The following is a 72,018-nucleotide window of genomic DNA, read 5'->3' as shown; positions in this document are numbered from 1 at the left end:
TTGTTTGTCATGACAGAGCATACACATGGATGCCTTCTGATTTTTCAGGCACATGTTATGTGGCGTTTTTGCTTCCCCCTACATATACTGCTGTTTTCAATTACCATAAGACAAGATATGGTAGAGGTGTCATCGATGCGAAAGATACTGTCGCACAAGATGCTGGAGACTTCTTTAAGGGTTTCCTGCCCTTTGGGGGTCCTATGGCCAATAGTAGGAATGTTCGCCAGCTTACGAGAGTGGTTGAGGCCACTATAAATGAGACTGCAGGTGCCCTTAGCAATATTACAGCTGAGCTCCAAGCGGATCGCCTTATGTGAAGTTACAGAACCGCATTGTTTTAGATATTATACTTGCAGATAGAGGTGGAGTATGTAAATTGATCGGGTCTAGTTGCTGTGTTTTCATACCTGATAATGCCCGGACAGTGTACCAAGCCATCTTGAAGTTGCATAAGTTTGCTGAGTCTATACATGTAGACGAAGGGAACTGGTCGTTGATAGGATGGTTTTGGGAATTGTTGTCCAAATGGGGATGGAAGATTCTGATGTTTCTTGGTATGGCTTTAGCGATCCTTTTCTCGTGTTGCTTATGCATCCAGTGTGGTCCCGCCATTTGTGGCCTTTGTGCTACAATCTGTGTGAGAAGACCCGTCCCGAGAGAAGTGAAGGATAATAAGATGATGTTAGAGCAACACCTTGATGACCTGATGAGAATAGATATAGACCTGGATTCAGATTGACGTGAGTTTAGGTCATTGCCTACGTAATGGCAAAAGGAGGGTCTGAGGTTCCATGGTTTTTGGGACCGGACTCCATTTTGTTTAAGCTGTTCGTGACGCCATTTTGTGTTGCCCTCACGTAGGCCGTGGAGGTAAACGAGGGAACAAAGTTGCATGGGCTTCGTTGTTCATGTACGTATTAACTAGGCCTTTTCGACTTGTGAGTGAACTGCAAGATGCTGACCCCGTCACCTGAAACTGACCCTTTGCGAAGCTAGTTTCTTTAACTGATCGTTGTCTGTAATTTCCAATCAATGTTCAGGATATCGTTAACTTTTAGGTTTCCTTGCACATATCTTATTCTACTCAACATATGAATTGTTTCTTTCTTTACGACTTTTCATTACATGGGTAGTGCTTTCAATTATGGGTGTGTCCGGCTTGTGGTAATCGAATTTGGGACAGTCCTAATAATTAACTTGTGGGTTGGTACAATGTAAAGTGAGCTTTTTGGAATGTAATAACGCGTGTGAAAATGAATATCATTCGTCAGAATTTGTCGCTGTGGGTGTGCATTTGTAATGGAGTAAATTGGGGATAAAAGGTGATGTCTTGCTCTACGAAAATTGAGCAGTCTCCTGAGTTGTACACCGTGTTGTATTGCTTGGTTTACTGTTACTAGCTGCAGCTAATAAATTTGATCTCTGACGCCACCTAGAAGTATTCCGTGTCTCTGTTTGCCAGGACAGGGTAACTCGAAGACTTCGGGCGTGTCCCTGACGCCGCTGGGTTCTGAAAACCCGGTTCTTCAACAGTAGTAGCAGCTTTAGCTCAAGTGGAATGAGGTTGTAACCCACCTTACCCTTCCTTGCCCCGGAGAAACCCACAAAGAGTTGATTGTACTCTTGGAGGTCCATGGTATGATCAATATAAAAAACTGAGGCCTCTCCTGTGAATCAAATGATGCAGGCTCCTCTTTCGAGAGGTGAGGCAGGTCAAAGCACCTCAGAAGGGTGTTACATTGTCTGATGTGAAAGGGTGTTTCCACTTTTGGCATGAATGCTGCTCGTCCCCTAATAACCAGTTTGTCAGGAAAAAATTATGTGCATTTTGAGTTGACTGAGTGCTGAAGCTCGCTCAAATGCCAAGCCGATGTTTTTGCAAATAAAAAGGCTGGGGCAGATTTACAAGAAAGTGATGCATCTGTAGAGATGCACAACTTTCCCTGCGCCATCATGGATGCGCCATATTTACAATACAGTGCACCATGGTGCAAGGATAGACAGATGCATCAGAAATTCTGACGCATCTGTTGGGGCAAAAGTCACGCATTGCTGGAGTTGTGTCGCAAGCACGACGCAACTCCAGCGATGCATTTTGAGGCCTATTCCTACTACACTGCGTCACTCCTTACGCCTGCTTCATGCAGACGTAAGGTTTTGACGCAGTGACGCCCTATAAGTGACGCAGTGAAATCATGTAGATTTCACTGCATCACTATTATGAGGCTTCCTGCGTAGGAATGCCAACCCTGCATACTTTATACCTGACGCAGGTATAATGTGACGCAGGGCTTTACAACGTGACACATCTTCCTAGATGCATCACGGTGTAAATTTGCTGCATTTTGTATGCTGCCGCTGCATCACAAAAGTGACACAACGGTGGCGCAAAAATGTTGCAAGGGGCTTGTAAATCTGCCCTATAGTTTTTAGTGTTAAAAGACGCAGTGGACAACTGTGCGCTGGTTAAAAAGGGGTGCATATGACGAAGTTAAAGACCAGATATAAGTATCCCTGTGGAATCACAAAGGGCTTTTAATGCAAAAAAATGGAGCAAACGTTTGAGTAACTTGGACGCAACAGGCGATTTAAACAAAGAGGGCTGAACTGGCAACTGTAAAAAAAAAAAGCAGAAAGAAAGACCAAATAGTCCTTAACAGTGCCCAACACAAGTCCTTGCTGGGCAGACGCAAAAACCAAACAAAACTACTTCAGACAGTTTAGCTTTTAGCAGGTCAATCTGATGGGTGCTGCACCAAGCCAGAAACTTGTCCAGGCACCCGGTGCACCTTTTTTCATAGATGGGTGCCAGAATAACATCACTGACCTCAGGAGGAAGATCAAAGGAAACAAGGTACTGCTGTTCAGTCTCCACATATGGAGGTGCCAATTTGGGAGGCCAGGGTGCAGGACCCAGCCCTGTTGCTGACACTGTACATTCTCCTGAAGTGGCAGCTTGATCATAGGACAGATGCTCATACTCAGAATTCCTGGGTACCGCACCCTCCTGGTCCAATGTGGCACCACTAGAATGACTTGGGCCTGGTCAGTCTTTTTTTTTAATTTTTATTTTTTTATTGATAAACAAAAATAACAACAACAGAAAACAAGGCAACAGTCACCATAATTACGATCATGTGCTCACACAGAATGTTACTCCAAGCAGATCGATAAGAATCGTACAATTATAATCAGATGCGGAGGGGGGGCAGCGGGGAAACAGTGTGATAAATACAGTTAATTAGTAATACATGGAATGTCGTTCAGGGAGATAAGGAAACATCAGGGATTAAGTCTTGCGGGGGAGTACATATATTCCCACGGTAGGCATTCCTCTGGGACCAGATACTGTTCCATTTTCTAGGTCTACCCCTAGCCAGATACACCGTTTTTTCCCTAAACATGCACCAATCCATGCCTTCCTTCCACACCAATACCGTGGGCGACCTCTGGGAACCCCACAGTTGTGCGATGTCTCTCTTGGTTATCATGTTACCAAGGGTCGCCCACCGGATCTGAGCAACAGTGTAATCATTCGGTTCCCTCACATTCAACAGGCAGCGCCTGGCTTCAGGCAGCAGTGACACCCCGGTAACCCTTTCCATCACCGCATGCACTCGGGCCCAAAACGCAACCACCTCCAAACATTCCCATAGAATGTGGAGGAAGGTACCAGGCATGCCGCAACCACGCTTACACAACCCATCCAGAGAATAACCCATTCGAACCAGACTCGGACCAGTGACATATATACGGTGCAGGATCTTGAGCTGGACAAATCGAAGACGGGCCGGTATGGCAACCTCCTTGGGCGATGACAACGCAGGTTGCCAGTCCTCGTCATCCAGTTCCAACCCATCATCAGTCCATACTGCCCTGAGACGCACAAGTAGATCAGCCCGATTATTAATCAATTTTTTATAAATTAATGAAATCGTGCTGTCAGGTACATGGCCATCCAGTAAACGGTCCTCGAGAGGAGAGGACTCGGGAATATCAGTGCCTGCAGCAAAAACCGAAAGCAAGGCATGGCGCACCTGTACGTATCTGAAAAATTCCCTGTCTCCGAACTCATATTCCGTATTCAACGCCTCAAAGGTTTTAACATTCCCCTTGGACCAGAGGTCACCCACTCTGCTGATGCCAATCATGTCCCATTTCTAAAAACCTTTCGTTCTCCACAAACAACCCAATCTTTCAGATGCATACAATGGAGTTGCACGAGTCAATCTATCACTCCATCCCAAAGCCGCATTCGCATCATGCCAGACTCGCACAGCAATTTTAGTGGGCCCAGCCAGTGTCTTGCAAATCCCTTTGGAATAGAGCACCCTGCTGTAATGCCCACCCAGTAGAAGGTGTTTGTCCATCTCAAAAGCCGGGGTAGGACCGGGTGCATAGGTTGCATGGTTAATCACACTCAATTGAGAGGCCCAATAATAGCGCTTGATATCTGGGAGAGCGATGCCTCCATCGTACCAAGGGAGCGTGAGTTTGGAGAGAGCAATACGCGCACGCCCGTCCCAAAACAAACGTCTCTGCAGGCTCTCCACTTCTCGAAAATAACTTGAAGGAATGGGGTCAAAAGAGTTTTGGAGTGCATACAAAAATCTCGGCAACGACATCATGAAAAGGGCCGCACGCCCGAGCGGCGACAGCGGCAACTGACGCCAGCGCGAAACATCGAGTTTCAGCCGCTGTAGAGGGGGGAAGCAGATTGCGCTCATAGCGAACAGCGGGATCCAGGGAGACGTAGATCCCCAGATACTTAAACCCTGTCTCGGTTACATGAATTGGGAATCTACGAGGCAGTGGAGGAAGACCTCCTGCCAACACGTAGACACAGGATTTCGTCCAGTTGATAATAAGACCCGAGTTCTTCCCAAAGGAGGTTAACACGTCAAAAAGCACGTTCAGGGATTTCTGGGGGGATGTGAGGTACAAAAGGATGTCATCCGCATAGAGCGAAATACGATCCTCGAAATCAGGGGTCCACCGAATGCCCTTTATCGAGGGCTCCCAGCGGAGCCATGCGGCCAACGGCTCCAGTGCGAGGGCAAAAAGCAGAGGAGACAACGGGCAGCCCTGCCGAGTGCCCCGCCCGAGAGTAAAAGTGCCGGAGACCTTTCCATTTACCACCACCTGAGCCAAAGGCCTCTCTTAGAGAAGTTTCACCCAAGCAATGAATACAGGGCCAAATCCAAATTTAGCCAGAGCCGCTCAAAGATACGGCCATTCTATTGTATCAAAGGCCATCGTGGCGTCCAAGGAAGCCAAAATGGCCGGCTCAGAGAGAGTCCCAGCTCTCGCGAGAACTCCATGAAGTCGCCGAAGATTAAGGGCAGTATTGCGATGCGGGATGAAACCGGACTGATCCGGATGGATCAAATCACAGATCACCTTGATCAAACGGTTAGCTAACAATTTGGCTAAAATTTTAGGTTCGGCATTTAAGAGTGAGATGGGTCTATAAGAGGCACAACGGTCACGCGGCTTACCTTCCTTATGAATTACCACAATAGAGGCCAGCCGCTGATCCGCGGGTAGGGAACCAGAGTCCAGTGCCTCAAGGAACATATCCCTAAGATAGGACGCCATTTTGTCGGGTCGTAGTTTGTACAGTTCAATGGGCAAACCATTGGGGCCCATAGCCTTACCAGAACGAAGGGAACGGATGGCAACCGCGACTTCGTCTATCGTGAGTGGTGCGTCCATGAGGTCTCTATCAACATCGGAAAGGCAGGGCAATGCAATGTCCCGTAATAACAACTGAGAATCCTCCTCGTCCCTATCACAGACCGAAGAATACACAGTTCGGAAATGGTCCACAAAACATTCAACAATCCCAGCTGGGTCAGTAACACATACTCCATCCGGCCTCTCAATCACAGGGACAACACGATTCACTCTTTCCTTCTTATCAAGCCATGCAATCAATTTACCAGCCTTATCACCCACATCATACAATCTACCCTGTTGCTCTCTGTTCATTACTTTAGCAGCGTCGGTCACCAGGGCTTTATAATCAGATTGTTTTAAGCTGAGGGAATGGAGTTTAGAACGGGTTACACACCTGCCGCGAGGTCACTCTCAAGCACAGTTATATCAGCCTCAAGACGTACCAGTTCCTCATATTTGGCTTTCTTGGCACCAGCAATTAACGACAAAGAATGTCCCCCTATGACCGTCTTGAAAGCCTCCCACAATGACACAGACGAAGAAACAGACCCCACATTATCAGGGAAGTAATGGTCGATAGACTTTATCAGCTCCGAGCGGGTATTAGGATTCCGGAGATACCAGGGGTTTATGGGAGCTACCCTGCCTTCGCTACACACCCCGGCTTCCACACAGAGCCACAGGGGGGAATGATCCGAGATGCCCCTGGGAAGATGTCGAATTTCTCTGATAGAGGAGGATTGGGCCGCTGGCATTAAGAGATAGTCAAGCCTGGAGAGGCTCCCGTGGGCCCCTGAATGGAAGGTATACTGTAACTGCTCCGGGTGCATCAACCTCCAGCTATCTATCAGCCCAAAGGTTTTCAACAACCCACTCAACCACAACTGAGATCTAGCTAAGTCCCTAGGAGGGTAGCGATCCGAAGTGCCAGAGACAACCGAGTTAAAGTCCCCACCCAGGATCAAAAGACCTTCAGGAAGCCCTAGAACAACCCGTCCAATATCAGCAAAGGTGGAAGTCTGCAGGCCCGGGGGGAGATAGATTGTGAGTATGGAGAGCGTCTTCCCCTCCCATCTACCAGTGAGCGTGGCATAGCGCCCTCTGTCGTCAAGTATTACATCGTCAATTTCAAAGGGGAGAGAAGACCGAACCAGAATACCCACCCCCCTAGAGCCAGAAGTACACCCGGAGTGAGCAACAAGGCGATATCCACGTCTATTCATGGCTTGACATGCGTTACCGATTAAATGCGTTTCTTGCAGAAGAACAAAATCAGGAGAATGATGTCTCAGGAACTGCAGCACAACCCCTCGTTGTATCCTATCCCCCAACCCGTTGACATTCCAAGACAGTAGTCTCAACTCACTACTCCCCATTTCCGGAAAGAATGCAGAGCACACCCCACACAAAACACAATGATCGGAGCAGGAAAAAAAACAATACGATGCCTTGTGAAAAATAACAAACACACAAACACCCCCCACCACCCCCCAACTTAGACCCGTTACAACTTCCCCCACCCTGCACCCCTGCGTACGACTCAAGAGCCACCCCAACTTGCAGTGTGCCTGTCGCCCAGACATTAAACTAATCTACACAAAGAAACCCAGGAGGAGGAAAGAGTCCCATTTCACCCCCGCCACCCTCGGACCAATCTAGAATAGGACATAAGAAGACTGAAATAGTCGGACTCAGCTGAAAAACAATTGAAGTGTTCAGACATCAGGAACCACAGTGTCATTCTTGCTCCGGCAAACCACCCTCAGCACCGCCAGGGTGCTCAGTTCGATCATCCAGTTTAGGCAAAGAGTCAAGCCAGTCACTGACACTTTCTGGACGATCGAAGAAAAATGTCCGATCCTCGTATTCGATCCGAATTCTGGTTGGAAACAGCATGGCGTACTTAAGGCCCACGTCTCGTAGCCTTCGCTTCACTCCCTAAAACCCCATTCTCTGCCTTTGAACCAACTGGGTAAAGTCCGGGTAGAAATTAACGGATGTGTTCTCGAACTTTACTGGGCCGCCCACCCGAGAAGCCTGCAGGATGGCATCTCTGTCCCGAAAGTGAAAGAGTTTGGCAATGATAGGTCTCGGGGGGGCACCCACTTTTGGCTTCCCACCCGGAACTCGATGGGCACGTTCCACAGCAAAGAATTTGCAAAGCCCGGTGGGGGCAAGATGATTCAGGACAAGATCTTCCACCAGGAGGTCGGTCGCAGAGTGTTCGGGGCTCTCAGGGACTCCAATAATGCGTACGTTATTACGCCGGGCCCTGTTTTCGAAATCCTCAAGTCGGTGGGCCATCAGTTCGTTGGAGGAACGCAGGTTGCCAACTTCGGTCTGTATGTCAGAGACGTCGGCAGTCAGGCTGGAGGTCTTTAAATCCAACGACTTGACCTTCTCGTTAGTTTTCGCCAGGTCCGTTCTGATCAAGGTGACTTCAACGGCCACCGTATCGATCTTCGAGGCGAGAGCCTAATATTGTTGCCCCATAGAAGCCTTCATGCTGGCGATGGCGCTCATGACATCCTGTAGGGATAGCTCGAGAGAAGCAGCAGGGTCAGCCTTAGGGTCTTCAGGTGTACGGCTGGTACCGCCGGGGGATCCCTTAGGATGAGTATAGCGATCCATAACGTTGGTTTGAGTCTGTCCCCCTCGGAGAGGCGTCTTAGTCTTGCGCTTCTCGTTGTCGGGTCTGGTGGCCATATTGGAAAAAGTGCCCCGGAGGGGCCCGCGAGACCTGGTGAAAATGGCCGTTTATAGCGAGGCCAAAAGTCAACAAAAGTGGGCCAAAATAACATAAATGCCGAAAGAGCTGGATGCAAGACGCTCACAGATGGTGACACACGGCAGAGGTGCAAAGCCAAGCCGGACCAAGGGTAGATCTGGGCCGTCTTCCAATCAGACGAAGCCCGGAGTAGGAAAGCAAAACTGAAAGTTGAAACGAGGCCGTCAGGCGGAGAACCCCTCTAGCCATTGTTGTTCAACTACTCCACGGCATGCTGGCTAATAGAGCCCCCGGCCACGTCTTGGGGCAGGCCGCAAAAAGTTCAAGTCGATGTAACAGCGGCTCCCGACGTCTGAATTAAATTTTCGAAAGAACATTGAGATCAGCCAAAGTCCGCCTTCAAAAGCCCATCTTCAAAATCAGGATATATATCAGGAAAGTTGCGAAGGGCGGCGAGGGTCCCGGGAGCTCTGTGCTCACGCGACCATCTTGGACACTAGCGAAGCTCCTCCTCCGGGCCTGGTCAGTCTTGATCTTCAGAACTCAAGCGAGGAGAGGTGGAGTCGGGAAAGTATATACTAGTACCAAGTTCCACTGTAGATGGGACACGCTCCTGAGAGAAAGCTGTCTTAAGAACTCTACTGTCCAAAAATGTTGACATTGCTCATTCTTATTAGTGGGGAAAAGATAGAGGAGCCATACCCAACCAGCTTGCTCTGTTATCTCTGCAGAGTTGATATTTGACCAGCTCCTTATACTAAGATCATAATTTTGAAACTGTTGTCTCAAATCCTCAGGTGCACATGAGCTTGAATGGGGCTGAGATCAAGCCTGGCTAGATCTTTACTGGGTATATGGTGCTGGGAGGGCTGAGATAGAGCTATTGCATAAGGTGCCTGAGGCTGATATAGCACTATAAATGTATATGATGCAGTGGGTGCTGTGGTAGTTATTGGCAAGGTTTGTTGTAATCTCCGCTAAATCCTGAATGGAAATAGATAGTTTCCTCTAGTGCAGTGCCCACTGGACCTTCAGAACTCCCTGCAGACCCAGCATGTACCATCTGGCTTGGTTGACTAGCAGGATGCAGGATTCCAATAGTCTCAACACCATCCTCACGGAGATCCAGGACAGAGGCTAAAACATCGGTATCATAGCCCAAATGTCTTTTACTCTCTACCCTAAGGGAAGACATGAAAATGCACCATGCCCAAGAAGATGAGGATAAACAGGACCATCTGCGAAGGAGTGGTGTGGCTTTGGCACATGGATAGTGAACCCCAATGTTAGGAGGTTTGCTGTCATTTGGAGGTAGTCAACAACTGCCTGGGTTGAGCCCAGGTTCAGCAAACAGTCATCAAAGTCGGGGAAGACGGGCACACCCAACTCTGATGTGCATCGAGGACTCCATCAGCTGCTGATGTGCATAGAGGATCCCAGTTGGACATTTGGGATGACCCAAGTGATTGAAGAGATGTCTCACCACCCTTGAAGGAAATATCATATCCTGCCTCTTATAGGGTAAGTGTGTAAAAAAACAGGCCGGAGAGGCAGGAGACTGACTGGCACTTTGTCCATGATTCTCTGAGCGTGATCTCTGTGAGCTGTGGCCACAAAAAGGCTGAGAAGGTTGTTGTGCCGGGGCCAGGGTCTGGAATTGGTGATATTAAAAACCCCTACCGTGTCCCCGAAAGGGGTGGAACTGTTGGTGAAAACTGTAGGTAGTGGCATACAAACCAAGGAATTTTCTGTGCTGTAACGTTTCATCTTTTAAATGATTCCAGAGGAGTGATCTTACTCACTGAAGAAGCAAGATCCATCAAATAGCATGTCCATGGAGGGTGCCTGGATATCCCCAGAGAAATCTGTATACCTCATTCAGGTCTGATGCCAGAGCAACACACTTGTTCCAATTGCATGACCCAAGCAATCAGTCATGTCCAGGCCAAACTGATCAACAACTTTTGCTACATCCCAGTCATCTTAGGTGGTTTGGCTAAAGACCCCCGTAGGTTGTCTTGTACTGCTCGTAGGATTTGGCCTACTATGTCCCATAATGCATAGGTGTAGCAACCCCAGAGGCATTTGGCATTGACAGAACAAGGCTGATAGAAGTGAACATGCACTTGTCAAAACACTTAGGGGCATAATGTGATGCGTTGTATTCACAAGAATGCAATGCACCCCTGCGTTTCCCCTAGTGCTGCCGCTAAATCTAGCTGCCTAGCTCCAACGCAGGCACCAATGCAGTGAATGATTGTTCGTGAGTAGGAAGGTGTCTCTTTCTGCTCATAAACAATTCATAATGGCGATTTGTAACTTCTACTGTGCTGCTTTGTGCAGCACACATAGAAGTTGCAACTCGTCATTATTTAATGATGGTTGATGTGAAGAAAGGGAAATCTTCCTGCACATGAACACCTTCCTGCACATGAACAATCACTGGTGGCGATTTGCTTTTTCTATGTGTGCTACAAAATGCAGCACACAAGGAAACAGCAAAAACAAAGAGAAATTAATAATTTCTCATCTCGTCAGATTTTAAGACCAGGTTTTCCCTGGTCTTAGACCAGGTTTTCCCTGGTCTTATTTTTGGCACTGCCCCAAGGAATGACTTTATTCTCCAAGAGCTATTATTGACTGGAGTAGCTTGCTCCTGCATGCAGCTTACGTGGATCTGACCTGGTTTCCATAGTGCTCTTATTCATTTTTGTTTGTTAGCAACATTATATACAAAGTGTTGTTCTGTCACCCAAATATTAGCTCCATCACAGGTTTAATCTATTACATTCATTTGCTTTTAAAAATCAGTTTGGTACTGACACATAAGAACACATAAAACAGACTACTTTGGGGAGATCCAATAGGTGTTAACAAAATACTTTATTTATAGACAGAATAAGCAGTTACAATATTCCCCGACAATCAACGATGCAAACTAATCCGAGGATTCGTAGAACACACACTACTTTGTGGAGATTCAATGGGCGTTAACAAAATATATATTAATTTATTTACAGACAGAATAACCAGTTAAAAAACAATATTCCACAAAAAAACAATCATAAAAGTAAACTAAGCCTGCAGGGAAAAAGTGCAGGCAACATACAAATAAAAGCAATTTAGTGCAAATTCTTAGTGCATTTGGTGTTTCCTTAACAAAGATCCTAATTTCCTGCATAGTGCATTTCATTGTTCCTTGTTGGCTCAGAATGGTCACTGTGTGGTTTTATTTGTTCGCTTTTGGAGAGTTCAGCAGCCTTGATCTCTCATATGGGGTGCAGGGTGTAATGACAGGCTAATGAGAGGCTAGTTGCAAGCTTATCTGAGATGTGCTTACTTTTCTTATTGAAGCAATCCTATTTTTTAGATTCTCTCCTTTAAAACAGAATTACACACGGATTCGTACATTTTCAAATTTCTAGTTATGGGCCCACCACTGTCAATTATATCACAATAGCCGACACGATGAATAATGTAGATATAACATGAAGCATGTTCAACTACAAGCAACTTGAGATGATTGATAAGTAAATCCTGTAATGAATTTTAACATTCCTGGATAGATGACCTACATTAGCCTTATGCATGTGGAGGACTACAGATGAAATGATACACATGAGCAACCTTGAAATTCTTTGATAGATATGTCCTTCCTCGATTTCTAGCTGGGCACCTGATACTCGAGGGAACAAATCAACTTGGAATTTCAAGGTTGAAACTTCTACACTTCCAACTATGCATGTGAACCAAAACTCCCCTATTTACATCTGAAAGTTTTTTAAAACCCTTCTGCGCGAGTCAGATTATTTTTAATCGTGCAAGAGCAAGTAAGTGAACACTCTCTCAAGACTGGCTCTCACGAACACAGACATGGCTGTCTGGCAGAAAAATGCACACAGGAAGCTTGGCTTGTCAGTGCCAGAGCTCTCCCCTTTCAGTTTGAAGTGCTCCCACTCAAATACGGCAGTAGGGTGCAACTGAGAAGTGGACACGCATCATTCCACGAGATGTTCCAAGATGACATAAATGTATTAATGCAACCCCCTTGGCTGTGGCATGAACGAAAACGGCTAAACTCACACTCAAAATATATAAATATTTTCTGATTTTAAAAAAAACAACAACTCGTAATTGTACTTAAATATGCACTGTTAGCAACAAAAACAAAAGGTACAAAAACACTCAACCAATGTGAAACAATGCATCTTTGTTAGAGGGAATCCATCTGACCTTCACTGCACTGCAGCAGAAATCATTATGTGAAAAAATAAAGAGACATATTTTTTTAATGTGCTTACTTGGGACCTCATATTGACTTATGGAAAATCAAGGGTTATTTTGGCCTCCACAAAACCCCTCGATGGAAGGATTACCTAGTGACTACCAGGAACGCAGGGTAGGTGAATACACGTTCACGTCAGATTTCTGTCCTGCACCTTAGCAGTGACAAATGATCCCATTCAATATGGAATCTCAGCAGATTCATGTCTGAAGTGATGAAAGCTTAGTAATAACATCTGTGAGAGTGAGATCACGATGGAGTGATATGTGATGCCAAACTCTGACTACCCTCATTTGAAGTTGGTAAGCAGAGTTCAATGATGTGTGAGAACGTTGAAGGTGATAGAGCAGCGGAGTAGAGTTCAATGTCACAAAACTTCAGCAATATCACTAACTATGAAATCACAAAATCAATTATATATAATGGTTCTCCCTCAATAAAGGGGCCACCAAATATGAGATAATACCATTGTGGTATCGCTCCTTTAGCAAGGATGTCACTGAGTAGTTCACAGGAGAACAACACGTTGTCATACTATCAAAAAGACATCTCTGTATGTATCTATGGTTAGATTGTAGTTGTGTATGATATTACTCTATTAGTTATGACTTTAATGAAGATAGGACCATAGCGGAATGGCGCGATGGCACACTGTCAATAAAGACATACCCATAACTGTCATCATACTGTTATGACACATTGCATTTCATCAATAATTAGTTTTACAAATATAGAGTACCCGTTTTTTCTATAAGGAATTCTAAATAGAATATTATGAAAAATCTGAACACATAAGGTTAAACATTTCAAAGGTGTATAAAGTAGGGCTGCTGTGTGCAATTCATCCAAGTGCCAATAACATGGTACCATAAAATTGGAGGGAAAAAATGGTTATACCAATCTAGGAACACCCCTACTTGACTCACAGACTAATGTATTACCTTTGTGTTTTAGTATGTTGCATGTGAAATTGTGCTGATGTAGGTTTCTAAATTGTTTTTAAATTCTTTGAGAAGTAATAAACAAAATATACCATGTCAGTAATGACACCAGTCAATATAGTTGTGGTGGAATGAAGTATGAGGTCCTATCCTTAATATGCAGATCAGTCACTGGGGGATAGAAGTGGAATGCTTTTTGTTATACCATACCCACAGTGGTAGCGTTATGTAATGAGGCAGGTTAGCTAGCCATCTAAATGTAAAGCATATGTACATTTTCCAAACTAATTTTTAGTGGCCCTTAAGTAGGGTTTGTCTGCAGCTCCTTTATTGTCTAGACCAAACGTCCAATATTTGTATGAATTTATTTTGAAGACCAAAAAGCATTTGCTTACTGTTTTGCAAACCTGTTCTTTGTGTCAAAAGTGGCTCCATCACAATGTGCAAGTTGCATGGGAAGCCTAGAGGCTCAGACTACAAATTGTGCTTGCTCTTGTCTTTCATTCTGGTGATGGCGGAGTGGTGTTAGTGTGAATTGGCGAATAAGTCACACAATAAATGAATACCAGCAGCACAACAGCCACAATACGACAGGAAAGGCTATTAGCTAATCTGCCGGTGTTTCACAATGGGATCACACACATGCTTAACCATCGCAGCTAACCTTCCATCCATTCATGCTTAACCCTTCAGCCAACCTTCCCATCCATTATCTTGTTTTCCACATCCCATGCCAGTTGCTTCAGGTGTAGTTAGCGTTCTAGCTTGGGTTATATAGACATTATGATCCTTCCATGTTGTCTGTATATGCAATAGTGCTGTGAACAGTCCTACTATGCATTTGCGGGTACATATTTTACAACCCAACTGTTGTGTGTGACCCTCTCTCCTTGCAAAGCTTGATTTTTAGCAAACCACTGTGCTACACTGAACACATCTCCAGAAAAGAATAGCCGATTCACCTATGAGTACTGGATCAGAACTCGGTTTCATTTTCTTCCACAAGAGCAGGAGAAGCCAGATCTTTCTCAAAAGACAAGCAACTTCCAGTGAAATGGCCCTCATTCTTTTAGTAGACTGCAGCTGGGTACAATGCGTAACCTTTCACAAAGGTCACTCCTCTCCTCACCTAATTTAGGAGTACAGCCATTTCCAGAGTGCCTCTTCCCCCAATATGCAGATTTCCTCTTCATCCGCCGCTTTAAGATCAATCCTGCTTACTTTAATTTCTTCCTTCGGAGTTGCATTAGCTAAAGTGCATTGCCTTTTGCAGCTCCTTTCACCTCCACCTCATCAGTACTATCTCTGAAGAGTCCTGATTAGAGCTTCCTACTGGATGAAATAACCCAGTGGTTCATAGCACTAAAGAGTTGGATGATGTTTTTCCTTCATTCCGTAAATTGATGTTCCCGCCACTGTAGTGCACAGAGAAAGGTTCTATTATAATAGGCCCGTCCTCTGGTAGTTCAGCAGTAAACGTACCACAATTTGTCACCAATGTCATTCATCTGACAAGAGAGTAAACAGACTGTCAGGAGAATATGGATTCAGATGTGGTCTGCAATTTTTGCTTCTTTTTCAACTTAGGAAACACTTTCTTTCCTAATACATGTAAACGCTGGCACAGCATTATTTACCTCAACAGGTCCCTTTCGAGTCAAGATCTAGGCGGTTTACACTCTGGGTGGGACCACACTTTTTCCTACTCCCATATCCTTTTACATTCTATACAGAGGATTTTGACCAGGTAAAGTCTGCCTCTTGAGCATGCCATGCGCTGTCATTCTCTTACTTCTCCCACCGCAGAAAGATCAGTATGTCAGATCTATGTCCATTAAGGAGTAAGAATCAAGCAGATCGAAAAGGCTGCTGGAGCTGCCATTGGAAATTTGCAGGCTGATGGTTTCACTATTCAAGGAGGAGGCTCCTTCTCCCTGGATGAATTCATGAAAAAAACTGCAAAACCTGGGCACGATCTGGAAAAAAAAGAAAAATGTTATAATATATCGATCACTAACAGAATCTTCTTACAGACTAGACTCTCTCAGACTCGGATGAACAGCATACTCATTGCTTAACAGGACTGATAAGCAGTGCTTAATTTGTGCAAGTGGTTATAGGTACTGGGCACCCGCACTCATTTTGTGGGACTGGATCTTAATTTAATCATCAGCCTTTGACCCACATCATGAGACAGAAAGGCAGAAAGTGAGTGTGTTAAGGTTTAATGAATGAAATATTTGCTGAAAGGGAAGATTTATGGAACATCTTCTAGAAAGAAGAAGCAAACCTTAGAGTTGAAAGAGAAAGCAAGAGAAAGCAATAGAATCAAAGAGACAGTCAGAGGTGGATAAGGGTTGCAGTACAAAGTATAAGAGAATCCTTGACTGTAAGGTAACCAACAACTTTGAGCAACTGTGCAACACCGAAAAGATGGATGTTGCTGAGAGCTTAGCAGAGTAGTGTGAGAAAATACCTCTTTCTGTGTGCTCACCCCTATTTTATGCTGATATTGCTGTTTTTATAACTGTGAACACTGTGGCACTGCTGTCCAGGTCCCAGTGTATGTGAAATGTCACTTGTGGATTGCAGCACATGTTGTGCTATCCATTAGACTGTCAAAGGAAGCGGTCTTGAGGCCTTAGTGTGTATCCTGGCCCCTGCAGACACACCTGTCACAATAACCAGTTTTGAATAGAAAAAGCACTACGTTTAAATATATAAGAAGTCACTACTACACTACTAAATTGGACTTGTAGCAGAACAGGTTGGGTGGGTGATATTTAAAAGTGGTACATGCAAGTATTGAATGCTTACATGTACCTACACTGACTAGACCTCCCAAAACAATTTTCACAGTAAAGGGCTCTAGCTATCCTATGAGGAATAACTAAAGTGCAGAATACAATCATAAACCTGCCGTCTCCGGTTTGGGACAATGTACTGGAATAACTCAAAACTATTTTTAATGTTTAATTAATGTTTATACAAAATCTAATTCAGGGGTGAAATCGGTCTTTTAGTAAATATTTAGAAGAAGGGCCTTTTAGAAAGTTACTTTACATGCCTGGGCCTCCAGTGGGCTAATTAGCATTGGTTTGCTAGCACATGGTCCTGCCAGTACTTCCCCATAAATAGGTAGGTGTGACAACTACTCCTAGAGCAGGGAGAATGGCTTAGACCTGGGTGTAAGGTATGTGAAGGATATCATCTCATGAAGGACAGCTGGACGGGGTCCAGTAATTTCATTAACTTGAACAGGACCAGGGTGAGGCCTTGCCATTTATACTGGAGTATAGAGGGAGACCTGGGGAAGAGAAGCATTTTGTTCCATAGGCTTTCTGTAGTCAGTTTGGAGGGGGAGTTGGTCTCAGACCCAGTTTGATGTAGGTTGGGACTGCTAATTTCCTTAAGCATACCCATGGGTGGCATGCAGGCTCTCTTCGAGCGCAGAAATATTCTGCCATGTTGGATTTGCCTCGGAATAGTGCGCCGTGGAATAGTTTGCCGTAAGGACAACAGGATGTGCTGCAGAAGGGGGGCAAGGGTTGCCCCAGGGAATATTTTTCTAATTTTCTCCCATCAGCTTGCATATCCTCTGCTTGTAGTCCACACTGCAGGATACCCTAACTAACAGGCTTACCATTGCTCCGGACCAATCCCCCAAGCCTAAACCTTCTGATCTGATGTCATCTACAGGGGATAAGACGTCCTCCTGTACATCACACACTAGTAAAAACTAGTGGTTGCAGGAAAGTGTCAACTGAGCACAAGCATGCACAACTTAAGCCTCGTATTGAAAAAATATCCTCTTGTATATCTTTCTGAAGGCCTCATGTGTCATTCTGGTAATTGCGTTGCCCACCCCACAAAGCCCTACGTTCCCAAGAGTTTTGGAAGGGAGATGTGTAGTGATGAAGAGGATCTGACTTGCTCATCCCTGGCGAAAAGTGAGGAGGCAGCGATTAACATTGATCTAAACCCAGACTGCCAGTACACTAATGTTTTACAGCTACTGCCCACAACGTTGGACATCACCTCCCCATCTGAGCACCCTCTATCAGAAGGCTCTTGCATCCTAGATCTAAATGGTGAAGCAATTCTCGATTCCCTGGAATTGTGTCACCTGAAGTCTCAATTGCGTTTTGCCTAGTAGACAAATCAGTTAGATTTACATTCAAAGCTGCGTGTCATAAACCAGGGGTTTCCCACATTTTCAGTAATACGAGTCCCTTATATTTATTGCAATTGATCCAGAGCTACTAATATTAGTGTTGTACACATGAGACAAGATTACATTAGTGGCCACCTATGCAAGATTACCACCTGTGATCACCTCAGTGAAAGATTGCCAGCAGTAATGTATAAAAGGCTTACTAAATTTTAAATCTGCAAGGGTAATACAAAACAGAAACAGATGCAATTCCCACTAGAGCCAAAGCAGTAATACCAAGGTAATAATATTTTTTGTAATAAGTCTATTGGTGTTGCATGATCTATCATTCACATTTCAGCTTTAAATTTATTTTGGAAATTATGGGTTCTGAAAATACACACTTATCTATTTTGGTATACATATAGTAATTCAACCAAGCAAAAGTTTGTAATTTAGTACAATTGGGTGAACACACAAGAGCTACTCAAATGTAGCAGGAGAGCACTAGGAGGTCCCAAGCTACTCTTTGGGAAAGCCTGCTATAGACCCATCTTGGGGACAAACTCTATTCCACTCAAGAGGTAGAACCATCCTCATCTTCTTTATCTTTCATTCATTCATTCATTCAGGTCATGGACATAGGACGAGCAACAGTAATGTTATTAAGTGTTGCCATGATCATGTCCTCAACATAAAAGGCCCTTTGTGATGCTGTTGGACCTAGTGGACAGTAGTGTCTTGACCTAGGGCTCAATCAACCTCACTTTGATAAGACACTGAACCCAAAGAGTACTTTTTCTTCTGCAAGATGCCAACACCACCCACTCCGCTGAATGCAGAAGTCCATTCTTATGCACACGAAACCCAAGATTACCAACATTGGTGTCAACAAATACTATAACTCAATCAGCAGTTTCCTCTTCGGTGAGCCCTTATTGAAAGACATTTCAAAGTCTGATAATGTCTTGCCTTTTCTGGCCTGCATCCAATCTAAAATTAAAAGTTTTCTTCATAAGATGGGTTTTTGAATTTGCCTGTGTTGGGATGGAGTTCTCCACCAGTCCCTGAGACCAGCCCTTTCACTGCTTCTTCCCTCACAGCCATGTTGGTCTAAACTCCCATATCTGTGAAGGAAGATTCTTGGGAATAAGAAGAGGAGAAGTCCATGGAGACAAACACAGCAGAGGCAACCTATAGCCCCCTGAAATCCCTTTTAGTTTTAATTCAAGTAAACGTTCTTTATCTAGGTGTCCTCCTCCATTTTTGCCAGTTGGGATTGGCATTGCTTCCCCTTTGTACTTCACTAATCTTCAAACCATAGTGTCTTTCTTCATAATCATGATGGCTCAATTTCGTAACACCCTTCATTTTTACCTGTTCCTCACTATCAATCTCCTCCATTCACCAGGCTTCATAATGAACTCCAAGAGCCAAACTATTAAAGTTACGGTGAGGGTAATGCCCTTGTGCGCACAGTGAGGTATTACTGTAAGACTCTGAAACTACCTATTTAATTATTTGGCGCTCAACTCCCCGCGGCTCACCGTACAAGCCACTCCTCATACAACTACAACTACAGATAGAAGGAGCGTCAGAAAGTGTCATTAAATTATCGCACACATATTAGTGCTATCATAAGAAATCATAACAAATTATTACAATTCAGTTTCTATAGACAATGACAATATGTTCCCAATCAGTTTCTCTATACACAAAACATTGGGAATTTTATTATACTGGACTCACTTAAAATTGAGTCCAGTATAATAAAATACGGAGTGCTGATACCCAAGATATTCGAGTGGTGAACTTTCGTAGAAGATCAGAAACTTTGCCCTCAATATGATCATGCTTAATGAGTTTGATTTCTCATTTAATGTAACTTTCGATAAATCGTGGGGTGCATTAGGATCACAGCATGCATAGATTTCTCATTTTTTACGTTTTTAGATTAAATGAAACAACCTCATCGAGACGTGCTCACCTTTTATAAGCATTATAGATTGTGATATAGGCAGGGTTCAGTTTTTTTCATCATACGCGTTGAATGATATGTCAATTGGCCTACATAGACAATGTACAATGGGATGGTTTGGCTGCTTAGAATGGCATATAGGCAGGGATTTAATGTTTGGAACCAAGACGGATGTTATCTTATTCTTGTATAAATTTGGAGTATGTCTGATTTTATATTTCTTTTCCCATTACAGCCATGATGATGTCCCGGATGAGACGAAACGTGTAGGCTGTGGATTATGAAAAGGAGATCATGAATTGCATCATGTTGTGATTTTGCAAAACTATATTCATTTATCAAATAATCATTGTTCTCAAATGTGAAAATGTTGTGTATAGAGAAACTGATTGGGACATATTGCCATTGTCTATAGAAACTGAAATGAACTCCAAGAGGTCTGTCTGCTTCTCTTCCAAAAAGAAGGATTTTGTGGGGTTCTTTGTAGGTCCACGCTTCTGTGTTTCCCGAGACTCCTCAGGGACAAACTCTGCTGAATTCAGAGGGAGCTCTGTCTAGTCCTCCCTCATTGTCCCTGTCCTTGTGAAATCGAGTTAGCCTCATAGACTCATTTCCTCCATACAGGCTCTATTTAAGGGCCCACTAAAATAGAGAGCCTTTTAAAAATGGAAAGTTCTCTGTTGCCAGGGTCTTTCCTATTGCACTCAGATTACTCTGGGAGGGACTGCGGGGGGACATTTAAGCTGGCGGTTAATGAACATGGAATCTTGAAATGGCAAGACCATTTTTATCTCCTTTCTGTATCTAGTTATAGAATCAGATGTGAGAAACCTCAGCAAGGGTGCCAACCTCTAGGGCCTCTCTACAGGGGCTCTGGTTCCAAGAGTAATCTTCTGTCCATACCAACTCTTAGTAACATCTTGCAGGAACCTTCATTAACAAAAGCTTGCTCTAACACAAGTCTAACTACTGTAGCCTCCTCTGGATGAACAGCATATCAGCTGTCCGATACATGAATAGACTGGGAAGGCTTGATTTAGGGAAGCTAGCTGCTTTCTACCTGAACCTGTACATTTTTACCTAAAAAGGAACTTTACAATCAATGTGGAATATCTTATGGCAATTCCAATATTACAATCTGCTGAAGAATTAGATTGAAAGATTTGGGCTAAATAGCCAATGTACTGGGTATTGAATCACAGTGCTATTGTTAAAAAGCAAGCATAGAGCAAATACTTTACAAAATTCCCAAAAGCCTTTAAAACGAAGATTAAATTAAACAATCTGAAGTAGAACATTCAAAATGGCAGCACAACAAAAGGCCCTTCATAGTAGCAACGATTCTGACATTGTAAGGATGGTAGTAAGCACAAACGCACAGGAGATAATTGCACTACCAAGGTGACTACACCAACAAGCCGTGTAGTGATGCCAAAGAAGTAAAAGTGTACAGAGGTGGGGGGAGGCGAGGGTGCATGGAAGGTAGGACCTCTATTTTGGCCCATCATTTAGAAGAGAAGTAACTTTTGGTGAGGGATGTAAGGTTGGTGGGAAAAGGGTCTTTCCCCGTAAAACATTTTTTTTTTGCCTTGGAGGGTATTCATCTGGTTGAATTAACCAACATGAGCAATGTAATCCTAACACAAATTTCATCATCCAGATTTTGGCAATCTAAGGTTTAAAATTATCTAGCCCACCCCCAATTCCTCATGACCCTGTCTAATACATTATGCCACTCGCCATAGTTTGGCCGTCCCATCCATAATATCCTGCCCATCTCTGTCAAGCATTAGTATTGTGTCAGACTTCACCACCCCAACTTTCAGCCATCAGACCTCCCCCACCTGGTCACTGATTTGGCCCCCAGTGTAAATGGTAAGAGGAATCTGAAAGTTGACACAGCAAAGAAGTGCCATTTGTTTGCCTTAGCTATAAGTGACAAACTACAGTACAAACAAATATGTACTAACAAAATATTGACAGGAAGCTGAAAAAGCATGGAAAATAAATAGGTTTAAAAAAAGCAGTCTTTCCTCACCTTCACTAGAATCAGCTTCTTCTCCTTGGGTTTCTCCGTCAGCCATTGCCCAAAGCAGAGGTAGAGGCTGTAGTCCGGTGATGCACGACGTGTCTGTTGTCGGTATTCTTTCAACTCTGTAACATATTAATCGGGCACATTTAGCAACAGAGTGAAAACCATTAAAACAAATGGAATGCATTTATATAACAGCTATGAATTTCTTTCCTATATTGATGTCCTTTGAGGTTGTGACACCAACTAAGTGGATCACGCCACATGAGATAATACAGTATTTTCAAAATAACTCATAATTGGGGTATAGGGCAGTGAGAGGCAAGCAGGAAAATGAGGACACACATTTAAAAGCACACATGAAAGAAAATCTGCTCTCCTGCAATGGTCAAAACACCAGCAGACAAAGCCAGAGTAAGAAATGTTGTGGCTGCATTTCAAGCTGTTTTGGGAAGGGATCGCAATGAGAGGCTAAGAATTGCAGCCCACCCTCCCCAAAATGTTACTCTCGGAAGAAAGGACAGAGATTGACACATTACATGGAGATGATAGTAGTGGGTGGAGTCAGTGTGGGGTGCAAATGGGCTGATAATTGGGGCGGTAGAGGATTCCTCAATCAAGGCATGTAAAGGGATGCTTGGAGAATGTGACTTGATGATTTCCAAGGGGTGACAGAGGAGGCAAACAGGATGATATGCAAGGTCCAGTGATTTGTGTTTATAGGAGGGTTGTATGGTGGGGTGGTAGCGGTGTAAAGTCCCTAAGGTCTGACGCCATTTTATGTAGACCCTGACTCCTTGTTAGTTAATAGAGGTCGCAATCTTTCCCATTCATACACATGAAATTTGCTATATTCCCTGATCTATGCATAATCATTGTTATGCCTTCCCTTAGACACAGGTACCACTAGCCCTTATCTTTCTTAGAACTGTGAAAGTGTCAAACCACTCGATTAATGACATAGATACAACACGTGATGCAACATTCGTCTGAATTAAATGTCTATTCTATCAAGGTTAAATAAGAACACATGCAGGCATGTAACCAATATATTGTGGCCAGAATTGACATCCTTTTACTTTATATGTTCATAAGGAAACATCTGGGATGCACACCTTGATGCACAAAATCTATGTAAGACATTCCTAAACCTATGTCAGAAATTCCAATTTCTGATATGATTGAGGGGCTTATTTACAAGCACCTTGTGCCACCGATGCACTACTTTTTGTGACACACCAGCGGTGCATTTTACTGCCCCATATTTACAAGGGAAGGAAAAGCCACCCTGCATGACTTTTCCCCTCCTTGTAATTATGGCCTCTTTACACGTAGCACTTTGCGTGAAAGGGCATTCCATGGGTGTTGCTGTGGGTGTTCCCATGCAACACCCATGGAACCAGACACAAGAAATTGTAAACCTTGAAATGCGTCTGAATGCTACGCCCCCCCATGGGAGACGTAGGGAGACGCAACGAGTTGAAATGTATTAATTTCTCCTAGTTTTTTTCCCCTTTCTACATGTGCTGCATTCTGCAGCACACATAGAACGAGGAAATCACCTCTGGTGATTGTTTATGTACAGGAAAGTGTCCCTTCCTGCACATAAACAATCATTAAAAAAGGAAAACGCTACTTACCAGTATGCATCTGTTCTTGGCATGTAGAGCTGCAGAGTTACACACTGTACATAGATCGCCACCTAGTGTTGGGCCCGGAGGTCTGCAGTTGTTTTTGTCCTGAAAAGTCTTTGGAAGTCACAGGATAGCGGACTCCTCCTTTGGACAATAGTGCGCATGGGCATCTGCTCCATCCTTAGATTGTTTTTCGCCAGCAGGGAAATGATGGAGTTTGTGAGAAACAGAAAGGATGCTCATGTAATCTGTATCTAATTAAGATAATACTGGAATAGATAAAGGCAGGTGGGTGTGTGTAACTCTGCAGCTCTACATGCCAAGAACAGATGCATACTGGTAAGTAGCATTTTCCGTTCGAGGCACATGAGCTGCAGATTACACACTGGATTGTATAGCAGTACCCACTGTTAGCGGCGACCACCTGTATCTGTTGCAGTAGTTTGAAACAGTGTTTTGAGTACAGCCTGGCCCACAGTAGCTTGTTGTGTGGTTTGCAGATTTACACAATAATGTTTTGTGAATGTGTGCGGTGTAGACCATGTGGCTGCTTTGCATATGTCATCTAGGGGAATGTTCCCTAAAAATGCCATTGAAGCCCCTATCTTTCTAGTAGAGTGGGCTTCAGGAGGAATAGATAATGTACGTTTAGCTTTGTGGTAGCAAATTTGTATACATTTGACAATTCATCTAGCTATCCCCGATTTTGATATGGGGTTACCTTTGTGTGGTGGCGAGAAAGATCCAAAAATGTGTTTACTTTTACGAAAGGATTGTGTTCTTTCAATGTAGTAAAGCAATGCTCTTTTGACATCTAAAGTATGAAGAGCCCGTTCTGGTAGTGTCTGTGGCTGCGAAAATAATACTGGCAGCTCTACAGATTGATTGAGATGGAAGGGTGAAATGACTTTTGGAAGGAATTTAGGATTGGTACGGAGAACAACCTTATTATGATGCATTTGCAGAAAAGGTTCTTGAACGGTTAATGCTTGGAGCTCACTAACTCTTCTTAGAGAAGTAATAGCTACTAGGAAAGCAACTTTCCAAGTTAAGAATTGCAACTCACATTTATGTAAAGGTTCAAATGGAGGTCCCATTAACCATGTGAGAACAATGTTTAAATTCCACACCGGTGAAGGTGGTGCTCTGGGAGGAATTATTCTTTTGAGGCCCTCCATAAAAGCTTTTATGGCAGGTACTCTAAAGAGTGATAGATGTTGTCTATTTTGTAGGTGTGCTGCAATGGCAGCAATATGCAGTCTAATAGATGTGTACGCTAAGTTACATCTTTGGAGGTGTAATAAGTATCCTATGATGTGTTGAATAGACAAATCTAGAGGATTTATGTCGTTGTTATGGCAGTATATTACAAAACGCTTCCACTTGGCTGGATAACATGCCCTAGTAGAGGGACGTCTAGCTTCTTTAATGATGCTCATACAGTCAGGAGGAAGGTTAAGATAACCGAACTCTAGGACTTCAGGAGCCAGATCGCTAGGTTGAGCTGAGTTGGGTCTGGGTGTCTGATTTCCCCACGGTTCTGGGTTAGGAAGCGTGTAGAGAGGCGTAGCTTTTGGTGCGGTACCACAGATAGTTGCAGCAGTGTGGTGTACCACGGTTGCCTGGCCCAAGTTGGAGCAACTAGAATGAGAGTGACGAAATGTTGCTGAAGTTTGCGCACCACTAGTGGAAGCAGTGGGAGAGGTGGAAAGCGTACACAAATTTGCCGGACCAGTTCATCTATATCGAATTGCCTTTGGACAGCGGGTGTGGATACCTGGCGGCGAAGGATGGGCATTTGGCATTTCTGTGGGTGGCGAAGAGGTTATCTGAGGTTGTCCCCATATCTGAAAGAACGGTTGAAGAACTTGTGGATGAAGTTCCCACTCGTGGATCTGTTGTGTCTATCAGCTTAACAGATCGGCCATGGTGTTTTGTACCCCTGGAACATGTTGGGCTAAAAGGTAGATGTTCCGAGGTATAGCCCATCTCCATATCTGCTGCGCTAACTGAGAGAGTTGCAGAGAGTGTGTCCCTCCTTGTTTGTTTATGTAGTACATGGCTGTCATGTTTTCTGTGCGGACTAAGACAGCTTTGCCCGATATGTGCTAGAAAAATGACTCGTAACTCCAGCTGGTTGTTGTGGAGTAACTTTTGTTGTGGTGTCCACCTTACTTGCATGGTGTGCTGCAGTAGGTGGGCTCCCCAGCCGGAGAGCGATGCGTCCGCTGTCATGACTATCTGAGGAACTGGCTCTAGGAACGGTCGCCCTTTGGAAAGGCTTTTGGTGTTCCACCATTGCAGAGAGCGGTGTGTTCAACCGTCTACCAACACTAAGTCTGTTAATTGACCCTGAGCCTGGTTCCATTGTTGTGCTAGGTACTCTTGAAGAGGACGCATCTGTAGTCTTGCACGATGAATATGCAAGAGGCCATCATTCCTATGAGTTGCATGAACACTTGAGCTGGAAGACAGTGTTGCAGTTCGAATTTGGTTAGAAGAGCTTGCATATTTGTTATCCTGGCAGGAGAGGGATAAGCTAGCGCTGTGGAGGTGTTTACTGTGGCACCTAGATATTGTTGTATGTGGGACGGTTGCAGGTGAGACTTGGTGTGGTTTACTGTGAACCCCAAGTCGTGGAGTAGTTGGATGGTGGTGTGAGTGTGTTGTACACACTGACTGTATGAGCTGACTTTTATGAGCCAGTCGTCGAGATATGGGAAGACGTGAATAGGCTGTCTTCTTAAGTGCGCAGCCACTACTGCAAGGCACTTGGTAAACACTCTTGGTGCTGTTGTGACCCCGAATGGGAGTACTTTGAATTGATAGTGCTGATTGTCTAGTACAAATCTGAGGTGCTTTCTGTGAGCTGTGTGAATGGGAATGTGAAAATATGCATCCTTGAGATATATAGTGGCAAGGAAGTCGTTTTGTAAAAGGAGAGGAAGAACCTGCTGGAGTGTGACCATATGGAAGTGGTATGATTGTATGTACAGGTTCAGTGGTCTGATATCGAGAATGGGCCTTAGAGATCCATCCTTTTTTGGAATTAGAAAGTATAGGGAGTAAACTCCTCTGTTTTGCTGATGCAATGGAACTGGTTCTATTGCGTTTTTTTGTAGGAGGAATGTTACTACTTGCCTGAGTAGTATCAAATGTTCTTGTGACATTGGACGCTGCTTAGGTGGTATGTTTGGGGGGGGGGGGGTAGATGTTAGTCCAAGACAGTAACCTGACTGAATTATTTATTGCACCCACCTGTCTGATGTGATGTTGGTCCAGACTGGCAGGAATTGTTATAGTCTTCTCCCAACTGGAGTGAAATGTGTTGGGGGAAGGGGAGGGAAGTCATTGGGCAGGGGTGGAGGCAGAGCGGTAGTTGTAGGTTTTGCCTCTGCCCTTTATGTTGTTACCTCTGTAACCACCTCTTCAGTAGCCCCTACAGTAGGTGGATTGTGTAGGGGCTTTGTAAGAAGTAGCGGGGCTGTCTGAGGGGTATCCTCTGGTGGTGCCTCTGTAAGATGAGCGGCGAAAGGAGCGTCTGGGAGCTTGCGACGGCAAGGCTCCCATAGATTTAGCTGTGTCTGTATCTTTTTTCAACAGATATGTCCACATTAGGCCCAAATAAGTGTGGCTCATCAAAGGATTGGTTGAGGATGGCACTTTATACTTCAGGTTTGAAACCTGAAATGCGTAACCAAGAATGACTACGCAATAGGACACTGGTATTAATTGCCCTTAAAGCAGTATCTGCTGCATCTAGAGCACAACGAATAGAGGTATTCGTGATGTTTTTACCCTCTTGTATAAGCTCATGTGCCCTGTTTTTGAATTTATCTGGAAGGTGCTGCATTATTGATTCTAATTCATCATAATGTGCTCTGTCGTATCTTGCCAGTAATGCTTGAGTATTGGCAATACACCAAATGTTCGCTGCCTGTGACGCTGTTCTTTTACCTGATGCGTCAAGGAGCTTAGACTCTTTATCTGGTGGGTGAGCCTCGCCTGATGTTTGTGAATTTGCTCTTTTGCATGCAGTAGAGACTACAATGGAGTCTAATGGGGCAGGCCCTTTAATGTAGGCCGGATCTGAAGGGGCAGCCTTATATTTTTTCTCAATTCGGGGGTTGATGATTCGAGCCCTAACTGGATCTTTAAAGACTTCTGGCGCGTGCTTAGTAACATCTTTAAGCATGGGTAAAATTGATGTGGACCTTTGTGCATTGTCAAAGGTATCTAGAAGGAAGTCTTCTTCTACTGGGTCAGTATGTAGGTCAACCCCATGGTATTGGGCAACCCTATGTACTAGTTGATTAAATCCCATAGTGTTCTCTGGTGGAGAAGGCCTGGAGGGATATATGTCGTCTTGTGGGACATTAAGGAAATCTGGGGTGCTATAATCATCCCAAGGGTCAGGTGAGCCAGGAGGTCTAGAAGGATCTGGTGGCTCACTATCTGCACCACCCCCTGTATCATCAGAGGTGTCATTCTTGATATCATCGTCTGCTAACGGAGTAGGAGAAGGTGTAGGGGAGTCATGTGGTAGGGGAGGAGGTGGTGAAGGGATATGAGGTGGAGGAGGAGTAAGAGGAGGAGGAGGAGGAGGAGAAGGTATCCTTAAAGGAGAGGTTGCAATGTCCTTTTTCTTTGGATGAGGAGCAGGTGCAGGCGTGTCCAATGGTCGTTTTTTAGAACTAAGTTAGTCGACCAGTTTTTGGATCTTTAACCAGAGTCTTCTGTATAGGGTCTAGATGGAATAAGTCCTCTGTGAGAGGTAGATCCTTTGGTGCCGAGGGCTTTTTCGGCGCCGAGCTGTGAGGATCTTTTGTCTTTAAAACATGTTCTCTAGCAGTGTCTTTAGCCGTTGTAACATTTGTTATTTTCGGCTCCGATGGTTCTCAGTTCCGATGGTTTTTTCGGCTCCGATGGTTTTGTCGGCTCCAAGGGTTTTTTCGGCTCCGAAGCTTGGGAGTCGGCTGGCAATTTCTTGCTCTACTCAGAGTGTGTTTTTGGTGCCAAGGAGCCGGTGCTAGTCTTCGGCGCCTAGTGCTTAGATGTGGAAGCAGCTGGCGTGGAGGAAGACGACGCTTTCTTTTTCGGTGCCGGTAGGTGTGCACCGGTACTAGGGGTAGGCTGACTCGAGCCCGAGTCGCCTAAAGGCTTATTAGGCTTCTTTGCCAAGCTTGAAGGCGGGGCATGGGAAGCAGTGTCTCGGTGTGCACCCGGGCCCGAGGGCGAGGGTGTGACCGTAGCCTTTTTAGAAGGTGTCGAGGAAGGGTCGGGGTCGACGTTCTTACTTATGACCCTCTGAGCCCGAGTGATGTCCTCAACGTCTGATTCTTCGGCCTCGGAGTTGCTGTTGATGCCATATTCTTGTTGTTACTCTGGGACGTCGACGCCCTCTTCAAAGATGTCGTCTGGAAACGAAGCTGGCGAGCGAATCATTGTTCTTTGAGCTCGGTCCTGAATCGTCTTCTTGGAGCGGAAAGAGGCACAAGCGGAACAGTCTCTGGCCTCGTGCTCCGGTGAGAGGCAAAGGTTGCACACCTCATGCAGATCGGTGTGGGGAAACTTGGACCCACATCGAGGACACTTTTTAAAAGCGTGGAAGGGTATACTCAGATGTGAGTCCCTTGCTCATGGCACCATCAGGATTCAAGCAAGCCGGGCCGACGACGCCTGAAATGGCAGAAACCGGTCCCCGGAATCTTGTTTCCTTCCCAGTACAAGAATTGGCTTGGTAGTTTGGTTTGCCCTGTTCCCATCATGCACTGGGACAGGAACAGACTAATTTGCATATAGCCAAGTTCTGAGCTGGGATGGTGCAGTGAGCTAAAAAACGGTGATGGATCAAGCCCTGATCTTTGGACTGGGTAAGAGTGGTCTGCTTAATTCAGGCACTCTGTTCATCACCACCCCCTTTTCTGAATCATTTTGTCCACCATAAGCGTGGAAGGGTATACTCAGATGTGAGTCCCTTGCTCATTGCACCATCAGGATTCAAGCAAGCCGGGCCGACGACGCCTGAAATGGCAGAAACCGGTCCCCGGAAGCTTGTTTCCTTCCCAGTACAAGAATTGGCTTGGTAGTTTGGTTTGCCCTGTTCCCATCATGCACTGGGACAGGAACAGACTAATTTGCATATAGCCAAGTTCTGAGCTGGGATGGTGCAGTGAGCTAAAAAACGGTGATGGATCAAGCCCTGATCTTTGGACTGGGTAAGAGTGGTCTGCTTAATTCAGGCACTCTGTTCATCACCACCCCCTTTTCTGAATCATTTTGTCCACCATAAGCGTGGAAGGGTATACTCAGATGTGAGTCCCTTGCTCATTGCACCATCAGGATTCAAGCAAGCCGGGCCGACGACGCCTGAAATGGCAGAAACCGGTCCCCGGAAGCTTGTTTCCTTCCCAGTACAAGAATTGGCTTGGTAGTTTGGTTTGCCCTGTTCCCATCATGCACTGGGACAGGAACAGACTAATTTGCATATAGCCAAGTTCTGAGCTGGGATGGTGCAGTGAGCTAAAAAACTGTGATGGATCAAGCCCTGATCTTTGGACTGGGTAAGAGTGGTCTGCTTAATTCAGGCACTCTGTTCATCACCACCCCCTTTTCTGAATCATTTTGTCCACCATAAGCGTGGAAGGGTATACTCAGATGTGAGTCCCTTGCTCATTGCACCATCAGGATTCAAGCAAGCCGGGCCGACGACGCCTGAAATGGCAGAAACCGGTCCCCGGAAGCTTGTTTCCTTCCCAGTACAAGAATTGGCTTGGTAGTTTGGTTTGCCCTGTTCCAATCATGCACTGGGACAGAAACAGACTAATTTGCATATAGCCAAGTTCTGAGCTGGGATGGTGCAGTGAGCTAAAAAACGGTGATGGATCAAGCCCTGATCTTTGGACTGGGTAAGAGTGGTCTGCTTAATTCAGGCACTCTGTTCATCACCACCCCCTTTTCTGAAATACTTTTTAAATGGCGTCCTTTCCATGAGCTGGAAGATGAGGCCTAGGTAGGCCCGAAGACCTTCGGCGACGACCGGAATCGAAGACTTCGGATTTGAAGAGTAGCGTCGATTGGAAACGCGCTCGAAAACAATACCGTCGAAGCTGGTGAGGATTGTGCGCTGAAGGAAAGTCGGTTCCAACAAGGAGCGCAGGAAACACATCTGAACCCGGTGAGGGAAAAAACAATCTAAGGATGGAGTTGATGCCCATGCGCACTTTGTCCAAAGGAGGAGTCACCTATCCTGTGACTTTCAAAGACTTTTCAGGATAAAAACAACTGCAGACATCCGGGCCCAACACTAGGTGGTGATCTATGCACAGTGTATAATCTGCAGCTCATATGACTCGAACATGATGTTTTGCACGTTCTATTCTAACTGCTAATGCAGGAAACCCTTCCTGCACTTAAACAATCATCACAATGACGCAGGCATCCTTTCACCATGGTGCAAGGGTGCCTGCGTCGAAGCATGGCAGCCCATTGTGCGCTAGCACAGGAGAGAGCACAGGAATGCGACCTACTATTTTAAATATGTTGAATCACTGTGCTTTGAAAGTGCTGCAGCATGGCGCAGCCAAAGGGCTTACGGTGCAACGTTGCAGCACTTTCTTGTAAAGGAGGCCCTGAGTATATAAGGACTGCTACTTGACCAATTGTCAGAAGAGGCCGTTTGCCCAGATTATTGCCTGAGATTCTGTGAGAGACAGTCTCATCTACTGCCAGCACACTTCGTAGATGCTACATCTTGCCTGAAGCTGCTAAAGCCGAGAACCGGAGGAAGACCGACTGAATGCTACTACAGGGTATTTGCCCTTCGCGCGGAACACTGTCTTCAATCCTCCACTTATAAAGACATCCTTTGCAGTATGTCTCTTTACCCTAGGAAACTCTACTCTGCAAGTTGCTCTGCCCTCCATAATCTCTTAGTGTCGCACATAGACGTAGGTGTTTGGCTCTAGATAACATTTTAACAATGTTAGATATGTTCATTCTTGTTGTTTTTATAATATTCTTTGTAGTTGTTTTAGATTGTTACTGTAGTAACAAATGCTTGTTCTTAAAAGTGTTCATTCTTCTTAGTGCAGGGAATGTGTATTATTGTGAAGAACAAAATAGGTTTGCTGCTGTAACCACGGTGTCCCTGATCCCTTAATGGGATTTTCATAACTCAAAAGCAATAACTCCATTTCAATCCCACACTGATTAGTGTTTTGAGGGGCTACAATAACCCGCCTTTCACATTCATCGCTGGTGCTTTGAGCTAAGTTCACCTAGTCACCAGTGGGTGGGAAAGCACACCTTGTTGAGTTATGCCAGAGTCATAACTTATGCAGCAGTAGGGGGCTGGCAGGAGAGCCATAGTGTCCTCCTACACAGATGGCTCCACTAATGGTCACTCACCTAGGTCTGCAGTGGCCAAAGCCAAGAGAGTGATAGGAGCTATGCTGCCTACCAGCTACCGGTCACCTGTGCCACCCGCAGGGTGGCTGTGTCTGCTCGCTGCTGTGGGAAAGGGTTCTGTATGCTCCTGGAATTCCCCCACCAGTCACAAGGAGATGTGGGTGGCACTGGACTACGTTAGCCCCCAGACTCTGGTGCCTGCTTTAGTAAAACCTGTCTCAGCTCAGCATCATTATCTCCAAACTGTGCAGCGACCACAAGAAGCACCACTCACCAGAACATTGCAGGTTTGAATTCCTGGAAAGCAAGGCCATCCCATGACCCTCATTAAGTATAAGTGGCAGGCAGCAGTGAAGCAGCACCTCTGGTGCTGGTCTTCTCTACTTCCAAGTAGGGGGGTCCTAAAAAGACATGTGCCCGACAGCAAACTATAGGCGGGACTCAAACAGCATTTTTTTAAAGCCAATGAGGGATGCGTCAAGTGTTAGATTTTATGCTGCCCCAGACAGAGGACCAGCACTCGGGATACTAATGGCAAGACACATTTGCACCACAGAAAGCATGAATCGTCAGCTCCTGTGCTTCTAGAGCAGTAATTTCAGAATAACTGAGGCAGTTTCTGGAGCAGCGGGTCAGACAACATATTAGACTTGGCATAATATGATGTCTTGCTACCCCTATAAATGGATGCCTGAACATTTTCAAACCGTTAGACATCATTTTTCTATATTTTTTACAAAGGATCTTTGCTCCTCCTACAACACACCTTATTAATGTGTGTGTATAAATGCAACTCAGAAACCGTTTACAACATGTAGAGGAATTACTTAATGATCCTTCAGCAAGAAAACGCAGAAGGAACTGTGTCCATCTGGGGAATGTGCTGTGGACTGATCCAAATTGTGAATGACAGCCCAGCCACCCAGTTCTAAAAGATGGCTTACTCAAACTATCTAGTGACTGACGAGGGCGCACCAAAAGCCCCTTTCTCTGTGTCTATGTGCATTTGTCTGTTGGGTGTTGTGTAGCAGTGATAATAGGTTTGGCTTCATGAGTCCTATAAGCAAGGCCACTGAAAAAAATACAAGAGTGTGCACCTGAATTTTTATCGTTGTAAGTATGAATATGTCAATTTGCATCATTATCCACTGGCTGCAGGATAATTTGTATTTCTAGCTCACATGGATTAAATGTTATTAAAAATGCTATACACATGTAGCCCGTATGCTACAGTTTACCAAAGATACTCTGGGCTGCGTAGTTAGCCACACTATGGAATAATTGGCGCAGGCCACCAAGGCAACATCTAAGCAGTCAAACCACACTTGCTTCCTTTTAAAAACTAGGTTAACGAGAGGAGTAAGCAGACGAAAAACTTTGGACTCGTATACAAATTACTGACCCTACGGAGAGTTAAAGAAGCTACTTTGCCTATGTGCAAATAGATAGCATACCATTTCTAACCCTACTTTTCAATGCCATGGGCAACTCTTCTACGAACAGTAGCTACTAAATCTGTAAGATTTGTGTTGAGTGCTGTAGCTTTGTAATGAGACTTAGGGCATATAGATATCTCTAAAAGAGATAAAACTAATTAAACACTGATTTCACCCACCTCTCCAAAATGTGTTAAAATCAAAAATGCTCTCCGGAATTTCCCTTTGCAGCATTTTGGACTCCATTCTCTCTGCCATGCAGAGCTCTTCGGAGAATGCCCAGAACACCTTGCACTTGCCCATTCGTGTAGCGACGAGTTTCTTCTCCTCCAGATTCACCTCGAGAAGCACGCCCCGCTGCACGCTGTCCAGCAGCCTCTGGGTGTACTCCAACTGTTTCTGATCACGGATGCTGTCTGGTCTCGGGAAATGAACAGCTTCCACCTCACCAAGTGAGGAATCTTCAGGGTTGAAAGTAAGGAGGCATCTTTTGGTCACTTGCTGGCGATGAACCTCATTCCCTTTGTAAAAGATGGTCACATCCAAACTGGAAATCGGTGGGGCATTTGAAACTTGAACAACAAAGAACAGTTTTTAGTTGAGAATGGTAAAACTCAAATTAATTTAAGCAATTTTTCATCTTAATTAAGTTGAAGTAAAACAGAAAAGTAATTTTCTACATAGGTATAGGCAACTCAGCACATTAAGGACTAGGAGTATGACTTATGGCCAACGATAATCAAATTGTGTGCTGTCATTCTTCAGGACCTTCTTTGTTTTCAAGGAAAAAAGAAATCCAGGCTCCCTCATTTCAACGAAGGCATCTGCTGGCTATCAGTGTTCTCTAAACAAAAGTCACAATTTAAAAGAGGGTGGGACACGGAGCTGATTTGAAAAAGGTCCTGTACCGACGCTCCAAAAGACAGTATAAATATACAGGGAGGTACTAGTTCCTGGAAAGGATGGAGTGCTGCCAGTTTGGGTTGTACATGAAGGGGTCTCCAGAAGAGAATGAGAGTGTGATTGGGTTGAGTGCTACTTCTGTTTGTTGTGCCCTCACACACCCTTGCGAGTGTACAGCATCATCATTGGGCACTGCTCCTCGTGGGGATGGCGCTGCAGTCCCTCACGGGCCCTCATAGAGGGCTCTTTGATGGAGATTTTTTAGGAGGTGCCGCAGTTGTGCATGTGGGTATGTGGGGCCTAGTGGTGTAAGTGGTGTGGATAAAATAACCAGATGATACCCAAACGTATTTATTGAAGGGTCCAACTGATCAGGCTAAAAATGTATTGACACGGGGATGGAGATGCTAATTCTGCAAGTACAGTGGGGATTAGAACAAATAAATACCCACTACTCTCAATCCGTGTGTGCCAAGTGCTATCGTGTGAATTGGTGGGGGGGTCGACATGTTTTGCGCTATTCTATGGTCCCTAGTGGATCCCAGAGTGCTTCATCAGGACCGTGTGCAAAAAATAAAATAAAAGGGAGAAATAGGGAAGAAGGCACCCTATAATCCTCCCATACATGCAATGAGGAATGGTTGCTTTTTGTTGAACACACAGATTATTCGTGTGTTATTCGTGCAAACCCTTTCCTGAAAGGATAATGCGACGCCGACGGGTAAGGGACTACAGTGGGAGCCAAATATATGCTTGCCACTGGTCGTCTGGGGACCTACCAGCCTGCCCAGTCCGTCGGTCTGTGTTCTCTGCCTGTAGATACAGAGTCACTGGAGTTGGAAGACTTTGTTCAGCGTTCTCAGTTGAAAGCTCAAGAAACAGATTTCCAGGCCACTCATCCCACTGTTCAAAGCCAGCACATAGAGGAGACCATGAGATGATGTTTTCCATCTTTGCACAGTGACATGTCAACGGAGAGTCATGTAGTCTATTTGGATTTTTTCAATTTTGTTTGTTTGAAGAACTCATGCACACAGTGACTAACCACATAGTATGCAAGAAAAAAAATATTCCTCAGTTTGAAACAACCTTAAACGACACAGGCCAACCATGCCAGGTCCACTGAGATCAATGGTTGCTGTTGCTATCGCTCTGACTAAGGGCCAAACCATGTCCTGGCATGGCGGATGTTGTTTGACTTGGTGCAGGTGCAGCAAAAATTAAGTGAGCACCAGATGTTTGTGTAATGCAGAAGTCCAGAAATGGCCTCCATGCGTGCATTTTCACTGCAGTCCATGTCCCTTGCTGACTGAGATTACTGGTGATGATACAGGCGGTAAACAGTTTACGTTTTGGTTGCATTCAATAACAGCTACAATGCATTTCAGTAAATCCAAGCAAAAGTAAACTGAGGCCCACACCGAGGGGGTCTTTATTAAAGAAACATTTAAGCTACTGGCTTAACTTTACAACTCAAAATGTGCACACTCAGCATTGGACTGCAGGGCCAAAATAACATTGTTTCTAGCTATGTCACTATAGTAAGTGGTCACATTTGTGCAAGATTGCAAAGCCTCTCTGCAAAGCCCAATCCCAAGATAAGATTTGCTGAAATATCAGTGTTAAAGTATTGCACCGCCACCAATTTGATGAATAGAAATGTAATGTTTGTACACTCTTAGACAAAGGCCCCTCTTATTGCTCAGTCGATCACAATAGAGCATCAATGGCTGGCCCAAAGCAATTTGCAAATGATGCTACAAGCAGTTTTATTCGTAGCAGACTTGCTCTGCCAGTGCACCCTTCCGACCATTCGATTTTGAGGCCTGCTTCTCCAGGATACATCATGTGGTTGCCTTACGGATCCTCAGACGGTGTGAGAGACTCTCACTCACTTTCACCTACTTCTCCAACCCGAGTGAATGTTTCCTTTGATAGAGTGGAAACCACATTTTTATTTGTAGGAGTGCATCATGCTCACATATAGATCGCACCCCATTTAACCTCTGTTGTATTAATGCACGTGTTAGAATTGTGAAACGTATTAACATGAAAGTGACATGTTTCGGCCATTGAAAAGTACCATGGCAAATCAACGTAGAAAGTGAATGTAACTAGCAGAAACCATTAACATGAAGAACTCGTGTTGTGCAATTGACTACTGCTTATGTATTAAAAGTGTTTATTAATTGTGGCATTTCTGATTTAGGTAAATGCATTAATTGAAGGAGCTTTAATGTTATGCAAATGTATAAAGCTCATATGATACTTTCTTATATTAGCTGAATTTTGTAGGCCTTAAACGCAGTTCCCTGGAAACTCGATCTTTAGAATTAATAGTTGAATTTCATGCATACTGTGGAATCTGTTCTCTCACGTTTTGTGTTGCAGGTGGAAGAAGCGCTCGTTAGATAGAATAATGTCTTTGTTTTACTAGTCAGGCAAGGAGAGAAGAAGTTACAATCGTGTGGCTTGAGTTGATAAAAGGAAGGTCATTGTGCTTCACACAGGAAAAGGCCTGGGAACCAAGGACAAACTGTATTGAGGAAAGAACACCATTGTCCTGTGGAAAATCACCTTCAGGACCATACTCAGCACGGATGGCGTGACTCGCACTCGATGCTGGGAATGCTACCTTTGAATACATTTTTGATGAGAGTAGGGAAAGTACCCACTTCTTTCTTGCCTTCAAAGAGAGAGCATCTTAGAACGAGCTCTGTATTGGTATTAGCTTTATGCTACATGACCCATTGATGGTGGAGAAACTTCTTAGGAAGACTCCACATTCTGACACCTTTTATCCTTCCTCCTGAAAATGCTTAAGTAGGGATGTCATCTTAGTACTAGAGTAGGGACAGACTTAATGCTTTTCACTCACCAACCCACGATGCAGGGAAACTTAGACTCATACTTCCAGATCTTTTGCATTTTACTCCTTGAACTAATTGTATTGCTTATCCTACATCATCTTAATTAGATGCGCAGATTCGGCTTCATGCTAATTCTGATGTATGTCTACATTCTCGTATTGGGGTGTCTTTATGTTCAGTTATTTTTGGCTTTGTAATAAATCAACCTAACCTTAAGTAGTTGTCCGTGGTTACTATGTGCCCAAGAGAATTAAAAGTTTAATGATTGGCCTCCTGACCACTTTTCTCCCCTTTATGCTTTCATGCTGCGAAAAAGAACCATCAAATTGTGTCTGTCCAGAACTTACAGGCCCAGCCTTTTCATCTTCTAGAGGTAACATAACGTACAGCTTCCTCCAGCTCACTAAGATGCAACACTCACAGTGCATGTCCCATCGTCCCTTTCTTAAATTGGATTTAAGTGCAGCACCGCCAACTAAAGTTTTCTGTTACATTATTCAATGGTGCCCCCCTCCTACTGTGTTTTTTATAACTCTGTATACAATTCTCTGTGAGTCTGACATTCACTAGGGCTCCTGAGGTCCCATTGGACAGTTTTGTGGAATACAACTCTAGACTGACTTTATCACCATATAGTCTGCCTATTATATCACTGGCTTGCCTAAATGTTTTTTTTTACAGAATTCTTCACTGTTTTCTTTACCAGCCACTTTACCCTCTTTTGAGAAAAAGTACATGCCAAGACCAGTTTTTTCTTGATTCCACATAGTAACTCAGCCTACACCCCTGTCTTGACACTTAAACCATGTGTTTAATATGCCACGTAGGTGGCGTCTCGAGCTGCAAAGAAGATGGCTTTACTTACTTAAATGTTGCTTCTGGGCTGGCACAGCAAGAGGTGGGTGCTGTTCCTGCTTGGCATTTCCTGACTGAAAGCCGTACCCGTTCTCAGTGGGCTGGTGCTCTGCTACGGCTGGGTTACCCCACTGCGACCCCATTGAGTGGTAGCTGTTCTCTACAGGGCTGCAGTTCCTGCTATAGTTGCCACAGTTTCCGGAAGGCACTTCTTGAAGGTACCCATTTTGGGCACCGAGGTGACCGTTGTAAGTAGCGCCAGTTGCTAGGGAAACAAAAGATGTTGTAGGCATAATTAAGATGGGTGACAGAGGACAGATTTCAAGCCGCGCGTTTAGCATCACAATTCGAAGCATTTGCGATGCATTCTGCCATTGGAATATATCATCATTTAAATAAAATATAGTCACTATTGAACTTACATTAGCCAATTTTCTTGATTTTTTAAAGAATCAAATTTCAAGCCATCAGCTAGCTTTCGCAAATTCATCAGTGTAAGTAAACCGCCAGTTATGGCGAGCGTAAAGGCAAGTGTTACATGCCGATTTTAGTAGTACTTACAATCACCTTTACCAACTTACAGTGACTTTATTGAACTTATTCGAGGTTAAGAATGCAAAAGAGTCAGATGAAAGATCTTGTACTATTTAGGTGACTTGGATAGATGCTGTAATAAACATATTTTGCCCCTATTTGAATGAGCCAAAGAAAGAATTCAATGTTCGATTTTATCCTTGGTAAATAAAGAAAAATAAAGGCCGCTGTAACCATCGACGGACGGTGCTACTGGGCAACCATATCTGACACCACCATCTCTCCTTGTGACATTTATTATAAGGTTCTATTTCTGTGAGTCCTCCTGTCTGCCAAAGAGATACAGAACTACTCTCTATTGCCTGGTCAGACCAGGCAATAGGAGTAACTCAGTCTTCAAGAGGAATGTGGATGGCATGGGCAAGCATTACGAGGAGTGACCATGGGCTGAACATCCAACTATACTTCTAGTTGAGGGAGAATGACATATCTTGATAAGTGTGGTGGCGATTTTTAGACCCATGCATTACTTTGTAAGGTGAACACTCTTTAGGCGTGGGAGCAAAACGAAGGCATTTGCTGCTGAGCATAAGTCAGGTGGTTATTTTAGTCAAACGCTTGCACAGTTTGGAAAATACTACCCTTTTGCGGTAGTCCTCCAAATGCTTGGTTGTACTTGTTAAGGGTGGTATGTGTGGAACGTAGCACTGTTTTGAACACATAAGGGCTCTCATCAGCACATCTGATGAGGACTGCATTTGCCAATATTGTGGATACTCTTTACAATCCCTCACACACATTCGGAACTGGCAATCCAAGCCCGACACTATATCTCATCCACTTACCCATACTGACACATTTGCCGGTTGTCTCGCACAAAGCAAGTGTCCTTTAACCACCCCATATCAGCTCTTGGGTTCTTTTGTGTTTGTGGCTCTTCTATCTCAAATGATGTCATCGTTGTTGAAGGGCCTTAAACACTTTCAATGGGAGACGCAGCCATTTTATGATCATGTGTATGGGAAACCAACATGGTGGAATCAGCAAAGGTATCTGGGCAGGGAGCCACTTTTGAGTCTTCAGACGGCTTAACAAAACTGCCTCAATCCCTTCTTAACTACCGCTTGCCTGGGCAGCCTTTGATCCCCGTGTAAGCTACACCCCAACTTCTCCATCAATGGTACAGTGAAAGCATTAAAAATTACATAGCCTATCAGAACAGCGCTCACCTGCGTCTTGGTGCTGGTTTCCGATGGGGAACATTGCAGCCTGGTGCTGTGGAGAACTGTCCTGTTGAAAGGCTGCTGTTGGAGAGGCAAATCCATTCTTGATGGGGCTGTGCGTGGGCAATGCTGGCTTGTTGGTCCACTGTGAACTCCAAGACGGGAAGGTTTTCTCTGATGCACTGTTTCCTGTGGTGTAGTCAACCCCGTTTCCGACTGGTGCGCAAAGTGCATATCCATTCTGGATGATGGTTTGGTTATTGAACATAGCTTTGTTTTCTGGGAAAGATTGGTGGTAGAAATTTAATAGACATTTGTGCAGATGAAAGTAAATTGGCGATTTAATTTAGCATTTCACTTAAATCAGTTCTGCAACAGAATTATTTGGATAGCTTTACTTGGTGCACATGGTGCAGACAAACGTGTAATGCCAAGACAACAGTACAGGTATCTGAATCCTGAGTGCAGCAGGGAATCTTGTTATAGGGGAAGATCAAACTTGTAAATAAATACCTAGCATAAATTATTAGCAACAATAATGCCAGCTACATTTAAGAGAATTAGGATGGTAACCAAAGAAATGGTCAAAAAGATAAAATATGGCATTATAACAGAGGATGCAGAGCAAAGACACTACACAAAAAGAAATATAACTCAACCAGACCCATTGAGGAAGAGGTCACTGCAGGAAGAAGCACAGGCATTTCACAGTTTATTGGTTGTTGCCCAAAAAAGTAAACCGGCAATACACAGAATATTTTGTTCATCTTTTATTAATATTTATAGCATTTTGTTCCTGCAAGAGTTAACTTGTGCTTCTCTACTTTTTTACACCGTTCCATTTTACACAGTACTTTCATTTTGTTTTCCAGTTTTGACTATTTTAGTATCGGGCTGCAACATAATTAGAAAGGCCTTGGGGCCATATTTGCTGGAATTCACCTTTTTACATAGAACCAGGTGCCATATTATCAAGAAAGGGCGATACATTATCGCCACTTTTATCGGCAGGAAACTGCCGCTAAAGCGGCGATAATGGGCTTGATAATTAATATGCCCTTGTGAATTCCCATAGCAGCCCAGGTTAACACCAGAACCTGGGCTGCTATAGGATTCACAAGGACATATTACCAAGCCCATTAATCGACGCTTTTGCTGCAGTTTCCTGCCGATAAAAGCGGCGATAATGTATCGCCCTTTCTTGATAATGTGGCCCCAGGTCTGTTCTCATCAACTTGGACTGCCTTTTGGAAATGGTTAAGTGGTGGCAATAAAAGAAGCAATGGAAAAGCCAATAGGTCTGGTCTCAGTCTACAGTCACAGGCACATCTCACTCCCTTCACTCACACTGCTCCGAATCACACAGGTACAATCCTCACTCTACAATCACACCTTTAACCCTGTAGTCAGTCAGTCAGATGGATTACCCTGCAGTTGCAAAATACGATTTCATGTTCAATCTGCATTCACAAAGTGCAATCCTCACACCCGGCACTGACAAAACGCCATCCCTGCTTTCACAAAGATACACTGCTCATCGTGCCCTCACTCAGGTACTGAGAAGAAGCTTATATGGGACAGTTGAGGGCAAGATGTGTAGGCTGAGGGTGTGGTGCTAGTGTCCACTGTTGTAGACAACCTTCCCAAAGATGGTGCTGTGTGAAACAAAAACCAAAAAAATAATAATAATAATATATATATATATATATATATATATATATATATATATATATATATATATATATATATATATATATATATATATATATAATATAAGGCCCCCCTGCCTTCAAGATATGGCTGAATGTAATGAGTGGAAACAGAACAGCCCAAACAGCATCTTAAAGCAATTGCATACATAAAAACACATAGATAATTTTTTTACAAAAGGATGGGAAATTAAATAAAAACAAACCTGCATATGCTTGCAGTTGCCTATCCTGGAATGGTAAAGTATTACTAAAGTTCAGGAAAAACAATTAAGATTTTGAACATTTAACATTCGAAGATGGCAGTAAGGGCAGCGAGAGGCTCAGCTGCACTGTGTGGGGAGCTGTCTGCCCTGTGCAACAAAAGAAAAACAAGCAGTGGCAAAGCCAATACGTTGCGCCTATGTGAGAGCTTCTGGTTTTGCCAATGTCTTTTAGCCATGTAGTATAGAACCATGGCTGCTGTTCATAAAAGTTAATGACAGACAGTAGAGTAGAGCAGAGTGGCATTGAGGAGAGTGGTGCAGAGGAGAGTGAAGTGGGGTGGCGTGCAGTGGAATGGTAAAGAGCAAAGAGGCATTGTGTGGAAAGCGGTTGCATGGTGTAGAGTGGAGTAGAGTGACATAAAGTGACATAAGGGAGCGTGGCATTGCCTGGGATGGAGCTGAGAAAAGTGGCATAGGATTGAACAGACTGCCATGAAATGGTGTAGAGTGGAGTAGCGTAGAGTGGGATTGAGTGGCATAGAGTCGCAGAGAGTAGAGCTGCACAGAGGAGAATGGCATAGAGTGAAGTGGGATAGAGTGGCGCACAGTGGCATTGTGTAAAGTGGCGTGGAGCGGCATTGAGCAGAGTGACATTGTTATGTTATGTTATGTTATGTTAAAGGAATCTTTTATAGCGCACGGCTACTCCATGGAGTGTCCCGGCGCTTTTCTTGTAAACCTGTAGCAGATAACACAACACGAAAAATAATAGGCCCCAGCAACAGAGAAGAAGAGCGCACTAAAGAGCAAAAAGCCAAGTTTTAAGGCCCTTCCTAAAAGTCAACAGATTAGAAGTGCTACGCAATGCCAAGGGCAGAGTATTCCAGAGCTGTGGCGCCAACAGCCTGAAAGACCGACCTCCAATGCGGGCCCTTTTTACTCGAGGGACCACGGCAAGGAACAACGACTCAGATCTCAGAGATCGGGCAGGATGGTAGAAGGCTAGCCTCCTTTGGAGATATTTTGCTCCAGAAGCGTGGAGAGCCTTGTGGGCCAAGGTCAATGCCTTAAAAGCTATCCGCTTCCGGATAGGCAGCCAGTGAAGCGACTGCAGAAGGCCGGAAGTTCTAGCTCGCCTGTAAAGGACAAAAATGGCCCGTGCGGCCGAGTTCTGGACCACCTGAAGCCGTTGCAGGAGGTACTCCGGCAGGCCGAGATACAGGACATTGGAATAGTCCAGTTTTGAACCAATTAAGGCCTGCACCGTAGTCTTCCTATGATCTTCTGAGAGCAAAGGAAGAAACTTACGGAGCATCCTGAGGAGGCCAAATCATGTTCCCGTTAGAGCCAGGATCTGTGATCTCAACGTCAGGCCATTATCGATCTTAATCTCCAGATTCTTGGCTAGCTGGGAAGAGCCAGCTGGAGGAAACATTAACAGGCCACCATTCCTGCCAGTCTGGGTCAGATCGGCAGCCGAAGAAGAGTACCTCAGATTTATCTGAGTTGCACTTGAGGCTGTTAAGCTGGAACCATTTAAAAACAGCCCCAAGGCACCCGCGGATACTCTCTCCATCAAAATCTGCTCCTTTCCCGCACGTAAAGAGTGCGGGAAATGTGGAATGAGTGGAATGGAATGAAGTAGAGTGGTCTAGAGGGGTGGAGTGGCATAGAGTGGCACAGAGTGATGTGGAGTGGTGTAGAGTAGAATGGCGTACAGTAGACTGGGATTGTGTGGCGTAGGGTACAGTGGAGTGGCACTGAGTGCCGGTACAGTTGTTTATATAAGTAACTAAAGCATCAATAGAGATGGTAGATTGGGTGAAAACAACATAAACAAGAGGCCAATTGTCTGTTAAAAGTAAGAAAGCACAATGCACAGCCAGGAATAATACTGAAACACTTATAAAAAATATATATATACATATAGTGCCTTGTAAAAATACAGCAATTAGTCCTTGCTCTATGGAGGAGTTAACACGAGAAAGGAAGCGAAGTCTACGGGAGTTAAAGAATCGAAAGACTGCAAAAAGAGTAACAAACTAAAACAAATAATGGTATGCTGTGGGCGGGTTGTAAGCCCAATGAATTGTAATCAATACATCTCACAGCACAGCGCATGCCCTGTGAAGGCAAGAGCTAATAAATAACAAACCTTGTCAAAGCCAATAGGTCTCGCCTACAAGATCACTTTTGGCTTTGCCAATGTTTTCAATCATGTTGTAGAGCAGTGTAGCTGCGTTGGCCGTGTTTTAGGGCTTTTTTTTTAATATTGCTGGTGTGGGCAACACAGAGGAAGGGAGGAAAAGGATCTGTGGGAGGTGCAACATGGTCAATTGAAGGGAGGGAAAAAAGCGCTCTGACACAAGCAATAACAAACAACAGCTGAAGGAGTGAGGGAGGGATGTTGGAGGAAACCAATAGTGAAGGAAGGGAAAGGCGGGTAAGTGGGTGGGGGAAAGAAACACAGACAAGAGATGGAGGGACACAGAGGGAGGGGGAGAAGTACATGAATGCCAGGTGAAAAAGACACTCTGGTAGAGTGCTTAAACTCAATGATGTAGCGCCTTAAAAAATGAGCAGTGGAAAGACACGAGTAATGTGTCCATGCTCCAGGGGAGTTACAAACATACAAAGAGGAAATAAGCCTTTGTAGGCGGACCACTAAAAAGAAAGCAAATGTGAGTGACAATGAAGACAACTAATCGTAAGCAATGAGCGGGCTGTAAGCCCACTGGTAGTAAACAAAAGATCTTGGGTGCCGAAATCAGCAACCTCTCTGAGCTCACAGCTCCACATGCACAGAATGTTTAGAAAACTGCCTCAAGGAGGTACACGTGTAAGTTAACACTTTCTTATAGCCAAGCCAAGGATACCCATAATCAAATCAAAATAATGCACGTGTAAACACAAACACACACACCTCTGAATAACCCAAAGCTAAATATTACAAATGTACTTGTGCAAATTAGGTAATACCATTGGACATATTACTTGACGGTCAAACCCACCCCAAACATAAAATAACCAAGCACAAGGTAACACAACTTGACATGTATGTGCAAAGTGCAAGTCCCTATGGGGTGCCTTAGTGCTGTATGATAAATTATCATTGTTAACTATATCAACGATACTCAGGTTATCGACGTCCGAGGATAAAAGGCCTAGCAGCCTGGACCTGCACTGGGTGCATTAATTAGATCACTAAAGTCACAGACATGTCGCTCTATAGAAGGTGCCTTAACCCTTTAAACCAACTGTACCCCAAGACATCTCAAACAACCAATAATTCTAGGAACACATTAAAAGCTGTGTAAGTACACAGTGGTTGTGAAGCTGCAATAAAATAATGAAAGCTAACCTGGATTGGGCGTAGTGAAAGATCACATAGACCTTTGCGTCAGGTATGTTGATACACAGAGTTCATGCAACTACAATAACAAATCCAAACACGGCACCTTCTTTGTATATAGCGCTTTCGCTTATTGTTTGTGCGCTGCAGTAGAAGAATGAAAGCTTCCCGGCATTCTAATCTGCAGCATATTGTTAGCACAGAGACCTCTGCAGCAGGTGCCCTCGATGACTGAGTGACTTAGACAAAGAAGACAAACGTACAACACAGAGGCATGAGCAGAGGACCCAGAGGTGCTTCAGACACCACCCAGACAGAGTCTGAGGACTCTCTAATTCACCAAGGTATATAAACTAACCTTGATCACTCGCTTAAAGCGCTTGGAAACCCTCAGCGTTAACCCTCATGTCCCACTTGATGTTTACTTAAGGGCAATAAAATTTTTCTGCCAGCCTCTCGATGCGCACAATTACATGCCTCGACATTTGATGGCTATGGGAAATGGCATCTAATTAAGGAACATATTTACTGGAGAAGTGGCGGAGAGTGGCGTTAGGCGCCTTGGCTTAACACGACGCTCTACTACTTCTGAAACGTAGGGATGCACCATATTTACAACAATATTTAAACAATCAAACACTGCAAAACTCCTTGCCCTCCCCTTTTACCCTAGTACAGAGTGAAAGGGGGCCTTATTTACAAGGCAGTGTTAACCCACTTTAAGTGGCTTAACGCTGCCTTGTAAATAAGGCGAAGCACATATCGCCACAGGAATGTCCCTAAAAATGACATTCCTGTGGCAATAGGGGCTTTAAATATGCCCCTAAGTGTGCACATGATACGCTGGCAAATAGCGGTCTGTGTTTATTGGCAGGGCTGAAATGTAGCATCACTCACTTTGTACACCAATAATAACAATCATCGTACAGCCGAGACTGAGCAATGCATAGTTGTATTAGGCAGGTAGCTTCAATATGGATCAGCCAAACAGGCAGTCTGATTGAGTGAACAGTTATAAAGTATATGGGAAACAGCAAATGCTTCAATGTTCAGCAGCACAGGGCAGTATGTGTATTCAAATGTTTCTGAAGCAAAACTTTTTTAACAAGGTCACTGTGTCACGTGCTCCATGACGCCGTGAACTGAAGAGGGTGTTAGGTGCAGACTACACTAGAAGCGCTGGGCTCATAATGTGCTGTCAGCCTCAGGTGTATGGCGTATTCTATAAAGACTTCCGATTCATAGGATCTGACGTGCACATTATGGCAAAACAAAAACAAACAAAAAACATCACTCTTTGAGTTAGTTCCGGATCGAACTGTTAGGTGGGACAGTAAAATAATTTGTTTTCTTTTCGAGGAACTACGAGAATCTTAAAAAAAAAAATCCATGACAACAGTGTCCTGAAGCGTACACAGTAGTAGTGCGAATTTACAGCTCTGCTGGTTGATATTCACTAGCTGGGGCACGACTGTGTGTGCAGCCTGGTGTGTGCACACGTGTATCTGGATGAGAGAGTGAGTGCGGCAACGTTGACACTGAAGACCAGGGGCACGAGAAACAAGAAATAATAAGAACAAGCATTGGCATAGCCAATAGGTCTCGCCTTTGGAACCTTATAAGTATTTAGTTATGCAGTACAATATCCTTGGTGCAACAACATCAACTGTTGCAAGTCTAAACACTTATAAGGTCCCAAATGAGAGACCTATTGGCTATACCAATGCTTGTTTGTTTTGAGAATCTGGTCACCCTATCTTAGAACCAAGCAAGGCCTCTGGTTCGGCTCTTCCCATTAATTTTTTCTGGCCTGCCAGCGCACACCTCTACCCCAAAGCCTCTCACTGAAAGATGTGAACTCTAGCACTGCCATGCTCGCACTGGAAGGGCACAGGTCTCACCACGTATCTCTTTAAAACTCCTTCAGTACACCGGCAGGGGGCAGCAAAGCTCACACATGCAGAGCAGGGATACCTGGTGAAGGATGGACGATTGGCATGCGCTTAGCAAGGGAATGGATGGGATGAAAGAGGAGGGCATGGGCTGCAGGACCGCGCAAGGTAATAGAGGTGAGAGGCAAGCGGGGAGCGTGGAGTAGAGCAGGAACAGGTGTTAGGGAACGCACACACACCACCCTAGCCTTTCACAACCGCACCCACTGCTGACTCTGCAGCAGCAGGAGAATCATTAACAGGCACCAGCCGTGAGCAGCTGGAATGAATGATGCACCACCACTGCTGGATGCTTGACAGGGAGCAGAGGACTGCCTGCTGTCAAGCCATGGCCCTATTGAAAGCAGTGAGCACCAATGAATGCCTTACCATGCATAGCAGAAGTCAAAAGTGCTTCGGCACTGCACACTACCACCACCACGCCACCAGTGCTGGAGGACTGAAAGAGAGCAAGGGGTCCTTATCTCATACCACAGTCAAGCTAAAAGCACCAGTGAATGTCTTACTGTAATCAACAGGAGTGAATGGTGCTTCGGCACTGCAAACCACACACTACCACCACCATGCTACCAGTGCTGGAGGCCTGGCAAGAAGCAAGGGGTCCTTGTATCATAATAAAAGCACCAATGAATAACTTACCATGCGTAGCAGGAATCAATGGTTCTTCGGCACTACACACCAAAGAAAGAGAATGCATGTGTGCCTGTGTGTGTGTGTGAGGGGGAGAGGGAGAGAGAGAGAGAGAGCGTGCATGTGTGCTTGCCTATGTGTGAGAGAGGGCGAGAGAGAGAGAGTGTGCATGTGTGTGTGCATGTGTTTGAGAGAGAGAGAGCTTGTGTGCTTGAAAGAGAGAGAGTTGTAGGGAGAGCAGGTATATCCAATCAATGAGAGGAAAGGTGCCCTGCAGCACCGGTTCTCATGCAATCTTGTCGTGTTTTTAGGTATTTCAAATGCTGTGTTTTTGGATCTCTGTAATGTACACACTATTACTTCAGTCACCTCAATAACATACTTCAGGATCAATAACGCGATTTAATATAGAAAATATTCACCTCTGATGCAAGCGCTTGAGGTAGGGAGTGTGTGCGCGTGGGTGTATTTGTGCGCAAGCACGCGTCCATTCCCTACGCACCACAATGTAAAACTCTAATTAAATGGTTCCATTGCAGAATCTATGCCGTCGATAAACTGCCCTGTATAATTACAACTTTTTTCATCTAGAAAATAATAATACATTAAAAAATACAAGGAGAGAAAAGGAGCCTGTTAGAAATTGGTCGCAAACTGCACGTCGACAAAGATAACAAGCGCCTCGCGCAGCAGCATGGGTAGGGGAGAGAGGAGGGTGCCTGCGCGATTCCCTTGCGGGAGCGAGCAGCAATGCGCCATAATTGATAACATATGGTGCCGCTGCTCGCTCCTGCAAGGGAATCGCCAAACGTGCACGTGTTGCCATTGAAAGCAATGATACGCGTGCACGTTTTTGGGCGAAAAAGGGAACCGACGGCTAAAGGTCTTTTTACTATGTAGCGCATGCGCACTGCGTAGGCGAGACCTAAAAAGCACTATCGGGGGAGCAGCAGACAGGGGAATCCTGAAGGGGGAGAGAAATAGTACCTCAATCACATTGGGAGCAGCGGACGAGCACAGATTAACTTGAATCAATCAGTGCTTTGTCCCTGATCGGAAATGATGTTTCGATTGTACAGCCAATTAAGAAGGCTGTAAAGAACAATGACGTGAAGCCAACAAATGGTTTGCAGTGGGCGGGCTCCAAACCCTTTTTGTATGCAACAGTGTCTCACAAGCAAGACACATGTGCTAGCGCATACTCTTGCAGGCTCGACCCTAAAAATGGACAAAGACAAAAAGATTCCCAAATACAAAAAAATAAAAAAAATTAATTAAATGAAAGGAAAGATTGGGTGACATGCCCTACCACTTATGCATAACATTTTGTTTGCAGATGTGCACAGGACAAATGTTGTTACTGAAATTGATAGGACAATGGCTTAAGTGAGTGGGTGCATTGCCCCAGGTTATCTATGCTGTGGTAGGCGGAAGCAAAATGTGAATCTCAAGTATACGGGCCGGTGGATAACGACTGTTGATTCAAAGCCCCTCTAAATAAGTATATAAATATATGTTTTTATTTATTTATATATTTTAAAAAAACATGAGTCTGAAAATCAGACCTACAAAGGGATGCTCCTAAAAACACTGATATTAATACCAACATATTATAGCGCCAATATCTAACCTTGGGAGCAAGAAGCTGCCAGTGGATTCCATGTCTGCTGCTGCTGGTACACATGAAAATCGGTCATGGGAGGGGCTCCTTCTGCATGACACCACTGGAGTGTACTTTGCTGCAAACAGTGGTAACCATTTTGCTGTGGTAAAGGGACATCGTACATCACTGGTGCAGCCTCTTCCGGATGGTATCCGTTCTCTTCATGGCGTCCATTGGTGATCACCCTTTGTCCTAGGACCACATTCACTGTGTGGAAAAAAATGCAAATATTTTCCAAAAATAAAATTCATTTGGATGGTGAATGGGACTGGAGGACGATGAACCTACTACAACATGTTCTGACTTTATTTACAAGCACACAGAGCCAACACTAGAGTTTCCGCCTTATGAAAGTTACCTGCATTGGAGTTCTCCAGAGACAGGATCCCCAGGATATCTTCTATAGGTGCCTGTTTAAAACATGGAAACAAGAGACAGTCACCAGAGAAACACTATGTAGTGAGAATAGTAAAGAGAGCTTGGGTAACAGGGCTGTTTGAAAAGAGTTTTCGTCAGGGATAAGAGTCTTTGCAACATGGTCGGTTTGACACCAACACTGTCAAATCAATGCATCCATAGTATGCAAGTTGTGGCAAACAGGGGCAAGGCATTCAAAAGATCTAAATCTTAGCTTCATGTAGTTGCAGACCAGACCCTGTCCTGTCACTGATATCACGATAAGTAAGGTTGATCATTGCTGGGATGTTTTACTGTGGGATGCCACATTTATCAGTTTCTGCTTCTGCTTTGGGTGGTGGCTCTGCAGACATTGAGGAGTGGAGGTCAGTTTTAGATGGTTTCACATCACTAGGATCATTTAGGGTCAGAGACAGAAAAGCCTGCTTTTAAAGACAGACTCACATACATCTTTTGCATTCGGCAGTCAATTTTTATATTGTTTCTCAGTTATGCTCTTTGTTTACCAACTGCCCCACCACAGTCACAAAATGTCAAAGGCAAAAGTATCTGTTTGAACTTAGATACAATTTCTGGGATGCATAGACTTGGTGGAAGAATTTGTTCTACAACTGATAAAGCAGATTTCCAGCATCCCAATATTTAATAATCACCCACTTTCCATCCCCCATGGGAACATTTGTATCCATCTGAATGTTACTTGTATTTTGTAAAAAAAAAATCAAATCACAGCTAGTTCCCATTCACCTGCAAGGCACAAGAAACCCAAGTACCCTGCCTTCCCAGTACCTCGTCAGGCTGAGGACGGGCCATTTTGAAATTCGGGATATGCAAAAAGTCTGGGCTGATGCGCATAGTTTCCTCTTCTTCCTCGCTGTCAGGTAGGCCCTCCTGGTCTGTAAAAAATCAAATAAGAAACATAGTTCAAACCGATAGTGTGGTGGAAAAGAAGGGCATCAGATGAGGAGATGGGTCAGTGGTGGGATGTTTGGGAGAGGGAGATGGGGCTTGAGCGAGGAGGGTCATTTGCAGTGTATCAGATCAAAACATACAAAGACAATACAGACAGCTTCAAGGAGGTTATTGCTAGAGGTAAGATTCCATTATAGAGACTGTTCTAGGTTGCATGAAAAGGGTTAATATCCTAAATTAACTTGTACTGTATGTGTGGTAATATTACCAGTTTTTGTCAAACAGTGCACCTGGAACACCAAGTGAATCAGTTCATTCATACTAAAAATATTACAAATTGTTTGAATTGAACTGGTTTTTGCAAAGACCGTGTAGTTTCACGATTTAAACAAGCAGGTGTTACTCCCAACACTATTTGGAGTAACACAGGGATTTTGGGGCTTTGAGAAAACAGAAATATTACTACCTTTTGATACAAGACCCAGCCCAACATCCCTTGGAAGAAATAACTGTGCTTACTTGCAGAAGAAGGAGCCGATACATGGTTGGAACCATCCGGGACTTGGATGAGTCTGTACACCTTATGTGGATTGTGGGGATCGCTAGACCGGTCTTCAACCTCAGAGAACAATTTCTTGTCTTTTATAGCAGCTCCATCCTGGGTCTCACAGGATGTTTTCTTTTCCTTCACGCTGACACTGTTCAAGGCACAGCGGAAGTTGGTTTTCCAGGTGGAACGGTCATCAGGCCGCTCACTGTATTTGCCGCCATGTATTGCCCAAGCCTAGCGTCAAGAAAATACAAATGAATTTGCAAACTTCCAATATACATCTCATAATTAGTTTTATCTTTCAAGCTGAGGCTAACGTGGATCCCATATAATGTAGTGAATGAGTCAACCTTTTAGAAATTATATATAGCATTACTGTATGAGCACCACCAGAAAAGACCCTGCTTTCCATATTAGCCACTGTACTTCAAGCAGAGATACACATGTCCGGTGCCATTCAAGCCTGCCCACCACAGATACAGTCTTAGTCATTCACACTGTTCGCCAATCCATACAATAGTGAAACACTGCAAGTGCTATGGTTGGAAATTAGAGGTAAGCAGAATCTATAATATTGATGTAGGAAGGTCTCTTTCAATAGTCAAAAGTGTAATACCCTGGATGAAATGCATTCAAACCCTTGTACACTTTCATGAAACAGATACAAAAATACCAAAAAAATACAAAAAAAACATTCCTTTCCTAATGTTGAATGGATGAAAGGGAGCATTGATTGGTTGTGGTGTCTTTTTATAAGTTGTGCAATAGGGAAGGAATGTTTTTTTGTATTTTTTGGTATTTTTGTATCTGTTTCATTGATAATTCATTTGTATTTATATGCATGTATTGAAAAATAGGTTAAAGATTTAAATTAAAAAAGTTTTTCTGAAATTGAGCACTCATGGAACCTGTGACAGACTTGCATTGGTACAAGTGATATAGTGATTGGCAAATAGTGTTAAGTACTGGCACTCGTTTTGGTTTGTTCTACATTGACTCAGCCTTAATGAGTAGAGTCAAGGCCCTTGGTTATTCCTTGAACTTAGCATGAATAGTCCCACTCTTGAGACTTTCACCACCTCAGATAAAAATATGGAGGCCGGTGGCTGACTACTCATATGGATTATGCAAAGTGAGTCTCGAGCCTACCACAGTTGCTTCAGAGCCCTTCTGTTCTAGTGATATGTGCATTGCACCATTCACCAAATCTCGATCACCCAATGTAACGTAAGAAAAATAACGTGACGTGTACCGCTATTGAGTGGATTCGAGCAGCAGATCCTCTCCATCTTCACCCCCTTTCATTAAATTCAACCGTTTCCCTGAAAGAGGAGCTGGCAGGAAATATTTGGAAAGAGGAGAAGGGATCACGATATGTTGTCCTTCGGAAAACTATGACGAGTGAAATTGGTGAATGTGAGGTATGAGGCAGATCTCGCCACACTACTCTGGTCTACAAAAACCTTAAAAGCTTTCAAATTGTTTTTTTTTTTAATTTGGATAAATTGGAATGTGTATACTGTACAATTTACAAAAATATTTGATATAACAATTTTTCTTATCTAGCGTAATTCATACTGAACAGTGGGACTCGGCTGTATCCCTTGATTCACGATTTACCCAGGCAGGGCTTCTTGGGCTGAATCTTGCAGTACCTTGAAAAGCTCATAGTCCTGACCCGTAATGTCTTTCCTGGCGAGGTGCTTCCAGGGAATGCAGAAGATGGTCTTCTCTGGGTTCTTCCAGCACAGTCCATAGCGGTTGTTGTTGATCTGCCTAATCAGCCAAGGGCCAAAGAGTTCCTTGTGGTGCGCTCTGTGGAAGAAAAGACACCCCCAAAATGATTCATTCCTCAGACACCTGTCATAATAACAAACCAGTCATCCTCAGAGAGCTTATTGTATGTTAAGAGTGGATGGTCTATTTTACCATGTACCATACTAACACCCCGAGCATAAGAATTCCACCTTTCTAGAGTGAGCTTAAAAATCACACATTCCAGTGTGACGCGCCGATCTACCTGAACGCACCTTTTTTGTCCAAGAACATTGATGATTGTGCTTCTAACGTCAATTCTGAAGCCTCTTTCAACTGGCTGGACAGAGATAACCACACTGCCATCTTGCTAAACTCAGGGGTTAAAACAGAACTGAGCCTTTTCAAGCTAGCCCTCCGAAGTATCTTACTCTGGGCAATAGCTTCCTTAATCTCCACAACGGCCCCCACAACACTGGCATGCCTGGCTTCACTTTGGGGGTGCCCAGGAGGGGCATCTCACAGGGAGAGCCAGGAAGGGTTCCATAGCGTTATACAGCGCCGGGACGCCTCGTTGGGGCAGCTGTGCGCTTTACAAAATACACTACATTTACATCTTCTTGCCGTTGGGCCCTTGTGACGCGACTGTCTGCCTGACCTTAGCCTACCAATATAAGCCTTCGCATGCCCTGAAATTCTAGATTGATATGAAAAGGTCCAGCCTTCTTACCTAATGAACACCGCTTGCTTGTATTAACATACGGTGGCTTACCTTTTAAAATCTTTTTCCTGATGACACCTTAAAAACCCTTAATTTGTGTCAAAACCTCGACAAATTTCTCAGTCTGCAGATCTGATACCACTCAGCAAGAAGATCTAATAGTTTACCCACCTATTCCTCAGAAAACATAACAGCCACTGAAATCCTCTTCCCATGCACTTCTCTCTTTGATTCACTTGTTTGCACATGAATATCACTAATGCACTACACCGTCACTTAATCAAGTTTATAGCACTTTTAATAGTCATGAAATCTATATGATAAAAAGATGAATTTTCGTTCTCCATCAAATCAGAGAGTGGCCTGACAGCAGGACGCCTTTATTGTATGGCATCAATAAATACCCATGGGCAAAGCTAACAGCATTGAAGGAGTTATAGTGTTGCATATAAAACTGGGATTAGGCAGAGAAAGCATAAAGTGAAGGAAATAAGATGAGAATGAGCTTGAAAACGGGCCACAAGTATTGGTAATGTGGTAAACATGGCTGATCTTGGTCTGCTGAGCTTATAAGTGGTATGGTCAATGTCTTGGCGAGCACTCACCTGTCACCCGCAGCCATTGTGTTTGAAGCTGATGGTTACAACTGGAATCGAATGTCAGACTGTGGATGGGATTTATGAAGAGGTTTGCCACTTTCGTTGAGACGGAATCTGCAGAAATCAAGCAGACAATATTAACTCCTGGTGTACAGCTTATTCTTCACACATCTTCATTTTTAGTCAATGAAGCAATAACTGCATTGTCCTCTTTTTAAGCAGGGGGGTCCGTTTTTTTCTGCATGTCTGGAGTTATTTTATTGGATTTATCTTAAATACATACAGAGTGAAAACCCTACCAAAAAAAAACATTGACAAAGCCAATATGTCTGTCTGGCTGTGTTAGTGGAAGTTGTTAGGAATAGTAGGGTGACTGATTATTGCCCCCAGCAGCCATATAATTAATAATCCATAAAGAAGCAACATCCTGGGTGAAAACAAACTGTCTTAACAGAGATGAGCTGTACCCTCAAAGAAGAGTTATGAAAAAGAGTCATATGAAGAACTGTGCATTACATAGGTGAACTTAAATAGCACTATATCTTTATGTCAGGCTAAGGCCTCTAAACAGCACCACCTCCTGAACAAAAAAACCCATAAATATGCATTTAAAAAGGGGCTGTATCAGCCGAGCAAATACACCAAAGAACACTCGAGCTTTAAATGACATACTATATATAGGTTGCATCTGCAGTTTAGTAAACATATTACTTAATACCCCATCACCAAAATCTAGTGGGTACCCTTACGGGACAATGTTACCATCCAAGAGATGCAAAAGCCTTAATGGATAAACAATCTATGCAAGGGCAAACCAAGACAAATATATGCAAGCAAATGGCTTAAGGGAGCAGATGCAAAGCCTATCTTCTCACTCTCTACTTCATGTACATTTTTTTGGAGTAGTGAGGTTATAAGGTCTTCCAGGAATCTAAAACTACAATTAACCAGATCTAAAAAGGATCAGAACACTATAGATCGCATGATTGCTTTTAAAACAAAACGCCATTTGGGAAACCCTCCCCATGTGCGAATGGGTTACCACCAACTTTGAATTAGTGGTAAATTGTTAAATATTTTGCAATCACATTTCGGTCGCAGAACATTCATACATAAAACTGCGATTTGGAAATAGGAAGGGACGCCCTCAACACCCCCCTTCAAAATACTGAATCGCAAAACCCAAATTGCCTGTTCAGGTGGGTCGAAGGAAGCCGTGCTTGGACCCCAGAAAGGGAATAATAATGAAAGCGGTGAATGCTCCCCAGCTGGCCATGAGGTAGTTTAAGACAGCTAGATACATTACACTACTTTACGGACGGTGGAGGAAGTCATGCAACTTACCTAATAAGAGTAAATGTTTCCATTCTACTCTATCTGATGGAGAGCTGTGGAAAGTCTTCTACTCTCCTCTGCCTGAAAGAGTGTAGTGGAAGTCACCCACATCAAACTAACTTCAAACCCTAATGAGACTACGAGCATCTATTCTCTTGTCCCCTTACCCTAAAGGAGGACTGGAATTCATCCTACTCCTTTCTGTCCAGGAGAGTGTCATGGAAACAATGCATCGCCACCCACACTGTAATACAGTGGTAGAAACCAACTTACTGCTGTTAAGAGAGTAGTGGAAGCAATCCTACCATCCAACTCTCCCACTCCTGGAAAGAGCATAAGAGCTATCCTTCGTCTGTCCTACAGAGAGTAGATGAAAGCACCCGACTATCCCCTTCCCTGAAAGAGTAGTGGAAGACATACAACTGGACGAAACCCATATGAGCAATTGAAGCCATACTGCCCGCTACCCCCAAAATCGTACTGGTATCCATTCTTTTTCCACTCTGTCAAGTAGAGCATAGTGGAAGTCAGACAAAACACCCTGAACCTAAAAAAGGATAATGGAAGCCATGCAACATTTCTCTACCCTAAAGGAGAGTAGAGAAGATATCATACACGGCAGGGGCGCAACTAGGTCTTAATTTCGGGGGGGGGCTAACATGGCAAATGAAGGGGCGTGGCTAATGTTAATAAATGGGGCGGGGCTAAAATGGCAGATAATCGGGATCGATAAATGCTCAGGTCAAGCGGAGAAAACGTGATGAATTCTGCATTTGAAACTGGACAATTAGAGCACACATTTTTGTTAATTTGATGCATTTATGTCCTATTGTCTTATGAAAAAGGAACAGAATGTACTGAATTAAAAGGCCAATTTAATATATTTTACTACAAAGCACTTTAGGAACACAATATAACCAATTTTCACAATGCCATTTCAAGGCGACGACCCTTTTTCGCCAGTTCGTCAACAATTGCTTCTATAGGAGGACAATGTGCTCGTGAAATGTTTATCATTGCAAGTCCAAAACCCATACCCACCCTGAACCCTAAAATTACCCCTGGTACCCCAAAACCCATACCCGCCCTGAACCCTAAAATTACCCCAGGTACCCCAAAACCCATACCCACCCTGAACGCTAAAAGTACCCCTGGCACCCCAAAACCCATACTCACGCTAAACCCGCATATTACCCCTTGCCCCCCAAAATCCATTACCACCCGAACCTCCAAATTACACCCCTGGCACCCCAAAACCCATAACCACCGAACCCTAAAACTACCGCCTCGCACCCCAAAACCCATTACCACCCTGAACCCTGAAATCATCCCCCTAGAACCCCAACCCCCATACCCGCGCTGATCCCTAAAATGACACCCTTGCCCCCCAAAACCATACCCACCCTGAACCCTAAAATTACCTCTGGCACCCCAAAACCCATACCCGTACTGATCCCTAAAATTACACCCTTGCCCCCTCAAATCCATTACCACCCTGAACCACAAAATTACCCCCTTGCGCCCCAAAACACACACCCACCCTGAACCCTAAAATCACCCCCCTGGAGCCCCAAAACTCATACCTGCGCTGATCCCTAAAATTACACCCTTGCCCCCCAAAACCCATACCCACCCTGAACCTTAAAATTACCCCTGGCACCCAAAAACACATACCCATACTGAACATTAAATTCCCCCTGGCAACCCAAAACCCTTACCCACCCTGAACCCTAAAATTACCCCTGGCAAACCAAAACACATACCTAAGCTGAACCCTAAAATTACCCCCTTGCACCCAAAACCCATTACCACCCTAAACCCTAAAATTACCCCTGGCACACCAAAACCCATACCCACGCTGAACCCTAAAATTACTCCCTAGCACCCCACAACCCATACCCACCCTGAACCCTAACATTGCCCCCCCCTGACACCCGAAAACCACACCCACCCTAAACCCTCAAATTTCCAGCCCCTCACACCCTAAAACCCATACCCGCCCTGAACCCTAACATTAACCCCATGGCACCCCAAAACCCATTACCACCCTAAACCCTAAAATTACCCCCTGGCACCTCAAATCCCATACCCAGCCTGAACCCTAAAATTACCCCTGGGACCCCAAAACCCATGCCCTCCCTGAACCCTAAAATACACCTGGCATTGTACTCCCTCCCCAGTCCTGACACATCACGTGTTTTTCTGGGGGCCTGAAGTGCTTGGTAAAGTGCGATCAGGGACACCGCCAATGAACGTTTAATTCTCTGAGTGGAGCATCCGAGACCACAAGGACACGAGGGCCTGGTCAGGGCCAGAGTCCCAAAAACCCGAGCCACTGATCAGTTGTGTAGTGAAGGGGACTCTGAATGAGCCATCAGCGCGGCGTTTGGACATCTGATGGGGTTGAAGCATGCTAACCAGCTGCGAGTCCAAGGGCCAGGCTGGGATATTCGAGTACAGCTGAAGGGCTCTATTTAGGGTCCTTTTAGGAACACACACACACGCACGCACGCACACACACACACACACCCAAGCACAGGGCACTTCTGCACTGCACTCACAGACGGGGAAACTCAAGTGCCGATTCAAGATTAACAACTGATAATCAAGTAGTGTAGGCGCAGACCAGCGCAGGGATGTTGCAACCCAGGGCATAGACGCCCGGTTGTCCTGACATAGCACAGGCGCCCTTGTCTCGGCTGTTATTGTGGTGAAAGAAGTTTGTTTATATTTTTGACTCAGTAAATGCCGGCCGTGCGGAGTGCAAAGTCCACAGCTGACGATGTCTGCGGGTGACTGTGTTTCCTCATTCACAGGAGTCTGCCGGTTGCATAATTACAGCTACAAAGGGATGTGCAGTGTCGGGCACAGCCTGGGGATGCAGCAGCAGCCTCTATTACTGTCCTCTGAGGATGCACCGTCGGACAAAAGAGAGTGCGCGATGCACAGCACAAGACGTCAGCAGCGAGCCCCGCACGTGCACATCTGCTCAAGTTGCAGAAGTATGACCTACGACCCCACTCCCCTGAAAAAGGGGTTGAAACAGTGAAGCACTTCCGTCAAATCCCTATAGAAATCCATGAAGCGAGTCACATGCACCAAATGTCCAATGAAATGTGCTGGAGCACAGTGAAGCACATGTATCACTCGTGTGTCAAGGACACTACATGTACAGAGGAGCCTCATGAAGGGATTTTAGAGGGGTATATAAGGGGTCCCTCACAAAAAAACTGACGGGTCAACCTACAATTAAATATATGGACAGATACACACAAAGTAAAAAGTAAAACATTTTAAGCAGTATGTTACAAAAATTACACACGACTCGTTTCTTTCCTCTCCAGCACCCTCTTTTCACTCTCTCCTGCATATACGTCATTGCCTTTCCTTTCCTTTCCTTCACTTCACCATTCACACACACACTGCACCCGCTTACCTATAAGCATGCATTTTTTTTTACATTTCGCCCTGCCAGTATTTCAACAGGTGTGTGCCTTGTTCACACACTCGCACAGTCACAATTGGCACGCACACCTGACCATTTGCTCGGTGTACTCTGCAGAGGGGCAAGGATTGGATGAGCATGTATGCAGAACCCCTTAATCCCCCACTGCTTAGAACTGTAAGAACTTAACCTTGCCTTTAGCCTTAACTCCACAGTTCTCAAGTGTGGCCCTTTATAAAAAAAAAAACACTCATAGTCTGAACTCACACAGATGCAAAGAGGAGATTTTTCACAGTACACCGTACATGAGTAATATGATGCGTGAAAAAATTACAGAAACAACATCCTGGAAAAGTAAATACTCAAAAGGAATGCAAGTGTGAGTAAAATGTGAACTGCAAACAGGAACATCATAGTAGTTTCCCGGCTGAGAGGGCCGGGCCTGATTTTCCAGCTACGGCTGCCCCCTGGTGGTGGGCGACAGAGGAACCACTAGAAAGTACTTAAAAACTTGCAAGGCTCCCAGTGCGTGATGTGGTCATGCCCATAGTGCAGTTGGCACCATTCACTGGTATTGCTATTACATTTTAGTTACGATATAACGTCCGAGATCATTTGCGAGCATTCGTTGCTCGTGTCTTCATTCTCTATGGTTACGTATCAGTAAATCCTACAGAGATATATGAAATAAAGTACCACCTATGGAACATTACTAGGCTATTGCAAGTCACAGAGGAGACCATATGCAGAGTTCCTTTATAAGGCCACGGAACTCCAAATTGACTTGCAATCTCCTCTTAATGTATAGCAGATATATATTGTATATCTGGTTACACTATCACCAGTCTCACAAACCGCTTCAGTCCTTCCTCTTTGGTAGTAATAATAATATTAATAATAATAATAATAATAAGAGACAGTACGGTTGTAGACATAAATAAAAGTGGAATATGCAGTACAAAACCAAACACACCATAATCAGTTAGTAATTTGCTGCAAAAAGTTATTAGTATCAGTCTAAGTCACGTTTTAAAAATGCTATAGGTCAGAATGTGTAGAAACAAGGTGAGAGATTCTTTCCTTCCTGAAATGCAACATGCCCCGAAAATAAACTGGTATAAATATCACATTTCTATTTCTCGCTGTACACGTTAGAAAAATAGTTCAGGAGAAGAAACCCCATTTCTCGATTTCACTGTTTAAGGTGCCCTGTAAATATCTTCTGTGGCATGCCCTTCGCCTTGGCTGCAGCATTATGGCATCACAACTCACCTGTAATAATATAAGTGATCACATACGTCACTTTGTAATTAGAGGAAACTAGAGACAACCCCCAACCCCCACACCATCACCACCACACCATAATACGGAAATTACGGACGAGCATTTATACAGGAATCTCAGGCTCTCCTGTATTATACACTCACACGTGCTATTTCTATATGACGTAATCTATGCCGTTCTATTAAGTATGATATTGCCTAAATGCACTCCAGTTCACAGCACTGTGCTATGTTTAAAGCCTCACTAGCTTACAAACATCACCGATATACGACAAAACATTGTGCAAGAATAATGCATTGTAGGATAAATAAAAAATAAGATGAGCTGGTTACTCACGCCCCAAAGCTGCATCACAGTACACATTAGAATAGCCAGTGCCAGTTCAGAAAAGGGGTGCCCTCTTACCCGCACCTTAAAAAGTCTCTGAGTAGAGCTGCTACAACTGCCACAGCCAACTCATTCAATCATTAATCCATTTACCTTGTGCTTTGCAGATAGACGCTTCTTACTAACGGAGCAGGAACGTGAGAAAAATGTTATCAAAGATCGTGCAGCAGGAGTATTCCTTTTATACTCCCTCCCCCCCACATGTTTCTGTTGTCAATGACTTGGCTTGACCAATCAGAGTCCAACACACTTCAAGGGGGCGTGGTTATTTGTCGTGCCAGTCCAAAACAAGGGACTACGTCAGGCACCTGAGAGGTAGCGCTGCGGAGGGTGCTCCTCAAAGAGTTTATTGAGGGTGGCGGCGAAGGGGAGCGTGCCAAAGGAAAGACCAGAAGCGATGACAGACGGGAACCGAGAGAGGGGGCGGGAGAAACGACAATAGAATAATCTTTCCCAAAATTGTCGCATCTCATACTTGGCCGTCATTTGTGCGGTTTGTTATATTAATAATTAGCAGACCATGCCACTGTTGGCGTCCACGGTGTCTTTTTTTTGCCGTTATATATAGCTCGATCTGAAGGTACAGGAGCGCTTTACCTGAGTACCAGTTATGGACACATAATTTTTGGTAGACACGAGGAGTATAAAGTGATTTGTGCAGAATCACAGGATGTTGTCGAGCCGACGCCGAGACTAGAACGTGGAACAGCACCAAAGTCGGCAGCTCTAGCCATTGCCCCACACCCTCTCTCCTTCAGCCAGCGCATACTAATGAAACGCCAAGAGCAGCTAGCCTTCAAATGTTAATGTCAAATCTTACAAATGCTCACTTTGCATGTATTTAGGCGAAATATCAAAAAACTTTCCACTAAAATCTGTGCATTAGATGCAATTATTAACCGCTCGTGCTACTTTAACAGGAAAGAATGCTCGCGTCGTTCATTAGCTCTGCCCATGTAGGGCATTTCCTTTCCTGGAAATCATGTGACCCTACAGGTTTAACTTTCGATTCAGTTTCAAGCCTACAGTTTATCAAGACTGCTGGAGCTGAGGGGAGGGAGGAATCAAGCGTTCTTTTCCTCCTTGCTTCCTTTTTTCACGTGGATGATTGCTCAGCAGAAACACCAACTCCCAAGCAGTCTGGGATTGGGGGGGACTATTTTGGTTAAGAAACCGGAAGACATATTGAAAACAATTTAAAGTGTTTTGATAATTTAATGACTTCTGCATTTGCCGGCTTCCAGCCGAAAATCCCCTTGTCTCTTTAGAGTTGCCCATTTTCATTGAAGCAAAAACCGGAGAGAAACCTATGTGAGACTGACAAGTCCCTTTGCAAACCTTTTTTTATTTTTTTTATTTTCTGCTTTCATATCATTTTCTTCCACATATACAAATCATGTTACATGTGCATAGAGCTACTCCTCTCACCATTAAGCTGTTTCGAACGGCACCGACGTTTTCTAACTGAAGGGCTTCCGATGACTATATCATACTTGTCAAAATTTTAGAGCAGGCAAGTGGGAAATTTATAAAATAAAAAAAAGTACGGGAGAATGCATTTTCCCCACTGACACATAGAAGCAGTGGTACTCTGCCCGAATCAGGTCTATTGGTATGTATGGTGACCTACAACCAGCATTTCATGTTTACCAGTTTAATAACATCGCACACACAAACAGGGTTTAAACTCTGTTTTTGTTTGCACCATGTAAAACTGCCAACAAATAAAATATTGAAGGCTGTCACATGCTGTAATCTCACCCTGTAGTGTAGTTCCTATTATCCCAATAGGCTCTGCGCATTGGAATAATACCTCCAATAGTATAGACCTAGACCAGACGTTAACTAGGTCTTCTACTGTCGATATTAGACTTAAAGTTTTGGGTTTGCCAGCTAGCTCAGAGTTCACTAGAAACTTTCTCGAATAGGCAAGGAGGAGTTGAACGTCCCTGGATAGAAAAGAAGGGATTTAGTTTCTGACAACCATAGAACATGACAACTTTGCTCTCCCCTAATCAAGAGTGTATCTCTAGAGTCGTGTGAAAACAAAAGACAACTTATTTTACTCAGTCAGTATGTGCATTCTTAGTTTCACCAGATTGTAGAGAAAAGGAAGAGACGGGCGTGTTCAATAAAAGATGTTATTTATTGATCAGTCTCTTTATTATTATTATTATTATTATTATTATTATTAGGGACATTTATAGAGCGCTGCGTTACGCACACCGGCGTGTCCGCGCGCTAAAAACAGTGAGAGAGGCAGCGTGCAAGGAGCACAAAAGACTGGGCAGACAGTTATATGGTATACAGAAAGGTTTTTAATTTCGCTCGGAATCTCGTTTCCTCCGGTTCCAGGCGCAGGTCCGCTGGTAGTTTGTTCCAATTATTTGCCGCTAGGCATCTGAAGGACCTACCTCCCATGCGGGCTCTCTTAACTGTAGGGATCCTCAAAAAACCACCCCCTGCAGATCTGAGTGCACGTGCAGGTTGGTACACTTCAATAAGTTTGTTCAACGGGTCGCGTGCCCTACCATTCAGAATTCGGTGACAAGTACAGAGGGCTTTGTATACCACTCTTCTCCTCACAGGGAGCCAGTGTAACTTCTGGAGGGCCGCCTTCGAAGGCGCCCTTCTGGGCAGCCTAAGAACCAAACGTGCTGCTGCATTCTGCAGCACTTGCAGGCGAGCCATGCTTTTTTCTGGAGCCCCTAGGTACAGCAGGTTTCCATAGTCTGACCTAGCTGTCACCAGAGCGTGAACCAGGGTTTGACGGGCACCCAACGGGAGTAGGTCCAAGACCTTTCTGAGTTTCTTCAGGATCCCGAAACAAACTCCCACCACCCGGTTGATCTGTGGGCCAAACGTAAGGCCCGCGTCAAACCATACCCCCAGATTGCGTGCTTCAAGGCATGGGGTTGGAGTTGGTCCTAGACAGGGTGGCCACCACGCCGACGACCACGCAGACTGGGCTCTCCCCACCACCAGCACCTCTGTCTTGCCGCCATTAAGCTTCAAGCAGTTGATAGCCATCCAATCGGCAAGCTCTTCCATGCACGACCGGAAGCCATCAGCAGCAAGACAGGGCGCGTGCGATAGGGAGATCACCAGCTGCGTATCGTCAGCGTACGAAACCAACTGAAGACCATGGCTCTCCACAATCGAGGCAACAGGCGCGACATACATATTAAAGAGGGTCGGGCTCAGTGACGAGCCCTGAGGCACGCCTTGGCCCAAAGGAACCCCCTTAGAATAGCAGTCTCCTTGCCTTACTCGGAAACTTGTCCCCTTGAGGAAGTCCCGGATCCATCTCAGCGCGGTGCCCGAAATGCCGCCTCTGTTCAGACACTGTAGCAAGATGTTATGTGGTACAGTGTCGAACGCCGCGCTGAGGTCCAGCAGGATCAGGGCCATAGTTTTGCCTGCATCCACACCCTCTCTCAGATGTTCCGTGGCCATAAGGAGGGCGGATTCGGTGGAGTGGCGTGGCCTAAAGCCAAACTGCGTCGCGTGGAGCAAACCCGTCTCTTCCACATGCTTCATGATTTGGGTATTAACCACCTTTTCCGCCACTTTGGACAGAAAAGGCAGGAGGGAGATGGGCCTCAGATTTTCTAATACCTCGAAACCTATGTGTTGTGGTTCTCGTACAAGAGAAATGAATCGATATTATCGCAATACTTATGGTTAAGTAAAGTGCATACAATAAAAGCAGAATTATAAAATAATACTGTAAAAACATTTATATGGTTTCTAAGCCATATGGTGGTTTAAAATGGATAAAATAGATACATATATATAAACATTTGACTAATCGTACTCAACTGGTGCGTCTAACCACGCCTACCCCGATGTACCTGACCTAAGCCTAATACGTGGGCGGGGATAGAAAGTAGTAGTTTAAGTTAAGTTTGTTTTGCCAAGTGACTGACTCAAGAATTCTCTGCAAGGGGTTATTCAGTTCTGTACCTTGAATCTAGGATGGTTGAGGGATGGTATCTCTCGTCTTTGGTCTCGATATTCCAGGCTGCCTGCAAGGGCTGCTCGGAAGCGCCGGAGCTGGATTTCTCGGCAGGAGAAAGGCAGCGTCTCGTTCTCAGCGCGCCAGGAAGGCGGGGCAGCGTCAGTGGGCTTCGCTCTCTGCTGAGCTTCGGCAAGTCTTGCTGCTCCGATCTCGTCACCACCGCGTGTGTTTGCTTAAGGCAATATCGGTAATATTTATACCTGTAAGGTGCCGAGATTGACGTAAGGATGGACATAGATACGTCAATAAGGATGTCATACGAGCTGGTCGTTAGCACATTCTTTTACTGAAGTTCTTTGAGAAATCAAAACAATGGCCGCAGGGATTTTCCCAGGTTGTCATAGGTTTGATTTGTTTTGAGAACTCCGTATGCCTTATCAGGGGCTGGAGGAATATTGCTTGCCTAATTAGATGGCAAGCGTTATGACCTAATCAGATAACGCGCTCCTGTGTCGTGGTCTGGCGTAATCAGATAACGGTTTCTGCATCATGGGATGGCTGCTAGTTAATTTGTTAACCAGAATAGGGTCAGGAATAGGGGGATCGATACAGAACCTATAGGAATACATCACAACCCTTTTAGAATTAAGGACAAAGTAATAGCCTTTGATGTCAGAGGTACTGCTTGGAGGGAGACATTGGAGAGTGGGTGACAGGCATCAACATTTTAATTTTGGGCAGTTTTCCAAAACTCAGAATCAGGTTTGTGCTTGCAGGAATCGGGAGGCGGGAAACTAGAATTGAAATCGGTAGTCTCTCACCTGAATCAGGAAGGTTAGCATGTATGCCATATAGGCAGGGACAGACTGGCTGCCGGGCAGTTTGGAATGCTGCCGAGCTGGGGGCTGATTTGACTGTGGTGGGGGCTGATTTAGTTCATGGAGACCTGCGTGTGCTTCGAAATAATTAAAGCTAAATGAATTTCGTTTAGCACACCCAGGTCTCCATGAACGAAATCAGACCCCAGCTCAGCAGCATTCCAAACTGCCCGGTAGCCAGTCCGGCCCTGCATATAGGTCTTTGCAATTGGAACATACGGTGCCGTGGTATTAGGGATATGCGGGCCTGGGTAACATTCAAACTGCCATTCCCAAAGCCTTGTCTAGTTTATTTTATACCAGGAACTTGGTCTTGGATATTTGGAGGATCAAGTTAGATTGGCTCCTCCATTACTGTACCTGAAACTTTGGTCTACTGCCAAGACTAGTTTCTTGCGTAAGGTAGTAGAGGATTGTATGAACTCTATTCAAATAATAGCTAAAGGAACAAATTAAAGACAGAATGCTGAACAAATCAAATCTCACCCCCAGTCGCAGATCTGGGTTTAATCCATCTTTTTTTTTGCTCACCACGCCACCCCAGTTTGGACCAAGCCATATGCAAATCAATCTTGACCCTGCTCCCCATGGGAGCAGTCCAGCCCGGACTGCCAAGCCAGGCCCTCCCTGGATCAGAAACAAGCATCTTGAGACTGATTTCACTGTATCAACCCTCATCAGCCAGGCTAGCTTGAATCCAGTGTGCCACGTCTGGGTACACCCTTTGGATTTAGGGCGACAAAAGCAAAAAGAACATATGATGGACAGAATGTTGAACAAATCAAACATTCTCCCCGGTCACAGATTGGGTTTAATCCATTGCTTTTTTGCCCACCACACCTCCCCAGGGGGTGAATGTTTGATTTGTTCAGTATTTCGTCCATCATCTGTTCTTTTTGCTTTTGTCGCCGTAAGTGGGAAGGGTAGGTTATGGTGGAAGAGCATTGCCCCGTATGCTGTGAACGCAGCAGATACACACATTAATAAAATGGATATAAATACCATTTTATTTTAATTTGTCTTAAAGCTTGTGCTATTACAGGCTGGTTCATGCAATTGCACATTTGCTGCAGCCCCTGCCAGTGCGTATGTCACAATCTGACATGTGCACTTAGAGCTAGCAACCCCAGAGCTGAGAACCAGCTGGGGGATTGCAGCCACAGGCCCCTAGACTGAAAATAAACACTGGCTTAGCCTTCTCCAACCAATCCTGGAGCAGAGTTGCAGCTCCAGGATTGGTTGAATTTGCCTTGCTCAAGGGAGGAAGTCCTCCCCTTTCATGCTGGAATCACCACCATTGAGAGTTCCAAGAGCTGTATTCAAATCGAAATGTGTGTCGGCCTTGCACCAGAAGAAACCGTTTTCTTTGCCACAAGAAAGTCACCACAATCCTGAGGGAATCCACGGTCTGCAACCTGCTCTGCCCCCAACTCCTTCCCCCACTCAGAATGTGGAAACTGATAAGAGCCTGGTGTTAGATACATCGGACGAAGTGAGACTTCAACCAGAGCCTGCTTCAGCAAGTGCAACATATATGGTGAATTTTTAGGGGATCGGGCCACACCATATTTTTAATGTTGCTGGCCACCACTGGAAGGGAAAGCCCAGATGTGAGTCCTATGCTCACTGTGCCACTGGATTCAAGCTAGCCTGGCTGATGAGGGGTGATATCCAGAAACTAGTGCCAGGATGCTTCTTTCCAATCTAGAGAAGATCTTGTGTGGCATTTCAGGATGGGCTGTTCCCATACGAGCACTGTCAAGACTGATTTTGATATGGCTTGGTCCAAACTGGGGTGGCGAGCAAAAAAACTATTGAATAAAACCAGATCTGTGACTGGGGGTGAATGTTTGATTTGTTCAGCTTTCCGTCCATCTTCTTTTCTCAATGATGGCCATTCCCTGGTTGGCATATATCAAAAACACCTTTCCCAGCTTAGGTCTGAGCAATATATTTGATTGCCCAGGTAGTTTCAACTCCAGGCCTAAGGCGTTGGTAAAAGAAAAAGTTCCTGGAGGATAGAGAAAATGCTAGAGTTTCTACGGTGCTTGACATTGCCATAGTAGTAAGGTATGTGCCTATTTCTACATCTATGGGGATTGAACTATACTTTATCTAGATTACTAACATTGAGCATAGATTGAATCTCACACGTTTACGATTTAATATGATTCACTTCTTAGCAGCATTTCCTAGGACAGTATTCTGGTTTGCTAAGCTTCTATTTTGCCCTTGTAAAGCTGTTTCTAATTGACCCACATCACACTTTATGTTCTTTTGCACATCATATTGTTTCTTACAAATCAGTTTTTTGCTCCTCATTATAAGCAAAATGAATTTAAAGACATATCAAGAAGGTTTACATTTTTCACAATGTTTTTCTACCCCAACCATGTGCTTCTCTGTTTTGAATTACATAATTCTTGCTTTAAGATTGAGGAAAAAATATGTTTTATAAAACTTTAACTTTTAATTCTTAGTGGTTTATGCCACTGCAACCTTTTAACACATTTAAATCATGCTTTCGGAGTTTCTGGATTCGGTTTTAACATGTATTATTTTTATCTTGTACTTTTATGGTCAATATTTGACCGAATAAAGAATTTCTGATTGATTGACTGATTGATTGACCATATAGCTCATGGGTTTTGTGCACTTGCTGAAGGTATCTGGTGTGTAATCCGCTGGTCACAATTATGAATAATAAAATATATTAGTTGATGGGCTTGCACATGGCAACGGCTCCATGTCACCTGAACACCACTTTCATTTCCTAGACTTTGCTAATGTGCATCACTACATTCTGTAGAGTTGAAGTTTTAGTTAATTTTAAATGGGCCAATTGGACCAACACACCTGATAACGATGATATGTAAATTCAAAATCCAAGATTGTAAAATTGTGTCCGGGTGACATGGAGTCATAAGATCTTCCTAGACTTGCTGCTTACATGTTGTCAGAACCCCTTTCAGAGTGTCATGGGGTAAACCTGATCCCTGGCGGCAGCACAGCAATCTTTAGGCCACAATATGCTTGACGGGCCCACCAACATATTACGAGTTTCCTCACTGCCACACTTTTCATGGCAGTGCAACCGCCATGAAAAGTGTGGCGGTGAGGGAAAAAAGGGGTCCTTCAGTGTCCCCTTGTGCTTCACGCCATGTGGATGCCCAAGGGGGAACAGCATGTGCCCCCTGTGTGCATGCACTCCAGTACGTGCACAGCATGGACTTCAGCAGTGGGTTTGCACGAGGGCACTTGGAAGCATTGTTCGACTCATGGAAGTCCCGAGACATGCATGCTGTGCTTGAGAGTTTTCATGCTAATCAGCATATGGAACATTTGTTAGCCGCCCTGCATACAATGTGAATAAATGCTGACTTCCATCACAAGAATAAACAACCAGTAGTGCTTACCATTGCCACCAGGGTAATAACAATTGCGCAGTATGGAAATAAATGGTGGCGTCCTGATGCTAATATATTCATTGCGCACTGGTGGCTTCATTATAACAACATACCAACATAGTGTGTACCAGTACTATCAGAGTCAAGGGGTATGTGGCTGGAAAGTGGCACGCAAAGTGTGAACCAGTGAGACACTCATGACAGTACATGTCTAACTTTTTAAATATACTGCATCCTGCCCAATGGGCTGTTTAGTGCATACCCTAGTGGTGGCTTATATGTATTAAAAAGGAAGGTTTAGGACTGGCAAGAGATTTGGTATGCCAGGTCGGAATGGCAGTTTAAACTGCACACACAGGCATGTTTAAAAAGCTACTTAAACAATGGTGGACAATGAGTGCTGCAGGCCTACTAGTAGCATTTAATATACATACCCTGGGTACATGTAGCACCACTTAACTAGCACCACTTTACAAGTGAATTAAATGTGTCAATTGGATGCAAGTCAATTTCACCTTGTTTAAGGGAGGGAGCAGAAGCACTTTAGCACTAGTTAGCAATGGTAAAGTGCACAGAATTTTAAATGCCAATGCAAACCAGTTCAGAAAACAGGAGGGTGAAGGCAAAACGTTTGGGGGTGACCCTGCAGAGAGGGCCAAGCCCAACACAACTCCTCCCAAGCCAAAAGCCAAGATAGACTGACCAATACCTTGACAGGCCTTCCTGCTTAGGTGAACATGGATGAAGGCCCTCTTATGGACTGGCACGTGTCGGTTATATGCCCCTCTGTACTCCATTGGATCCCTCTGTCTACATTCGCCTGAGCCACTGGATTGATCCATGGGGAACCCTCTTCCTCATCTATGGATAGATGCATCCCAGTAGGCAGACAGCACCATCATGGCCGACAAGGTGATGTGGCCCATGCCACTCCATCGATCAGACTTCTGTCCCCCAACCTAAGGATATTTCTGCCCATTAGGACAGCAACCAATTGGATGCTGGCAGTATCAGGAGTCAGGCCCCAGGCCATCCACTGATAGGTTGAATCCCAAGCAGGGACATTGGGTGGGCCATTATTCCAGCCTTGGTGCTGGCAAGGGATTCCCTATGGGCTTCTGAGGGTCTGTCACCTCTGGGGTTTCTCAGAATGGGGGCCACTCACCCCAGGTGTAGGCACATTACTTCCACTCTACCTCCCACAAGTCCTAGTGTGGTATTCTGACACTTGCTTTTCAACCCAAGGTTTGTTCCCAGAGGCTGTACAGGGGACAAGGGTGAGTCCTCCTTCGCCCTGCTCCTCCACCTGGTGTCTGCTTGGGAGTGGTACAGCCAGAAAACTAAACCTTCAGCGTACCTTCGGCGGCCACCCTTCCCAGGAGTCCTGACACAGTTAGCAACTAATTTCCCAGAATGCAGTCAATGGCAATCGTGGGACTAACTATGACCATCCTTGGGTCACCTCATCACCACAATCAAGGGATACCAGGGCCATGGGGAAGACCAAGGTCTGCCCCTGGACATGAGTTACCGTGTACAACTGATTGGTGTACTGCTCTGGAGAAACCAGCCTTTCCTCTACCTTTGTCTGGCTAGCCCTGGTGTTTCTCAAAGCAATAACAGGGATCCCGTTCACCTTCTCCTAGTAGAAGTGATGACTTCCACCCTCAGGGATCACAGCTCACCTTCTGAGTCTATCTCCCACCTAATGGAGATGATGGCATGGCTTATTACCTGACCCAGGGGCTACTTCACATTGGCCACTCTTGTAGAATTCTCACCAGTGGGGGTGTTGTTTAGGACAGAGTCCCCCTGCTTGTGTCCTAACTAGGAACACTGAAAGCAGTGGGGCTGGAAATGCGGCGCCCTGGGCCACTGCCCATCAAACCCCCCCGCCCCCCGTTTCTCAGAAGATGCTCAGAAACCCTTTCCCCCTCCTTCTTCTGGGACTCGTCTGAGTCCCCTTTGACCTCTCCCTCACTCTGCTGGGGGGAACCTACTCCTTTCTTTTTGGGGTTACTTCCAGGCACCTGAGGAGCTTACTATCCACTAGGTGTTAGCGCAGTGCTGTAAAATAAGTATAGAGCATGAAGTCCTTCAGGATCAAATTGGACAGCCCAATATAATAGTTGACTTTGCTGCCCTGCACCCAACTACTCAGTACTTTCATAGAGTAGTCAGTAAAATCCAACCAAGACTGGTTTGGCAGTTTCTGACTGTTTCTAAATTTCATGCAGTACTTCTCTGGGGTGAGCCCAAACAATAGATCCAAGGTGGGATTTATTGTAATCACTATAACTCAAAATGCCCTGGCATTGGCTAGGCCATTAGGTCCCGAGGTTAGTCATTTTCTGGACAATGGCTTTTCTTACGGAATTCAAAAATATTTGACCATCAAGATTTGAAGTTTTCGGCTCAAGAGGAGATTTTAGAATTAAATCAAGGGTTTTGGGATTTGCGCATCTGTATCTCCAAGCTCTCATTAGAGATGTTGATTGGTCTGACTCAGTCCAATTCATGTCATTCTAAAAAGGCATAAAAGAATGAGTTAAGGACGACTAGACTAGGCCTAGGGCACCAGACCAGCGTCATCAAGCTAACCATTGAGATTGACAGTTGTCTCCAGGAAAGGCAGATGGAATGTCAAAAACAAACTCTGTCAAATTCCCCTCAAAGCCCTCAATGTAAGACACCTGATAAGACTTTTGATTTTTATGAGGAGCCCATGCAACTGGGTTTTATTAGAGGGCCTTTAATTGTAGAAGAAAAGATGCAACAACAGAAGCTATGTTTTTAACTGTGGTCAAAGAGGTCATCTTTAGAACTCTTGACCTGTACATCCTTCTCACCATTCTAAGGGGTTAGAACACGAAAGGGCTCGCCCCTAGTGCAAGGAATAGAAGTGAATGTTAATCAGACCCCCGTGCTTCTGCCTCTAAAATCCTCTGGATTTGTCCATCTACATGGGAAATTAAGATTCAGCCTCAGCATCTCTTACTTCTTGTTCTGGTGGACTTCAGAGTCTACAGTGTCAATATATATGAAGGTGCCATGCGTATGGGAGGTCGCTTTCTGGCTGACAGCTGAGAAAGACATCGGGAATAGACAGCGTGACTTTACATCAACCCACATAGGTTTTTAATTTTTACTGGAGGGAAGAGACAGACTCACTTGAGGAAACAAACGTTGCAC

The 72,018-nt window shown here is 44.5% G+C and overlaps 1 protein-coding gene across 1 annotated transcript; it reads right to left on the bottom strand.

Annotated features, from left to right (window-relative positions):
- Positions 1-11,274: 11,274 nt before the first annotated feature.
- On the bottom strand, positions 11,275-60,777 carry LOC144823914 (interferon regulatory factor 3-like). Its single transcript, XM_078682824.1, has 12 exons — positions 60,674-60,777; positions 54,136-54,243; positions 52,710-52,869; positions 51,024-51,288; positions 50,382-50,488; positions 49,534-49,585; positions 49,143-49,382; positions 39,670-39,942; positions 37,917-38,171; positions 33,458-33,850; positions 21,806-21,921; positions 11,275-15,612 (listed from the first exon to the last, which is right to left on the bottom strand). The coding sequence occupies exons 2-12, from the start codon at positions 54,150-54,152 to the stop codon at positions 15,448-15,450; spliced, it is 2,043 nt and encodes a 680-aa protein (XP_078538950.1). The 5' UTR covers positions 54,153-54,243; positions 60,674-60,777; the 3' UTR covers positions 11,275-15,447.
- Positions 60,778-72,018: the final 11,241 nt, after the last annotated feature.

This window comes from Lissotriton helveticus, chromosome 3_1, assembly GCF_964261635.1.
Source record: "Lissotriton helveticus chromosome 3_1, aLisHel1.1, whole genome shotgun sequence".
NCBI classification, from domain to species: domain Eukaryota; kingdom Metazoa; phylum Chordata; class Amphibia; order Caudata; family Salamandridae; genus Lissotriton; species Lissotriton helveticus.
This window is presented reverse-complemented; position numbering and strand designations above follow the sequence as displayed.

What these genes read in the sequence shown, in the direction of transcription:
- LOC144823914 (XM_078682824.1), bottom strand. An exon ending in AGGACTATGAGCTTTTCAAG is followed by an intron (nt 51,289 to 52,709) that starts GTACTGCAAGAT and finishes TCTTGACGCTAG; the next exon opens with GCTTGGGCAATACATGGCGG. An exon ending in CCCGTCCTCAGCCTGACGAG is followed by an intron (nt 49,586 to 50,381) that starts GTACTGGGAAGG and finishes TGTTTTAAACAG; the next exon opens with GCACCTATAGAAGATATCCT.